The sequence below is a fragment of the Thamnophis elegans genome, chromosome 1 (assembly GCF_009769535.1).
Source record: "Thamnophis elegans isolate rThaEle1 chromosome 1, rThaEle1.pri, whole genome shotgun sequence".
Classification (NCBI taxonomy): domain Eukaryota; kingdom Metazoa; phylum Chordata; class Lepidosauria; order Squamata; family Colubridae; genus Thamnophis; species Thamnophis elegans.
Genome location: NC_045541.1, coordinates 142,894,830 through 142,966,918, shown reverse-complemented (window position 1 = coordinate 142,966,918; position 72,089 = coordinate 142,894,830). Strand labels below are relative to the sequence as shown.

The window sequence follows — 72,089 nt, the reverse complement described above, 5'->3', positions numbered from 1 at the left end:
AAGGTCTGAAAGATCAGACAAAGTAATAAAAAATAAGCTATAGGTACAACAATATCTAGTACATACTATGACTTAAGACATTTTTAGACTCAGGCATTCCATAAAATTCTCCTGCAGAAAAAAATTATGACAAATTAGTCTGACAACTCAAAATATTTCTGAATAATAATATTAATATCGGGTGTGAACTCTCCCACGAGAAGATAAAGTCCTTGATTATATAACAAGAATGGAAAAATGGAAGCATTTTCTTGTTAATTTTTACTGGGCAACCTGTGATCCATATTACCGTATCAGATTCCTCAATGCTTTCTACAGAACTTCGGATGTAATGCCTTTACTGGAAAAGGTGGGATACATTCAGAGATCTTGACAATATTGAACTACATAGCACAGTCAAATATCAGCACAGGAAATGTTTTGTCACATTTGTATGATAAAACAGCACAGGAAATGTTTGCATTATGACATAGACTATTTTATAATAATTTTTATGCCATAAAATGGTTCATAAAAAGTGCCAAATTTCAATTTCACTGGGGTTATGGGTCCCAAATTTTGGATGAATTTTATAAGTTAGTTCATTTGAGGTAGGTGCCTTGGTTCAGAAAGAGAAACAGAATAACAGATGGGCAAAAAAGCAGTGGGAGCAAGAACGACTTCTGACTTCCTGTCACTGAATTTTTTTGTGGGACAGAGAGCATCAGAAATTCAATTCCCTTCCCTTCCCCCTTCCCCCTTCCCTTCCCTTGCTGCTGCTGAATGAGAGAATAAGTAAATTGTCATCAAAACACTGAAATGAAGATCACATAACTGTAGAAGAAACAGCAGCAGCAGCAGCAACCTATAGCACTGAAGCAGCCATAACTTCCCCAAATTTCACATGCTCCAGAGTTATGCGTCCTGCATTTAGGATGCATTGTGTAAGTTAGCCAATTTGAGGTACCTTTGTTCCATAATTTCTGCCCTCTGATGAACTATTTTGCCCAGGTAAAGCTCATGGCGAGAGTTTTAGAAGTATATAGTCTTCTCTACTTTAGTAAGGTGGGCTAAAAGACCTAATTATGGCTAACAGCTCTTATTCCATGTTTAATATCAAATACTCTGATTAAAGCTGAGGTTTTGCACCATTAAGCAGAAAACAATTGCTGACAGTTGCTGAAGGAGCAATAAATATTTTTACACATCTGGAAACAAGTCGACCCAGACGGGGAGTTTCCTGCAATCTTACAAGATGTGTCCTGTTTTTGTCACGCATGATCTATAAGGTGCTGACCATGTATATTTTAGGAATAGTAACAGTTGGCCATCTGGCATGGACAGTTTTGGTTCCTCTCAATACCTTATATGCTTAGATACTGCCTCTATAGATGATGACGTAATTTGCACTATAAATGTATGGCTTTAAGAACCCTTCGGGGTTCGAACTCTTGATGCTTGTTTGGCATGTTTGAACCTGCGCATACAATAAACCTTTCCTATATTGCATCACTTGGCTTCGTTGTCTCCTCATTCTACTACATTTTCTGGCACCCTTCAGATGGGACAGAGAAGCTAAGGCAATATTTTGCTGAGGGCCAGGGTGTGGGGCTGCTGCTGCTCCTTGACTTCCAGGCGCCACGGGTCTTCTTTTACCCCGGGAGGTGGTAACAGCAGCCCGACCACACCAAGGGGGACACGCATTGTGAGTCCAAGAACTTAGCTTTAGACTATTTGCTGGCTAAAGAAGGGGGCGTATGTGGTAAGTTTAATCTTTCTAATTGTTGCCTGCAAATAGATGAAACTGGAACTGTTATTAAACAATTGACTACAGAGATGCGTCAATTGACTCATAATCCTGACCAGGTGTGGCGGGGATTCAACTTTAAAGAAATCTTCGGTTCCTGGTTTCCTAAATTACCCGGCTTACAAGCTATAGTTGCTTTAATAGGCTTGATTGCTGCAGGATGTGTACTAATCCCTTGTGTCTTACCCATTTTTGTGCGTACTATTTCTAATAGTTTATCCTTAATAGCAGAGCGAAAAGCAACCGCACAGGTAATGGCTTTATGGGAATATGAAAAAATGCATCCTGTGGGAGAACCGTCCAATGAACCTGAGTATGTGACTCTTCTGGAAATGTCAGATGAGTCACAAAGGGGGGACTAAGGTGGGCTAAAAGACCTAATTATGGCTAACAGCTCTTATTCCATGTTTAATATCAAATACTCTGATTAAAGCTGAGGTTTTGCACCATTAAGCAGAAAACAATTGCTGACAGTTGCTGAAGGAGCAATAAATATTTTTACACATCTGGGAACAAGTCGACCCAGACGGGGAGTTTCCTGCAATCTTACAAGATGTGTCCTGTTTTTGTCACGCATGATCTATAAGGTGCTGACCATGTATATTTTAGGAATAGTAACAGTTGGCCATCTGGCATGGACAGTTTTGGTTCCTCTCAATACCTTATATGCTTAGATACTGCCTCTATAGATGATGACGTAATTTGCACTATAAATGTATGGCTTTAAGAACCCTTCGGGGTTCGAACTCTTGATGCTTGTTTGGCATGTTTGAACCTGCGCATACAATAAACTTTTCCTATATTGCATCGCTTGGCTTTGTTGTCTCCTCATTCTACTACATTAGTCTACCACTTTAATTATGGTATCTTTTTGGAGTGCCTGGAGAGAAGAAGACTTGGAAGTACATTTTACAGAGGCAATTTGGAAAGTATGTTGGGAAACAAACTTTTTGGAACAGCCTAGGAGACCATGTCCAGGGTCACATGAAGCCTTAGAAGACGAGCTTTATGTCTGATTTATGTTAGGTCTCATCCTCCACATAGACCCTGTTAATTTAATGAGAGTTGCTTTTCAGTTGATATGCCTATGATTGCTCTGCCAGGATCGGAAGTAGAGGAAGTAAGTCTTTAGAGCAGTGGTTCTCAACCTTTTCTCACCACAGACCTTTTAAATACCTTTTGTTGCCACAGACCAATGCCATGGACTACCAAGATTTAACTCCAGATTTAAATCACAACATTCCTTCAAGCCTTTGTGGACCTCCTGAGACAATATTGTGCCCCAACCTCCAGGGGTCTGCAGATCACAGGTTGAGAACCAATGCTTTGCTTTAGAGCAGGGAGGTCCAAACTTGGGAACTTTGAGACTTGTGGACTTCAACTCCCAGAATTCCCCAGCCAGCCAGTGGGAGTTGAAGTCCACAAGTCTAAAAGTTTCCAAGTTTGGACACTCCTGCTTTAGAGGAACATTCTTAAGTAATAGTTAAAAAAACAGCCTAAGAACAATCATAGCTAGTGGTGACATTTTTTGAGGGAAAAATGTGATCTCATTGATCTTTAACATATATATTATCGCTAGATATCAGCAGACTACCAGTAATTATTTCTGTCAGATTAAAGTAGGAAATTTTGCCCAGGGAAACCTCCTTCAATTGCCTCAATAAGAGCTCTTGCATAGTTGTATATTTGCATTAGGAAGAACAAGGCACCACAAACATTCACCTCCTGGTTGCATGTAAAACTAAAACAGAGAGTAGGGAAAGTAGAGAGGAAGAAGTAGCAAGTCACATGGATGACTCAAACTGAGGGAGCAACAACCTGGAAGTGATTTAGCACAAGGGCTGGGGGAGTAAAGACAGCAATGAGAAATTTGTTTAATGTGATTATTATTTATAAATAAAAAATTACTGTAAATGCTGTGGTGCGTTGTTCTGGTTTTGATAATCCTCTCCTACACACTATTCTGCTTTTGCTCCCCAGGATTCTCTGGCCCAAACTGCTCTTAAAGTTGGCATAAGAATAGTTGTTCCTGAGACTACTCAGCCATCATGAACCTCATTTATGAATTTATTTTTTTCTGCAGATAGCATGTACTTTTACAAAGCCTTGAGGTTTCCCCCAAATTTTCTGATTTCTATCTCTTTTTGTATGGGCGGTTCTATTTTTTTTTTTTTTTGGCCAGATAAGGAACTGCACTCCCCTAAATACCAGAAATAGAAGGAGTTATGACCATCCCCATCATCATTATTTTACATAACTCTTTATTGTTTACTAAACTATATCAAACTTGCAAAGTACAGAAGGTCAACCTATTTGTCAGAGATAGCTCTGTCTCATGTGTTTGGGAGACCTGTGGATAACAGATTTTTTCCTGGCCTTTCTGAAAATGTCAATCTTTCTTTGATATGGAGTAATAAGAATGTCATGTGTAAATGGCTTTTTATAGAAAGTGACAACACAGACCTTCAGTTGTTTTCCTTAACTTAGGCTGGCATAATAAGTTGTATGGTTTTCTCAGTCTCTCTTCAGAAGTTGTATAATAGATTTCTAGCTGTGGAAATGTTTAGGTCTACAACATTTATCTAATAGTAATAAGACATAGTTTGAAATATATTAAAATGAAACTGCTGTGACTTGAACCTACCAAGCTCTTTACACATAACCTCATGACCTAGTTTGTTTTAATCACATTGACTGAAAACAGCTACTAATCTGTTTCCAAAATTCTGTGCCACAACCTATGGTTTACAAAGCTTGGTGGTTAGGTTTCTATGTAAGCTAAAGCAAAATTAAAGAAAGCAACAAAGACGATTAGGGGATTGAAAGCTAAAACATATAAAGAATGGTTGCTGGAATTGGGTATGTCTAGTTTAAAGAAAAGAAGGATTAGGGGTGACAGGATACCATAGCAGTGTTCCATATCTCAGGGGTTGCCACAAAAAAGGAGGAGTCAAGCTATTCTCCAATGCACCTGAAAGCAGGACAAGAAGCAATGGATGGAAATTAATCAAGGAGAGAAGCAACCTAGAACTCAGGAGAACTTTCCTGATAGTTAGAACAATTAATCAATGGAAGAACTTGCCTCCAGAAGTTGTGAATGTTCCAACATTGGAAGTTTTAAAGAAGAGATTGGACAACCATTTGTCTGAAATAGTGTAGGGTTTCCCAGAGGTGGGTTGCCAATTTCTTTACTACTGTTTCAGGCGCACTTTTACACATGCCACAATGTGGGTGGGTGGGCGGAGCCTTCGGCCACCGCTACTACCTGTTCGGCTGATCTGGGCTGAACCAGCAGCAATCCACCTCTGGGGTTTTCAGAGCAATCAGGGCATTGGACTAGAAGGCCCCTAAGGTCCCTTCCAACTCTGTTAATCTGTTAACTGATAAACTGGCTTATCAAGTTAAAATCTCTGTGCATAATTCCAGATAGGATGGATGTACATGATTACAAGAACAGTTTTTCTTTGTTATTGCCCTGTTTAATGGTTGAATTCTAATGTGTGAAGTATAGGGTTTAAGGATATGTCTTTGTAAGAGCTCCACCTTTGGAGAAAGCAACTTGTTTGCAAGAGGGTATATGCTATGGATATACTGAGCCCTCAGGATAAATGATTTATTACTGCTTTTTGCAGTTTGCTTTTCAAAGCAAAATGTCTCAAGGCAAATTGATTACTTTTACATGGTAGGGAATAAAGAGACTGATTGCTAATAGTTATCCTGACCAAAAATTTCATCTGCACCCTATTTAGTTTTTCTGCTAACAAATACAACATAGAAATAGATAGGTTTGCATAAATTGTGATTGTTGTCCACAGCCTAGACAAAGAAAGGTTTACTGAAGTTTGTTAGTAGTAATAGAATCTCATTTTATTTCCACTGTATCAGTCTTATAGAAACAGAAGACAAGTGAACTGAAATCTCTGCACACAGAGAAATGAAGCTGTGAGCATCTGAAATAAACTTAGTGCTACATTTTCCCTTGTATATACTAAAGTTGGTAGGATTTATGTCAGCAAAAAAATTCGTCAAGCCAAAAATGTTTTTGGATGTTCTATGCATGGTTAATGGCTGTACATACCCAGTAAATAAACTGCTTGTTTAGATTTTGCTAAAGGCTGGGTGCTATACTGAAAAGGCAACTCTACTTTAACTGCTATGTTTAATTATTACTCTTTGAAAAGAATCCTGAATCTGATTTCACAACTCAGCCTCCCCCACAGCTGCAAAAGCATAAAACCATGATTGCCTCTATTAACCGAAGTTCATCTTCTTCATAGCCTTGCTTAATTCCTGATCCTTAGGTGTATGATCTTAAAAACATGGAAGCAGTGCTTTGCATTCCTTGGAAAAGTAATATTTATTCTGAATAGTTTATGATTAATGGTTGAAGAACATAAAACATTGAATCATAGGGCTAGAAGGGATCTCAGAGATCTTCTGGTCCAACCTCTTACTCAAGGCAGGAGCCCCATTCTATCCCGGTCAAATGGTTTCCCAGTCTATTTTTGAAAACCTCCATTGATGGAGCACCTGCAACTCTGGAAGGCAAGCTATTCCATTGATTAATTGTTCCCACTGTCAGAACATTTCTCCTTATTTTTTGTTTTTTCTCTCTTTAACAATCTTCCATACCTTATTTATTGTCCTGCCCTCTGGAGATTTGGAGAATAAGTCAATCTCCTCTTCTCTGTGACTGCAAGAATAGTAGAGTAGAGTAGAGTAGAGTAGAGTGTAGAGTGTAGAGTAGAGTAGAGTAGGGTAGAATAGAATAGAATAGAATAGAATAGAATTCTTTATTGGCCAAGTGTGATTGGACACATAAGTAATTTGTCTCCAGTGCATAATGTGTACCTACAAGCAACAATTGATAAATCAAATACTGGAAATAGTTTTGCAACACTAGAGAATATTTGTAGCTTGGGTATAGGATGAGAGTGAAAGTTCGTTCTCTGAGCTTGTGGCTTGGTTTCTGAACATTTCATTACCAGGCTGGGTAACATCTTCAGCAGAGTTTAGGGGATGGCAGTGTCAGTGTTCTTCTGTTTATAAGGGCTTCAGGTGTGGGTGTGTCAAGTGAAGGTCTTGAGATGGGTCAACTGTGAGTCATCAGTGAGTCTTGTGATAGGTCTTGTGATAGGTCTTGTGATAAGGAGATCATCACCCGCCACGCTTGTGAGTTCATCAAAGCCTGGCACTCCACAAGCAATTCCATCAACAGAAACATTGACCTACAACCAGCCTAAGAACACTTCAGAATCCAAATCAACCGCACAACCAACCAGAAACAGTACTGACGCATAACCAAACCATGCAAACCTCTCCCACTAGCAGTTCACCTCCCAATGACCCTGATCTGATGTAATTTCCTTATCACAAGACCCATTACAAGACCCTCACTTGACATACCTCCACGTGAGGTCCTTATAAGCAGAAGAACACTGACATCCCCTAAACTCTGCTGAAGATGTTACCTAGCCCGGTAACAAAATGTTAGGAAACCAACCCACAAGTTTGGAGAATGAATCTTCACCTTCACTGGACGTACTTATCATGTTCTCTCTAATCCTTTTGTTTGATAGGCTAGACAAAGATTCAAACAAAGTCAAAACAAGGAATTAAACTGCAACCCATTACCTCTTGATAATGAATAGCTCTGACAATGATCAGTGCAATTTAAATATCATGGGATGCTATATTTATGGAGAGGAATAAAAAAAATGAGTTAATTTTTTGTTAACAAGATAATAAACCTCAGAGTTTTTTCTTAGTTTCTCAAAGGCCTTATCAGTTTTGAGAAATGTACATTCTTCAAATATTTTTGTAATTTAATTATGTCTTTTGAGTCTACTGAAGTCGTGAGAAGATTTTTCAGACAACTATTAAAAGACCTGATGTTGACTGTGTGAAAGTGACTGTTGTATATTATATGCCAACATGTCACTGTAACAGTTCAATGTGTCCCTTGAAAAAGGAAGGTCTTCAGGACAATTCAAAAATAAGAGTAGAGGTCATAAACAATTTGAAGAATCCAACTTTTAATGGGCATTAAAATTCATTAGGCTGAGTACTGTCTGAAAATGTAATCATTTGCAGAGGAGTGTATTATGTATTAGGCTAATGGCACATCTGAGGTTAAATTAGTGTAAACTTTGGTCCATTTTCATTGTATAAAATGCTACGAGCAAAACGCAGTGAATATTGTGGTTCATCATACTTTAGGTGCTATAAATCACATCGTGTTTCATCATCAATCTATTCTATTCTCTTTTGGATGTGTTGGACTTCAGTTCCAGTGGCAATTATGCTTGTTGCTGATTATAGGATTTAAAATCCATAAATATGTGAGAGGGAATATGTTTGGGAACACGGCCATAAAAATTCGAACTTGAGCATTTTCATAACTGGAATCATTATGTTTGTCAGCGTTCAAAATAGCAACCAAAATTAAATCACAGTCCAAGGCAAAGTATTGCTCAAAGTTCCAATTTATTAAGAGAGCCATGTGGCACATCTGGGAAAACTCGCACCTGAAAGCTTCCTGGTTTTCCCCACCTAGCTGAAAGTTCAAGATCTTGCCCCCACACCCACAAGTTCATCACACAGTCCAATCTCTCACTGCCATGCTGGCAGTTCCACCCATCCAATTCTGGTCAGCTGCAGAGATGCAGAGACAAATGATGACCTTGGCTTTCTAGAAGGAATTTTGTTATGGCTACATAACTGAAGTCGTGAGAAGATTTTTCAGACAACTATTAAAAGACCTGATGTTGACTGTGCGAAAGTGACTGTTGTATATTATATGCCAACATGTCACTGTAACAGTTCAATGTGTCCCTTGAAAAAGGAAGGTCTTCAGGACAATTCAAAAATAAGAGTAGAGGTCATAAACAATTTGAAGAATCCAACTTTTAATGGGCATTAAAATTCATTAGGCTGAGTACTGTCTGAAAATATAATCATTTGCAGAGGAGTGTATTATGTATTATGCTAATGACACATCTGAGGTTAAATTAGTGTAAACTTTGGTCCATTTTCATTGTATAAAATGCTACCAGCAAAACCCAGTGAATATTGTGGTTCATCATACTTTAGGTGCTATAAATCACATCGTGTTTCATCATCAATCTATTCTCTTTTAGATGTGTTAGACTTCAGTTCCAGTGGCAATTATGCTTGTTGCTGATTATAGGATTTAAAATCCATAAATATGTGAGAGGGAATATGTTTGGGAACACGGCCATAAAAATTTGAACTTGAGCATTTTCATAACTGGAATCATTATGTTCGTCAGCGTTCAAAATAGCAACCAAAATTAAATCACAGTCCAAGGCAAAGTATTGCTCAAAGTTCCAATTTATTAAGAGAGCCATGTGGCACATCTGGGAAAACTCGCACCTGAAAGCTTCCTGGGTTTCCCCACCTAGTTGAAAGTTCAAGATGTTGCCCCCACACCCACAAGTTCATCACACAGTCCAATCTCTCACTGCCATGCTGGCAGTTCCATCCATCCAATTCTGGTCAGCTGCAGAGATGCAGAGACAAATGATGACCTTGGCTTTCTAGAAGGAATTTTGTTATGGCTACATACTATGTGACTCCTTACAATTCCCCCCTCCCATTTTCCCACAATAGAAAAATGCATTATAGAATAATAGAAATTGTGGCAAGCCAAAGATCCAAAAGAAAAGATGGCTGCAGGTCTGACAATGTTCTCATCACGTTGTATGCAATATCTGAAAATAACATTGATTTTTGTTCCTGGGCTGTTCAGCACTAATAATACAAAAAGATTCTTCAAGACTAAGTCCCACATCATCTTTCTCAAAATTGCAATCAAACCAACCCATAAAAATAATGTTCATTTGGAGTTCAGGTACTCTGTCTCAATTGCAGAATGGGACTGAAAATATGGCTTGGTGGCCCCCCTCTCCTTTTTTTGTTAGGCAAAGCTATGCTTCTATTTAGAAATAAGCTCTTTTTCATTGGTTTAATATTTATGAACGGTAGACATTTTCTTCAGGGTGACATCCAACCTTTTCTCTTAGAAGTAAAATAAGTGGCAACCAAAGTGATTGCATGAAACATACTTGAGCATTTCTTTTAAACGAAGAGCAATGAAGACTTTGAAATGACTGACCGGGAATGTGCTGTTTTCCTCCCGATTCACCAGGATCTTTCAGGATTTTGAACAAAGGGCTCTGCATCTCTAAAATGTTCTTCTCTCTGGCGCATTGGTTATTACTGAATGTAACTTCAGGGGCATTGTCATATCATCCTCCCCTTGTAAGAATTACTGGGGGAAGGGAAAAAAGATGTGTGTATGGATACCACAAAATAAGTGTAAATGTTCTTTTCTCTTTATTTTGTTGTACTAGAAAAAGAGCACTATACTCCTGAAACAAAAAGTTTTTTATTAAAAAAAGACAACTAAAGCAATAGAATAATATTGTCATTGGAATAAATGGAAAAAGTTAGTTTGAGTACTCAAAATTAAATGCTCAATTGGAACATATTTCATGGACATTTGTTAAAACTAACTTTTCTTTATATGCCTCATTATTATGATGGTAATATTCATTCTTTTGTTATTGAGCAAAGTGGTGTTTGTTTCTGACATTTATAGCAATATCATTTAGACTTATATACTGCTTTACGGCTCTCTCTAAGCAGTTTACAAAGTCAGCATATTGCCCCCAACAATCTGGGTCTTCCCAGCAAACCATGATCTGTCTCAGGATTTATTATTTAGAACATGGCTGCCCTAGGATTGACATGAATAAACATGACATACAATTCGGAGGTTTGGATCACTTTCTGATTAACCAAGCAACTGTCTGTCAATTTGTTGGGAAGTTCCCCAAACATCCCTTACCTTAACCCTAACCCTGAAGCTTGAACCCTCAAACTTCTAGGATGCACTCTTTTTAATGGGTCCTACACTGCAAACGTGTTGCTAAGCTATTATTCTGGATGGGACCAGAAATGATTGGCCAAAGCAATGCACATTATATTTAAATTGCCACACATCTTTTCCAAGATGTACAGAAGGCCAAACATGTGAGCACCAGGACATGCTGGACAAGAGATTGTAGGGGTCATTAAGGTCTTGATGATAAAACAACTGTAATTGACATGATTGCCTTAATAGTCAGAAGAAGGCAAGCATAATTTCTTTGGATGCTGAGAAAGTTTTTGTTCTGGTTTCTTCTAAAGTGAGTCTTGAGTTACTTATATATTAGTAATATATTATATATAATGCATCAGTAATTCAAATATTTTGTATAAATATAAATATTTTATATTTTTGTAAAAACATATTTTATTTGAGATGTAGGTTGCATGTAATCACATATGGTATGGTTTCTATTTGGAAAATGTAGCATTTATGAAAGATGGCACTTTTTGTCTCTTTTTAAAAATACGGCTCAAGAACTCTTATCTGTGCCTTGAGAAATTCTGAAAATATTTAAGAACTGCACTAAGTAAGACAGGATATAAAATTATAACCTTGACATGTTTAGAGACAAGAACTATACATTTTTAATTACTGATTTTTTTTAATGTTAATACAAGGATTTCTGGAAGATTTCTTTAATGGTAAATTTTAACTTGACACAATAGAATTTTTTTTTTTTTGGATAATCTAGATTTGTTCATTTAGCTAATGTAAATGTGTTTTCAATGAAGTTAATTGGGAGGCTTATTTAATTCATTGTTATTTCTATGTTATGTGTTCTTCCTAATTTGACCCCTTCGTGCTATTTCCAATGATCTGATATGTCATTAAATAATTTCCTTTGACAGGAGGAATCTTCAAGCTTTTCATTGCATGAATGACAATTGCATGTTTAGAAGGAGCTGAAAAAGCTATTCCTATATTTGTGCTTCTTTGCACCAGGTCAGTGCTTTTTAACAAGCAGAAACTATTTTACTAACCAAGCTGCCACTTGGGTTAAGTTCTAAGTCCTTCAATAACAGGACTGTCTTATCAAAAACAGAAATGGAGTGGCACATGAAGACATCAACCCATTTTCAACCTTTTATATTTATAGTTATGGTTTGTCGCATAGTCAGCTAGAGGTTCAGAATGTTATTTGTTATTTTTGGAGACCTGCCAAGTCCTTCCCAAGGACCTGAGATAGACAGATGTGGATGATTTGTAGTCTTAAAGGTATAATCGCAGGTTGTAAGCTGCTCAGAGCAAAACTGCCTTTTACAATTCACTGGTAGTGATTTTGTCAATGACAATGGTATTCAAGTAGTGCTCCATTTATTTTGAGATTGTATCCAAGGCATCAGAAAAGGAGAAGCTCAGGATAAGTGAGAGGTTGGCATCTTCACTTCTTCTGCCCTTTAAAAGTATTAAATGATTCATTCGGAAGCTTCTAAATGTCTGGCATGCCCTTCCTGTGTTTTTCCTAAGGCTCCTCTTAGCAACAGGAATGCACACATCTTGATCTTAGCGTTATTCTTAGCGTTATATTTTCCAAGATATCTAAATTATATTCTGTGCAAAGGGACACACTAGGTTCCATATAGGACAAATGTTACAAACTTTGTGCAAAGCCATTTATGGGCACAGGGTTGACATCAAGACTCAAAACAAGGACAAATTAGTATCAGAACATTTTAACCTCTCAGGATATTCTTTGGTAGATCTCAAGGCAACTATTTTGGGGGAAAATGAGTGTAAATGCATTGAGCAAGAAATTTCTAAGCGCATATATATCAAAAAAATTCAGGCAATTTCAGGAAGTCCCAACAAATAACACACTTATAAATTGACAAGCGACTTGCAATCTGTCTCACATGTAACCTGCAACAGAATAATCTCCCTGCCTCTTCCACTTTCATCCCAATTTTAATCCTACATCTGCCTAGCCACTCTGATGAAGTAAGATGCATTTCTGATGAAGTAAGATGCATCTTATGAAAGCTTATATCTTTTAAAAGAAATTGTTGCTGTAATGACAAAAGGTGCTACCAATCTCCTTCTGATTTTCTTTGGAACAAATGCATCTTAAAACATTTTCTCTCTTACCCTTTCTGTCAACACTATTTGATCACTATTTCAGTTTTGACCGATATTTTGAAAAACACTTGTTCTAGTAGCATTCTATATTCTAGTGCAGTGGTTCCCAAAGTGGTCGGTACCACCCCCTGGGGGGCAGTGGGATGACTTAGGGGGGGCACTAAGAGACAAGGGATGGAGCAGGGAACGCTAAGAGACAAGGGGTGCAGCAGGAGGGCGCTAAGAGGCAAGGGACTAAATCACTAGATGAACTAGAAGGTCCCTTCCAAGTCTGTCATGAGTTTGTAGGGTAGGAGGTGGGCAGCTGCCTGAGGCCACAGCTCTTATCCCCAAGTAGTGGACAATGCCCCCCAAGCCCTGCCAATCCCTTTCCCGATGGCTCGCCTGGAGCGGCGAGTGTTGGGCTGGATGGCCAGCCGCGTCCCTTCCCCATGCAGTTCTGTCCCACAGATGCTGTCCCGTGTGAGCCGTCCTGCTTCCTCACCCAATTTGTCTTTCTCTTCGTTCGCTCCATAACAAGTGGAGGATTGCACAGCCTGGGCTCCGTCTTCTCCTGCTGCCTCTCCTGGTCAGCGGTTGGCAAGGCAGCAGCTGCGCCAGATGCCCTTCAGGGACCCAGACAAGCCTTGGAGCAGGGACCAGGAGGATTGGGGGGGGTGCAGTCCAAGGCTGACTTAGGACATGCAACTCTTGGAGCCCCGGTTGGAACACATGGTCGATGCAGAGGGTCGCGAAGCCCCCTGCCCCTCCCGTCTCCTAGGGGATGAGCGCCGCTCCCCAATCCCGCCTGCTGAAATTTCCCCATCTAAGGGGCGGGAGGCAAGGGGGACACTGCTGCTTCCTGCAGGCTCAGACTTAGCTCAGGGACAATGGGGGCCTAGATGGGTGACTGCTCTGAGCATCCGGGAGAGACTCGCTGCTGGGGCAGTGATCTCCTGTGTCTCCCTGGCATTCCACAGGGAAAACCTGGTTCTGGACACCTGGAGAAATGCCAGGTGTGCCCCCCCCCACACACTCCCCGGGGACTGGAGAAAAATGCTAGGGATATATTTCTGAAACCCATCTGATGCCCCCCCTCTCCCCCAGGCTCACTGGGAGGCAGCCAGCACTTATGATCACAACACAAAATTTTTGTTGTTGAGTGAAACATTTGTTAAGTGAATTTTACAACCTTTCGTGCCAGTTACAGTGAACCTCTGCAATTGTTAAGTGAGTCACATGGTTGTTAAGCGAATCTGGCTTCCCCATTTTCTTCTGTTGTCAGAAGTCACAAAAGAGGATCACATGACCCTCGAAACCTTCATAAAATGAGCCAGTTGACTAGCATCCCAATTTTGATCATATGACCCCAGGGATGGTGCAATAGTTTTAAGTGTGAAAAACAGTCATAAGTCACTTTTTTCAGTGCTGTTGTAATTTTGAACATTTACTAAATCATGATGCTGAGCTTGTTGATCGAAAGGTTGGCAGTTCGGCTGTTCGAATTCCTAGTGCCGTGTAACAGAGTGAGCTCCTGTTACTTGTCCCAGCTTCTGCCAACCTAGCAGCTCGAAAGCACATAAACAATTCAAGTAGAAAAATAGGGACCATCTTTGGTGGGAAGGTAACAGTGTTCCGTGCACTTTGGAAGATTTTGGAAGAAGTGCAAAGAAGAGCATCTAAGATGTTTAAAAGCCTGGAGACTAAAACATAGGAAAAACAGTTGCAAGAATTGGGAATGGCCAGTCTAGAGAAAAGGATTGGGGAGGACGACACCTGATAGCAGTCTTACATTATTTGAGGGGCTGCCACAGAGAAGAGGGAGTCAACCTGTTCTCCAAAGCAGGATAAGAAACAATGGGTGGAAACTAATCAAGGAGAGAAGCAACCTAGAACTAAGGAGAAACTTCCTAATAGTGAGGACAATTAATCAGTGGAACAGAAGTTGCTTCCAGAGGTTCTGGGTGCTCCATCACTGGAGGCTTTCAAGAAGAGACCGGACAGCCACTTGTCTGAAATTCTATAGGATTGCTCCTGGTTGAGCAGGGGTTGGACTAGAAGACCTCCAAAGTATCTTCCAGCTCTATTCTGATTGAGTAATTGAGGTCTCTGGCTGCTGCTATGCTGCTCCTTCTCTTCCTAGAATCTTGATCATTTGCTGCTTCATACAGAAGTATGTGTGAGACACTTTTATAATCTTTTTGACACAGTTGTGGAGTTTTTTGAAGACAAGAATGCTTTGCTCAGTGGTGAACTCAAAGAGATCAAGCATGACATTGCTTATTTATCAGAACTATTTGCAAAGTTCAATGAAGTGAATTTGCAGTTGCAAGGAAATGAGGTCAATCTTATTAAGGCCAAATCTGTCATCTCTACGTTTATTTCAAAGTTAACTCTATTCAAACGCAATATAGGCCGTCGCGAGCTAAACCAATTTCCGAGCTTGTCTGAGCTAGAAGAGAAAGGTGGGATACAAGATAATGATCTTCAAGTTTTTTGTGACCATTTGGACATGCTGCATAAAGATACATCTGAGCAATATCAGGATCTTTTTTTGATGGAAATTCCAGATTGGGTGATAAATCCATTTTCAGATACTGAGAAGATGGGGTAGTGGAGGAACAACTCATAGAGCTGCAAAATGACATTGAACTGAAGCCAAAGTTTAAGAAATCATACTAAGAGTTTTGGTTACAGAAAGAAATTTCTGATTGCTATCCTGCACTATAGACAGTGGTTAAGAAGCTCCTTGTTGCATTTCCAACATCATATTTGGTGGAACGTGGCGTCAGTGGGTCATCCAACTTCTCTCCAAGCAAATAAATCAACTCTAGATTACTGAACGTGGTGATTTAAGACTCCTGCTAAGGAGTTTGACTTAAACCAGACATTGGGAAACTTATTAATTAATTAATTAATTAATTAATTAATTAATTAATTAAAACTTGTATGCCGCCCACTCTCGGAAGACAAATAAGAAGGGGGGGGATATAAAAAATAAAAACAACAATTAAAAATTCAAGAACATTCATAACTTAGGATGAGGCTGGATAATTCAACAGCCCCAGGCCTGCCAGAACAGCCAGGTCTTGGTCGCTTTGCGGAAGGCCGGAAGGGTAGTAAGGGTCCGGATCTCAACGGGGAGATCGTTCCATAGGGCTGGTATTGCTTCATCAAGCCCATCCATCACATTAAGAATTTACTGAACAGTGAAGTAGTTGTTAAATTTTACTAAGTTTACTAAGTTACTGGTTACTAAGGTTCTTGATAAATGACTATCAGACTTTGAAAACCTGGTATCACTGGATCATGTTCAACAATTTTGTTGAATTAACATTAACTAAAAAGGTTTTAAAATTGGATTTTGAATAAATGTGCAATAAATTGTTACAGTTTTGAATTTTACTGTTACTATCTTCCTTCCGTCGTGCAAACCGCCCAGTCATATGACCCCCCCACACCCATCAAGCCACACTCACAGAACTGGTAGTAAAAAAATTGAATTCCACCACTGGGTGGGGGGGGCGGTACTGAGGATCAGTTTGTAGCACCAACGGGGCGGTGGATTGAAAAAGTTTGGGAATCACTCTTCTAGTGGAATATTATTTAAATATGCACTTTATGTAACTGTAAATATTTTCACAGAAGAGCTGGATATCATACATTTTAAACTAATAACCTTCTCCTCACCAACCCTCAACTTTTAGGAACAATTTTATTTCATATTGCGTCAGTATTCTAATGACTAGGTTTTTAAATGTAAAGGCATTTAGATTTCAAAGACGTTGAGAAACTTCTGTTGAGCAACAGCAAAAAAGACTTGTTCCTTCTCTGCTTACACAACCATCATCTGCTTGAATCAAGACGTAAGACGATATCTAATAAAAGTGCCACTTTCCCATGTAATTTGGAAAGTCCATTGTAATGTGATGTGCAGCTGACATTGGGCAAACTCTGTTGGGACAATACTAGGAGCTCAGTTTAATTTTTAGACCAATCAGTTGACATGATTTGCAGTGACTCTCCAATTCCGTTGACTGAGCTCTTCCTCTGTGATATATTTTAATAAGGACCAATGAGAATTAAAAAATCAGGACTTTTTGCATCCTGGAAAAAGCACATACATTGCAAATAAACTAAGCAGCCTGAAATTGGTACTATATCTTTTCATCTTGTGTACTGTAAACTTCTCTCAATATCCCCAGACTATACAACCCAGACAAACACAGTTTTAGGAACATAGCAAGGTGAGCCAAGGTGGCGCAGTGGTTAAATGCAGCACTGCAGGCTACTGCTAGATCAGCAGTTCAGCGGTTCAAATCTCACCGGCTCAGGGTTGACTCAGCCTTCCATCCTTCCGAGGTGGGTAAAATGAGGACCCAGATTGTTGGGGGCAATATGCTGACTCTCTGTAAACCGCTTAGAGAGGGCTGAAAGCCCTATGAAGCGGTATATAAGTCTACTGCTATTGCTATTGCTATAGCATATAGGTAGACTCACACAAATTTCTCTCAGATAGGCCTCTGCTAGAAATAGGGTTGCACTTTCCTTCACTGACATGCTTTACTTGTACAGGTAATGTTATTCACCTCCAATTTCTACGCATGAGCTCAAAGATTTTGTTCATGCACAAGGTATGAGGAGAAATCTCTTTCAGCTTCTGAACGAAACTCCCTTCTGGCATTTTGCATAACTTTTGCCCACATGAACCTCTCCTACAAACAATCTTCTCCCATGTACCTGTAGATGCACAGAAACACACCTATATACATAGATGCCTGGATAGAGATTCCCATTTCAACTTTCAATGAAAGGAAGGAGGTAGCTCATAATCATACCTTTATTTTTACAAGAAAGCTAGTTTTTTTTTTAAAAAAAAACCATGTTTGCTTTCATTGCTAGTGTAAATGGAAGCTGCCTGAGACAGATTTCTAGATCACCCTTTCTGCTAGCTGTTCACTCTTGTTTTGGGGCAGAGCTCACAGGTGGAAGGTATGAGTGCTTGTTTAGCAACTGCCTCGTTTAGCGACTGTTTGCATTTACTATGGTGATGAAAATGTAAGTTTACAACCAATCCTTACATTTATGATTTTCGCCAGTTTGTAAAACAAAGGGAAGCTGAAATAAGATCTTAAGCACAATTATGACTTCACTGAAGAACTGTTTTGTTTTATGACCAAGTTGCAAATCCCAATTGTGGTCACTAACGGAGGACTATCTACATTTATTGCCTTGAGGTATTACTAGTATTAACACTGACAGAGAAATACAGTAGAAATAACTTTTATTGAAGTTGTATCATTTCTAAAAATAACTAATTTTTGGTCTTAGGTCTAAGCAAAGCTTACACATATACCCCCATGACATATGATCACCAGTAGAGATGCTAGCATGTTCAGGACAAAACATTTATCCTTTGGACTAGGAGAATCAAACTCTGTTTAAATATTCATCTTTTATCCCTTAAACATTACCAAACAGAACCCTAAATCTTCAAGGTAGTGGAACATTCCATTTAGAGAGAAAGCTAGCTTTCCTGAAGCCAAGAATTTAATCCAGGTGGCAGCCATCAGTAAAATATCCATATACAAACAAACTATGTACTTATACTGTAAACTTTGCATGCCATTGAGACAAGTGAGAAGTTGCACCCAACATAGAAGGAAGCAAAAAAAAAGTAGCCATATTAAAAGCATAATAGATAAAATAAGCATAGATCTGCAGGGGACACACAAAAAGGCAAAGGACAAGGAAGTAGAAATTTGGGGGACCAGATCATTAAGGGTAAAAAAAAAAGAAGAGAGAGAAATGGAGCACGTATCAATAGCCTAATGAATAAATATGGCCTCTACCAAAGAAATTTAAAAAGTGGCCTTGAGCATCAAGCACAAAGCATCAACCAACACTGAGTTTAGTATAGTCCCCTAGAGATGAGTACCACCCCTAGAGATGAGCACCGCCCCCTAGTGTCAGGAACGATTAGCACATATGTGTGAGGGGAACCTTTACCTTTACCTTTAATTATCAGAGACTGAGGGGATTATAATATAGTTGACTCATTACTGCAAAGAAATATTGCTAAGAATATTTTTTTGCAAATATTGAGTTTGCATTTACAGGAGCACAGAGTTTACAGATTAATCCAAAGACTAAATAATTATGTTGGCTATTTGGGGAAGGGGAGAAGAGGAGAGAATATTTGGCAAACTAGACTAAATAAAGCCTATTGCACTGGAGGGTGAAGGAACCTTTCTGGGCATCAATTCAAATTACCGGTAACAGATTTTGAAAACAGAATTTGTCATGCATTTCAAATAGATAAGGAACAAAACGAGTTAAAATGTCAGAAACATTTTAAGCTTCTCAGATGAGGCACCATAAAAAATTGTATGTGTCAAAGCTCTATGAATGTGAAAATGTTTGCGGCTTTTACAACATTAAATAATAGATGATGGATACTAAAATCTCCATTTAGTCAATTCTATTTTTTATATGATTATTACTGTTTCCATTTCCTTCTGGTTAATCAGAATGTCATTACAAGAGAATAATGATGATAATGATGATGTACACAGAATATAATAGTTCATCATTGAATGAAAAAAATATTTTTGGGATTACTATTCTGTACCAAATTAAAATATAACACTCATGCCATTATCACTCATATTTGTAGATTGCACAAAAGGAGAGTTGGCTATAGACACAAACGCCCTTCATATGAGCCTAAGCAGGAGGAGGTCCATCTCAGAAATAGGTAGAATCTGGTTAATAACAACTTTTCTTACTAAAAGTATATCCAGAATAAATTCAAAACTGTGTATGATGTTGGTCCTGGATTAGTTTAATACCAAATTTCAAGAAAGCTGCTGTTATGTGTGTGTGTGTGTGTGTGTGTGTGTGTGTGTGTGTGTGTGTGTGTGTGTCTGTGTGTGTGGGTGTCTGTGCGTGTGTGCGTGTGTGCGTGGGTGTGTGTGTATATATACATACATACATACCAGAGGTGGGTTCCTACCAGTTCACACCTATTCGGTAGAACCGGTTCGTCAAATCTACCGAACCGGTTAGAAGAGGTTCCACCAGTGGACCCGGAAAGCAGGCCACACCTACAGAAGAGGTTCCAAAAAATTTTGAAGCCCACTACTGGTCCTTGGATATGATTATTCTACACTATCATGCTCATATTTATAAAACTCAGTGCCTCTGTGAAAGGTAAGGTTGACTACTGCGTTTGTGGTGCAATCAGAACATTGCATGTGTTGAAGTTGTTTTAATGCAAACCAAAGATGCCTTTTAAAAAACAAGTTTACATCATATTCTTATGGATGCCAGTGCTGTGTGTGAGGTAATTTAAGGTGGTTCTGACAAGTGTCGTCGGCATCTTCATATCTGGTCACATGGGCAACAAGCCACTCCCACAAAGGAGGCCACACCCACAGAGTAGGTTCGAACAATTTTGAAACCCACCACTGATACATACATACATACATACATACACATTAATGTTAAAAAAGTTCATTGATAGTGATATGACACTCTTGCTTTTAAAAACAGATAAAATTTTAACCTGCATGTTATAATATAAAATGTAATTTTGCTTGTTACCATTGGGGGGAGGCACAATGGCTCAGTGGTTAAAGACACTGAGCTTGACAGCTGGAAAGCTGACAGCTCGGGTTTGAGATCCAAGCACCATGTAATAGTGTGAGCTCCTTTTACTTGCCCCCACCCCTGAGCCCAACTAGCAATTCAAAAGCATGCAAATGTGAGTACATAAATTCCACTTTGGTAGAAAGGTAACAACAAAAGGTACAGAAAGTGTACTCGGTGTATAGGCATGCTGGCCACATGATCACAGAAGTTTCCTGATATAATGCTGGCTCCTTGGGTAGGAAATGGAGATGAGCACTCCCTCCCCTCCCCAGAGTCGAACGAACTCCCCGCGGACCCTCACCTCTCTCCAGGCCTTCCGGAAAGCCGTCAAAACCTGGCTGTGCCAGCAGGCCTGGGGTTGATGAGTTCCCCTCCCCTCTCGACTTGTATGGTTGTATGATTCTTGTTTATTTTAATCACGTGTATTGTGCTTTATGTTCCCTTTTCCCCCTTTGAGTTGTTCGCCGCCCTGAGTCCCTCCCGGAGAAGGGCAGCATACAAATAAACTAAATCTGAAATCTGAAATCTGAGTCAGACATGATTGGACAGGCTTTCTTGCATTTCTATCCCTCGCCTGAAAAAAAAAAAAAGCTACCCCCAAACAAACAGTGCCTCTTACTTGGGCTTCATTTCTGGTGATTACACAGGCAAAGGTTCCCTATCTCACCTGCATTTCTTTTAGACGTCCCAAGGGGTGTGTGTGTGTGTGTGTGTGTCTATAATCCCTTTCATCTATCTTTTTTCTGTATTTTTAGAGGCTTTTTTAAACAGTTAAGCACTAAGCAGAGTCATCCACTGTGACTCTGGCAGCAACTAGCTCAGCCTTTTTCCTTTTACATTTTTTTTCTTTTCATGATGACAGTGGTGAGGCCCTGCCTCTCCTGCCTCCCCTGACTGCACGTCCCTGACAGTTTCATAGATAGGCAGTCCTTGGGTTACAACCAACCATTTAGCGAGTGGTTGAAGTCACAGAGGTGCTGTAAAAAAGTAACTTACGACTATCACAGCATCCATGCAGTCATGTGATCAACATTTGGACACGTGGCAAATATGTGTCAGTATTTATGATGGTTCTAGCGCTCTGAGGTCTTATGGAAGCTCACCATTTGTGACCTTCCTAGGGGGCTTCCAATAAGAAGAGTCAATAGGGGAAACCACCCTTACTCGTGTGATTTGCTAAAGACCACTGCAAACAAGGCTTTGAAATTAGGCACAACTCACTTAACGACCACATCACTTAGCAGTGGAAGTTGTCTATCTGTGGTCATAAATTGAAGTGTCATAAAGCATTCCATCCATATCAAGAATTTTGCAACTATATTTGAAAAAAAATCTGGAATCTGGACCTTTTCCCTTAAAATGGGTAGACTGTTTTAACTCAAGCTAAAAATGAGTGAGATTTCTATGAATTTGGTGAGTTCTATGCAAATATTTCTACCTTGAGTTATTGATCTCTTATTGGTTATTTTGCTTTTTTTGGGTGGTGACAGAGGAAAACATACATTTTTTTCAGTTTCAAAGGAACTGAAAGCTAGAGTCATTTTTTTTGTTTTTTTATGTGGATTTGGAAAGAAACATTGATATATTTTGTTTTAATATTTTAATATTTTGCCAATATCACTTATCATTTTATATTTCATTCTTACTTTTGAGTAAAATATGGAATACTTTCTATATATGGAAATTCTGCAGCTTTTCAGTTTTTGTCTAAATGCTTGTATCACGGTCTAATGCTGATGATTAATTGTAGCAGAGGGGGAAAAAAACCTGGAAACAAACATTGTCCAAATATTTAGCGTACTATTATGAAATCCACCCACTATTTGGCTGAAAACCTTATGTATCTGCATACTTAGCAGACAATATTTATTCAAGAAAGCTTTTATTTGCAAGTGAGGAATAACATATTTTTAAACATATTTAAGAAAGTGTTCATGTACATATAATGCATTGTATGTTGCATAATATGTTTCATGTGTAATATATAATGACGTTGCAGTCTTCCTTCTTGTAAAAGAGGGAAATAATTTTTGGGGTTATAGAGCCAGGGTTTTTAAATTTTTTCCCCAAGATCTGCTTCCTAAATTGAGCATTTTAATTTGATCTGACTTATCTCAATTTGACCGAGCTTGGACCAAATTTAGAATCGCAATTGCAATTGCTTTAGGCTGAAGCAAGAAGAGCATCAGTTTGAATGGGGTGATTTAGACTCAGTCCAGGGATCCAAATTAAAGTATCTGTGATAGATAGCTGTCCTCTTTCAAAAGATCAGTGTAATCAGGTTAGGTTTCTCTTGAACACAGTCAGTGAAGGGAAAGTAGTGGTTCTACTGGGAAATTTCACTTAGTATCAGATTCCCCTCCCCCTAACTTTCCATATGTTGTTTCTCTATAAATTCATTATTCTGTGTCCTGTTTTCTAGGCTGATAAGGACAGGTCTTTCAGACATTTGATGAATTCCTTCATCTATACCATTTTTCAAAACTAAACCTTATTTCATTGTTTCATCCATAGGACTTAGTTTCCAGTCCCCTGTTCATCACTGTTGACCTTACAGACTGCTTAATTTTTTTATTAATTTACATATTCTTTTATAATTTTATTATGCAAAGGTTTGTAGTTACTAGTTGTCTTTAACATACTGTTTTAAATTTGTTGCTTATTAGGTCTATGTTTTATAGGTTGTTTTATTTCTGGATTATGAGCTGGTTTTAAGATGCACAGGTATACAACTATTATAAATAAATATCTAGAAACAGTAGAACAGTAGCCTTTTCAGAATTCCTGGTTGACATGATCAACAAAATGTATTTCAATCAGGTTATCTGTATTAAAATATTCAAGTGTATTGACACTTGAATATTTTTCAACATTTGTGGTAATTTGCTTGGTTTTTATTAAGGGGGCGATTCTTCTCATTCATTAGAACCAATAAACATATGACTAATCTTTAGTTAAATTCAATGAGGAACTACATGTCTTCAAAGGAAGGATGCAGATAGTTGAGAGGAAGTTCCTAACTTTAGAATAGGTCTTGTTGCTACGCCAGTTTTTCTTTCTACATCTATTGAATATGATGATGAAAGCATAAATGTCTTATTTTAAACAGCTGACACACATGTTGTATTCCTAGAGAATATCAGCTGAGCAACACTGTTCTAATTTTGATTTTGTATGCTCTCACAAGATGGTGACCCCTCCATCTCCCTGCATTTGGGCAGAGCAGAATGAAAGTACAGAAGCGTGCACTTATTAGAAACTTGGTAAACTAACTTCGATTACTTTGAAAGAGTTTAAATCTTCAGAAGATTTGAACTCTTGTCCTCAAGTCTTGTCTGGAGTACTAAAGATGGTTCAATCCAACCTTATATAATATTTTTGAGAAAGGATGGTGTCACCTGCTAGGTGACTGGAGGAAGTCCAGTATATTCATAAAGACAAGAAGGAAAATCTACAGATAAAAGACTATCTTGATATCAGTAGGATAGGAGATATTTGACTTGGTTAGTTGGATCTTCTTTCCTCTTCCTTTTTTTTCTGAAAACTGTTAAACTACAGGGTGTATTCTGCCTCCACATAGAGATAAATCACACTGTCAGGTTTTAGCAGTTGTGATTGGAGGGCTCTACACACACACAAACACACACCACTCCCTGAAGCTCTGGGTCTATCTGTAGTGCTGGAGGCCCATATTGTTTTCCCCTGATGTGTAGGAGGTTTTGATGTTGTGTTTCTTCCTCCTGGCATAAAAAAATATAAAGTGTATGAATTTTCTGCCTGGATGCAGAAAATTTATTTGGAGGCAAGCACCATTGAAGATGGAGGAAGCGTCAGGTAAATATCTGCCCACTTGCTAGGAATATACGGTAATATCTGCTGCCACATTCTATTTATTCTTGCATGGACAAATAGAAACTGACATTTAGTAAATCATGCAATATAAATTGTTATGTGACTCTTGAATTTCTTCCTTCCTAAAGCAAGATGTAGGGCAACAGCATTTTGGTCTTCAAACTGAAAGCTTTTAGCCAAAATAATAGGAATTATTCCAGCTCTGTGAAGGGAAGTTTATATTTAAAGGGATTTTTTAAGCAAATGATTTCTCTTTTCTGTCTGATGTCCACCTATAAAGCATGGCATAGGGCCATGATGGCGAACCTATGGCACGTGTGCCACATGTGGCACACAGAGTCCTCTTTGTGGGCATGTCAGCTGTCACCCCAGCCCAGCTCCATTGTGTATGCATGCACGCCTCCCACCAGCCAACTAGTTTTTGGGTCTCTGCCACACATGCTTATGGCTTGGGGTGCATTTTGGTAACATGCGAGTGCATGCACGGGGGGTGGGGTGCATGCACAGGAGGTGCTCACATTGCATTTTGGGACTTCATGCAGTACCCCCACGCCCCATTTTGGCTTCCAGGTTGGTGTAGGAGGCTTTCCAGGCCCAAAACGAGGCACGGGAGGTCCATGCGCATGTACGGTGTATGTTTGTGTGTGCACAGGGTGCAGGTGCATTGCATTATGGGTGTGGGTGCACACACTTTTGGCATGCAATGACAAAAAGGTTAGCCATCACTGGCGTAGAGCCAGTGTATTTAAGGGACAGTCATCCCATTGTTCCTATTCATCCCATCAGGTATGGCAGAAGAAACATGGTCCAGAACCTGATGATTAGTGAACACTATCTAGCAGGATCCAGGAAGCATAATTTCTTGTCATAATGGTCGTACTACCCGAGGTTAGCTTGGTTAAAGCCCTGTTACCTTTTTGGAAAGTCCCTGGCTGTTTTCCTGAATGTGGGATTCAGGAGGGAAATTGAGGCCATATTTGTTAGTTGCAATGGTTTCCTTGGTGGCTATTTTATGCTTCTTTTGTTTATTGCCCTATTAACATATTGTTTTCATTTTTTTTTCATTGCCCAAAGTCACATTTAGCAAGATGGACAGATATATAAATTGATATAAATTAATAATTTTTACTTCCCAAAATATCTTTGTATCCTAAACAATCCCAGAAACACTCAATGTTGGTATTTTTAGAAAACCCTGTTCTGGAATTGGGGTCTAACAGATTTGCAGAGAAAGACCTGTAGTTGGAGAACTTGAGAGAAAGAAACAATTAAACAGAAATTCTTCTTTTCAGATTATCCTGTTTCCCCTAAAACAAGCCCTCCCTGGATAATAAGCCCTCCCCAAAAATATTGTAGGCAGCAGCAGCCATGAGGTGACCACACTCACCACCTCCGCACCTCAAAAATAGGCCAAAGACCTCCCCCAAAATAAGGCCAAAGGCTTATTTCAGGGCTCAAAAGAAAATAAGACCCTGTCTTATTCCCAGGGAAACACAGCAGTTGGTAAAATGTTTTGATGACTGTTGCTAAGAGCTACCTGAATTTGACCAGTGTCTGGGAAAATTAGTTTAAACCTGGAAAGTGATAGGAAAGAAGGGGGGTGGGGAAGGAATCAGGAAGAGCAAATGTCTTCTACAGTAAACAAAACAGATTCAGAGAAATTGGCAATACCCAACAAAGAGTCCTTGAGTGCTATAAAATAAGTGGCTACTTCTGAGTCTACAGAATTGACATGACTAAGGAAGACAAGCAGCAGAAGTCTTCATCAGGGATTTCCAGGAATAATTAAAGTTAAATGAAAGGGTGGTAGATGACTTAATGACCTGCTGACCCTCAGCATATCTATCTTCCATCTCCCTTTCATTGAATCTCTTACTGAGAAGGCCAATAATAATTTACTTTTGCTTTTCTGTCTAAAATTATTGGAGGAATAAACAGAGGTGAAAGCAATCGATACAAGTAACCTTACTTTAATGGCTTTATTTGTGAAAAAGGAACATTTGTTAGTCCCAAATGTCTTCTAAATTAAAAAAAAAAGTCCAATATTTGTACCAATTTACATCATTTGCTTAATGTCATTACACAAATATAATAATATGGATGTCAGAAAATTAAGATAAAGTTAATCTAAATTTATTTGACTTGTCTGGATTGTTTGGATGCAATGAATCTCTCTCTTTGTTATTTCACAGGGATGTCCAGATGGATGTTTGTCTCTTATATTTAATGTCTGCTAAGTATTCATTGTTAAAGTAAGATTTCCTTGCAAAAGGGAAGTATTAAGTGTCCTGGTTCTTTTAGCATCTTCTAAATTTATTTTAATCTCATAAAATCCAGGGAGTTTCCAATTTTTAAGCAGAAATAACTGAGCCTTTTCCGGGTGACTCTTAAATGCTTTCCTTGTAATTTGAGAAACGAGAGGGATTAAAGCTTGATGGAAGAGCAACTACTTCTCAGAAGAAAATCCAGGTTCAAACAAACTCTAGTTAAAAGGATCAGTCAGCATGTGATAAGACCAGTCAGCGAGGAGAGGAGAAGCCTCACCGGTCAGAATAAATAATGTCACATAAGATACGGAAATAGCTTCCTACAAGAAGATCATTCTTATTGCTGAATACATCAATATGCGTGTGCATTTGTGTATGTAGATTTGCTGTGCTTCTGTAAAATGAAAGTTTAGGGCATAAAATGGCTTCCTGTTTGTAAGCAAATAGCTGTAGTTATTGCTAACCATTCCAAGAAACATTTTTAAAAAAACCAATTCATTGGATTGCTTGTCTGAGTCAGGGGTGGGTTGCTCCCTGCATTATTACCAGTTCGGTGCATGCAAAAACCCATGCCATGCGCATGCACATTTGCACAAAAATAGGTCTGTGCATGCGCAAAATGTTTAAAAAAAGAAAAAAATTAAATTTGTGCAATTACAATTGTTCTGTGCATGTGCGGAACTGAAAATCAAGATGGTGGCACTGTAGCAGAACCAGTTCAGGGGCGTGGCACTGCCAGTACCAGCGACCCAGGCCACCAAACTACTACCGGTTCGCCCAAACCAGTCCGAACTGGTAAGAACCCACCTTTGGTCTGAGTATATAGGATTAGTCAATGTTTGGCATAGGAAATGATTTATGTATTAATCACGTTTATATTCCCACCTATCTCACAAGAAGCAACTCTGGGTGGTATACAACATCTCTCCTACATCAGCAATATTCCTTTAGAATATCCAGAGAATTGCATCAGACTTCCAAACTCTTCTTTTATAATGCATGCTCAATTAACAGATGTGTCAACTCTTAAGTTGACCTGACTGAGGCCATTTTGGGGATTGGCTGTTTTGCCACAACTGGGGCTAAGGAATAGGGAGGGGAGGGAGTAGAGATAGCTGGAATTTGTAGCCAAAACAAAATACTTTCTCTTGGGAATCAAGGATATTTCAGCAGGCACTTGGAAGGAGAAGCCTGAGGTCACCTAGCAACTGGACTGTATCCTGATTGGGCCATGTGACTGATTGTTTGAGAAAGTGAAAAACGTCTACTTTTAATTAGGTGAAAACCACAGGAACACTTAGAGTTGGTTTTCACCAATCCATGCCAATATGGCATATCCAATAAAGCTATTCTTTGAGGAATCAACTTGCCTCAGAGTTTTGTTTGCAGTGGGCAAACAGTGGGCATGTTACTTAATGGCAATTCATTACAACGGCATTGAAATGACATGGTAGTTCCATGTCATGCACAAATATAATTATTAGACTCTCAATATCATTTTATTATTTTGTGAGGTAATATTAAGGGGGGGGGGGGGAATGGGATAGCAAACCGAGAACTTGTGAAGCTACAAAGATGCAAAATGTTATCATTCTGTTATTTTATTCATTCTACTTATTTCCAGAGAGTCTTTGGATGAGAAAAGGGGCTGTATTAGAAAGTCGAAAGGGCAATGAACAAACCACTTACAAAGACATAAAGAATGCAGAAACAACTTTTTTACTAATGCATAGGTATGGCTGAGTGTGCATAACAACAGCTCACTTGGTTTGGCTATTATAGGGTCCTTAAGATTCCCATTCCTAAACATTCATCCGGCAGTAATCAAACCTATGAATGTTTTCATCCTTAAGGAAATCAAATCCTGTTTCCAGCATAAAAATTAACTCTATGTGCCACTTTCTATCCTCAGAAAAATACAATGAATAATTATAATACAGTCTTTCCCACCAAAACCCTATTCTTATTTTCATTGTGTACACAGAATAAACCATGATTCAGAAGAAAAATGAATAATTTAGTCTGATATTTTAATGATGAAGGAATTCCCTTGTCTGGTCTTTGGCCCACATGAATTGCATGCAAAATTTGTGTTTTTTGTTTTTTTCCTTTAAATCTTATACCTTCCTTCTTTCCCTCAAACATTTCTATTTTTTTTTATTTTTGGAATGCATACAAATGCCTCTAGACAGTTCTGTTTAGGAAATCTGCTTCTTACCCACAGCTGCTTAACATCTGAGCAACATATTTTGTTATCTGAAAATTCTCACATTGAGAGGGCTAGGGAGAAGGAGGCGGGAGGGAGGGATGGAGGTAGAGACGGGCAGGGGGAGAGAGGGAGAGAGAAAAAAGAGAGTCATTTTTAACAAATATTGAAGCTTAGCTAGCAAGAGACGACTACCTTTACTTTACATTTACGTATTAATGGTTTTCTTCCCCATAATTTCATAGTTTAGCATCAAAACAATGTGATGGCATAGTAACAATACTAAAGACATTTCCTTTTTCAGTAAAGTGAACAAATTACTTTGAATGTTGCTGTAGAACACCACCACATGCTGCCCTGAGGGAGTTACAGAACGTGGAAACCGTGATAGCATATTGAAGTGAAAGAGAGCAAATTAGAAAATGTTAACTCTAACTCTGAGGCATTCCAGCAAAGTGTTGGTGGTATCTCAAGCCAGGATTGCTTGCAGTCAAGCTCTTGTAACTTATCTCCTGCACCACTACTACAGTTCCTCTCACAGGACTTGCATATTGAGCTGTGGCCAGTTCTGGACCTCTGCTGCTGAGCAAGCCCATAAACAGTGGTGGGTTGCAGGCGGGTACCGTTCTGGTATGGTGCTCCGGAGGGCCGACCCACTCGCCCACCATCCTTACCTGTAATTGAGCTCTTCGGCACTTCCACACACACATATGGAGCGCATGGCGCCTGCACAATGTTCTGCCAAGCAGCTGGAGCATCATGGAGCATCGCAGGAGGTAAGGATGCATGTGTGCACTTAATACATCATCTTGATTACTTAGCTTGGGGCAGGAATCAGCTGTGACCTGCAGGTGTATTTTTTCAGATCAAATGATTCCTTTCAAGTTACTACTTTTCAAATATGTTTATTAGGATTTCCCCCCCACCCTGCAGATAATTAAACTGCAATTACCTCACAAATAACTCTAACTAAGCAATAAGATGAAGCAACATGAGGGAGATGCTCACAGCTCTTGTCACAAAGGGTGGATCTGGCTACATTTGGGTGCTTGATGGAGAACCGGTAGTTTAAAAATGCTAAAAAAAAGTAAAAAAAAAAAGAGTTGGCCACGCCCACCCAGTCACATGACCCTCACCCACAAACCACATCCACTAAGCCACACCCACAGAATCTGTAGGGGGAAAAATGAATTTCACCACTGGTTTCTGTGCTCCACTTATAAAAAATGAAAACCAGCTTTTGAAATGTAGTTTATGAAAGTGAGGTGTCAATATTATGTTTTTTTATAAATAAAATGTGTGAAAACATGTCCCTTACATTGTTTATTCTGGTAGATGTGTGGCTCCGCTGTGGTTTTTAATCAAATTCACTAGATCTGTAGATTTTTCTTTGATGTATGTGGTGTGAGGCATCATCCCTCTGTGTCTAAGGAAGTCAATATTCTAAGGGATTTCCTGTTTGTTTATTCTTTTCTTGAATTAATCAGAACGTGCTTAGCCTGGCGACTTTATATTCTCTTTCAATATTGTCTCATCTTTGTAGCCTTGTTTCTTCCGGCTACTGGCAAGTCCATTTTAATGTTTTTAAAGGGAATGTACATTATGAATAAGGGGACGCAGTGGATCAATGGCTAAGACGCTGAATTGTCTATCAGAAAGGTCGGCAGTTCAGCGGTTCTAATCCCAAGTGCTGCATAACGAAGTGAGCTCCCGTTACATGTTCCAGCTTCTGTCAACCTAGCAGTTCGAAAGCATATAAAAATGCAAGTAGAAAAATAGGGACCACCTTTGGAAGGAAGGTAACAGCATTCCATGCTCTTTTGCTGTTTAGTCATGCCGGCCACATGACCATGGAGACATCTTCGGACAGCACTGTTGAATGTTGAAGAATGTTGTTTAATTTTGATCTAATCTGGTTTGGTCCCAGGGACCAGAGGTTTAGTTTTCCGAGCTTTCAGACAGGTGCTGGAGCTCATTCTTAGGGAACTTCTCTCTAGCAGAGAGAAGTTCATTCTTAGGGAACTTCTCTCCTTTTCTTAAAGGAGGAAAAATTGCATTATCATCCCTAAGCCTGCTATGCTAGTGACAATACATTTCCCCTCTTTAGGATTGAAAACCTTGCTTTTTAAGGTTTGTAAATAAGGCAGAACACGCTGCCGTAGAGAGGCACACTTTAGGGTGATTTCAGGTATCCTACAGCTTTTATTAATATTACTAATATTACCAATTATTTCTCAGCTCCACCTCTTGCACTTTTTATCAGATCCACTGCCCCATTTTTCATTCACAGTTCACACTGCAGTTTATCAATTCTGATATGGCAAGAATAGAAACTGCCAATTCAGGCTGCTTGGGGACCTCCACATTATGTGGAGAACTACGACCTATTTAAGATTCTTTGCATGTGGGGAAAGGAGTGGAAGATGCATCTCTCTCTCTCTCTCTCTCTCTCTCTCTCTCTCTCTCTCTCTCTCTCTCTCTCTCTCTCTCTCTCTCTCTCTCTCTCTCTCTCTCTCTCTCTCTCTCTCATGCATAGTATAAAAATAACATGATTAGGACAGATCACTTTATTTTTATTTCCTTTTTTAAACTTGTTCATTTGAATGCAAACCCAATTCTTTTTATATTGATCCTTCATCCACAGAAAGTAACCCTACTTGATCCTGAATCTAAAATAAGTGAAAACGCAGAAAATAGAGATGTTCCTGAATAACAACCACTGGGATTCTTAAGAAATATATCTTTCTGTTTCTCTCTCTCTCTGTCCTCCCCTCCTCTCTCCTGCTGTCATTCTCTCTTAATGTTGTCAGAGTCATGTCCTGAAGTCATCCGTTAGGACTGCAAACCAGTCCTAAGTGGAACAGAGCAATGACACCAGCAAAGTAGGACACTGAGGCAGTGAGGCTGTTCATCATCATCTCCCTAGATATTTTGCACAAATAGGACCTGTTGCTATAACAACTTAGGAAGAAGGTTGAAGCTTTTCCACACTCTCCTTCAGCTCAGATAAGATATCTGGCTGCAACGTCATTAGCACACTTTCCATGTTCTGCTCACTTTGCTGGAAGCTTTTTTTTTTGAAGGGTGGGGGAAACAAGAGACATTTTAATCTCACCATTGTGACATAACCTGACAGTGAAAACACTGCTGACTAAATTTATGCTGTAGGAAATGCCTTGCAATGACCTTATGGTATAAATCAAAGTTAGGAAAAAGAGATTTAATTGGTTTGATGATTGGAAGTACCTAAGGGGAAACGTAAGGGGAAAAAAACCTTTATTTCACAGAAGACAGAAATGCTTTTAGAAGGGGTTTAGCATTTTTTCTGCCTGTTTTATGAAGTTAGAGATTAGAAGTATCTGGGTAAGGAATTGAAAGTTTATTTCAAGTTCATTTTTATCTTCTGCCCTTAATGCTTTCTTAGGAATGCATAATTTGTTTTGCTAGGGTGGGGGGAATTGTATCACAAAGGAAAATGAGCAAAAATAAATTTAATTCTGAGGAAGATTCATTTGAACAACTGTTACAATACATTAGGAAAGTCTTATTGAATGGAGCCAAAAACATAGGTGTTTAGACCTTAGTCCCACTAGCCATTCCCACAAGCTTATCAGAAGCATAGTAAATGGGAGTTTGGAAACCAAAGTTGAGGCAATTTTGGCCCTTCCTCTCTTTCCCCCCCTTTGCTCTTTCCTCCATATTTTCTTTCCTAGCCCAGAAAACTTCTGGTAGTTTGCAACCAAAGGAAACAAACAGGGAAGGTTTCCATGGAAGTTTTGACTATGAAGAAGAGTTGTCAGAGAGAGCTCCAAGCAACATAGAAAATGAGGGAAACATCACCATGATCTGCAAAGTATATGCAATGTTTGTCTTCAACATTCTTGTCTTCAAGGTCCCAAATTACTACTCCTGTAAAGGAAAGCTTGTTTTCTTACTGACTGTGTAGCTCATGGTTGGACTGTGGAGTTCTTGGTGCTCTCTGAGCTTGGCTGCTTGCTTGCAGGTGTTTCGTTATGTAACTAGACAACATTATCAGTGCTAGGGAATATGGGATTTTCTCTGTTTATAGAGAGTGGTTTGCCTTGCTAGTGATGGTGGAGACTGTTTCTTGATTAGGGTATTTTCTACTTGATTGTTTGTCTGGTGTTAATCTCTGCTTATCTAGGTGTAGGGTCCTGGAAAGGATGCATTCTGCTCTTTTTGTTTCCTTCTTAGCTTTTTTTGTCTTTTTTTGTATGTGTAAATATATAAATACATTTGTAAAATGTTTAAATCATTTGTACTTGTGTAAACATTTGTAAATGTGTAAACATTTGTAACATGCATACACATTTGTAAAATGTACAAATATGTAAACACATAGAGATATTTACACACCATGCAGATCATGTAGTCCACCTTCCTCCCCAATGCAGGATTGCACTACAATAGCAGGTACCTATCCAAACTTCATTTAAACACATCCAGTAAAGAAAATACTATTACCATTGAAGGCAGTCTATTCTACTATTAAAAGCTCTATATGTAGAATTTTTTCTTATGTTCAAAGAAGTATATATCCTCAAACTTTAAGCTCATTATTTCTTGGTTTGTCTTAAGCAATTTTTATATAATTTCTTTGCTCTGGATAGTCAGAAATCTCTCTTTTACCTTCACTAATTTTCTCAAACTTGCTTCATAAATAATTGAATCAAAATATTTTTGATACGGATTCATTTCTTTATGAATAATCTTTTGTTTAACCAATGTAACTGAAACAAATATCTTTCTGAATAGATAATTACTAGTCACTGGTCCAATTCACTCTTGATCCTCCACATAGCCCAATTAGTTTCTGTGTACGTTCATCTCATTCATATCTCATTCATAATGTTGCCTAGCAGAACAATTTTTTTCCCCTCGAATCACTTAGCTCAGAACGTTGCACTCTCTTTCCTCCCAAATATCTGGTTCTTCTTAATCACCGTTAAACGGAGCGTAACAGGCAGCTATTATCAACTGAAGCTTCCTACTTCCTTGCACATCCAAAACCACCGAGGTGATACAAATTTATTCTTTCTGACATAGTTTTTAGTCCTTTCATTCATAATTAAACCTACTCTTTCACTTCACTGCATGTGTTCACCAACAGCCTTGAGTCCAGTTTGGATTTTTGAATTAGTGCCACACGTGGCATTGTCCTTGAAAAACGTTTGGAAGCTCAAAGTTTGTCAGGACCAAGGAATCTAAAACGACACAAGGAGTTACTTCTGAGTAGTTTATTGTTGGTTGCCTATGAACAGAAATCTGGCTAAAGGAACCATCTGCACAACTGTTAGGCCACTGCCATCATCACTCCACAATTCATAGAGCTTCTGCATGTTCTTCTGGAGCAGCCCCATGGCACTGGTCTCCAATCTGGTTTTACTTGATTTTTAAATATTCCCTTCATTGCTTAGAATAGTTACTGTGAAATGGACAACTGCTTAAATCAACACTCCATTAAGAATTTTGAACACCGATCACAAAAGTCAAGACTTGCATTAAGAATCATGACATTTCCATATTTGACATAGTATTTCTTGGAGTACTAGATCTCATAAACAAGGGATTACTCAGGATTTCATCATCATTTTTGGGAAAGCTTTTATTCAAATTCCATCTATCCAAATGCAACATTCTATACAAGATTGTGCAAGAAATTTCTGCTCAGATGAAAATCCTCATTCATTTTCCTCTTCTTACAAACACTTGAATTGTTCCAAAATGTTTTGAAAAAGCTTGAAATTGAAATAAGCCAATAATTTTTTTCAATGGATATTTTTTCTGCTGATGGACATGGCATAGAATACAGAACCTATGGCTGTTAGTGGAATGCAATATAAGGATTGTGGATAGTAAAACAAAGAAAGATCAGGTCATAATGAATGGATGGTGAATGTGTGAATGAAGGTGAAATAAATACAACAATGCATTTGGTCATAGAAACTGAATTAAGGCGAAGCTGCAAAAGAAATACATGAAGAAGAATGAATGGGTCAAATGTGATTGAAGGTAATGGGCTGGATTCTCAGGAGTACATTGCAAAGGAGTAAGAGGCAACTCAGTTCAGACTGTTTATATGGTAAAAAGAGGGTGAAGACAGCCCCTCCCTAGTAGTTATCGGAATATATGCCTGATTTTGATAAAGAGTGCTACGGTTTGGCAAGGCTTTGTCTATAGATGTGCAACAATAAATAAATCTGCTTGGAAGAATCACCATGTCTCTTTCTTGATTTTTGGGATCTGATAAGAAGAGATAGGCTGAGACAGTTATGTAGAATGAGATTAACAAGATCCTGAAAAAGATAGCAGTGAGAAGTTTAAAGAACAAAAGGCGATACATGTAGAACGTGGACTTGGTCACAGAAGAGTTTGAAAGGATATCAAGTTATGAAGAGGTAGAATGAATGATCGGACATAAACCAAATTTAAATTCATTATTGCCCCTTATCTTTCATCATTTCTTATTCTTCATTTGATTGTAAAATTAAGTATTTTATCAGATTTTTCTTTGCAGGTAAAAATTACCTTTGTCACTAATTATTCAGGCTTCAAGATAGCAGCTTGGCTGCATTTAAAATCTTCAGGGCTTTCATAAGATTCTGTGCTAATCTGAAATCTTCTACAAAGGTCAGTGTTCCCAGATCAACATTTGAGAGCTATGTTGATTTATTTTTGTCAGCTTTAATAATGTTTTTGAGTGTCTGTTTCCTTACTGGGGCGACCCTTGCCTGATAATTCTTCATGGATCCAAGTCCTAAAGGTAGCAGCTCAGACAAACGTGATTAGAGATGAAACTAACTAGACCTTCTCTCTTTGCTGCACAGTTTGTAGCAGATTATTTGGAGATGGGGTAACACTTTTCATCCCCTACTCATTTCATTTCAAACTAAGATCATTTGAGACATTTGAGACATTTTATTAAGACTTATAGGCCACCGCCCTTCTCCCTGAGGGGACTCAGGGCGGCTTACAATCACAAGGGGAGGGTGTGCAGTAACAAGAGACAAACAATAAGTGACCAAAATAAAATGGTAAACCACAACATGCATTCAACAGTCAACACTCGGGCGGGTAAGTTGGAAACCTATCCCCAGGCCTGCTGGGAGAGCCAGGTCTTGAGGGCTGTGCGGAAGGTCTGGATGGTGGTGAGGGTACGAATCTCAACGGGGAGATTGTTCCACAGGGTGGGAGCTGCAACAGAAAAGGCTCTCCTCCGTGTAGTCGCCAGTCGACATTGACTGGCGGATGGAATCCGGAGGAGGCCCAGCCTGTGCGATCTAATCGGTCGGAGGGAGGTAATCGGCAGAAGGCGGTCTCTCAAGTATCCAGATCCACTACCATGGAGTGCTTTAAAGGTGGTCATCAGTACCCTGAAGCGCACCCGGAGACCGACAGGTAGCCAGTGCAGCTCGTGGAGGATGGGTGTAATGTGGGCGAACCGCGGTGCGCCCACTATCACTCGCGCGGCTGCATTCTGGACTAACTGCAGTCGCCGGATGCTCTTCAAGGGCAACCCCATGTAGAGCCCATTGCAGTATTCCAGCCTAGAGATCACAAGGGCTCGAGTGACTGTTGCGAGAGCCTCCCGGTTCAGGTAGGGCCGTAACTGACGGACCAGGCGAACCTGGGCAAATGCCCCCCTGGTCACAGCCGACAGATCAGACAGTCATTTGTCAATCATGTGCCCACATTGGGATGTGAAAACAGTGGCCATGTTCTAATACCAATATCCAACCCTTTTCATGATTAATGGAAAGTATTAACATTTACAAACATTACTTTAATATCAGATTCTTTTAAAGCACAAGTTATCTATTTAACAAAGGCATCAGCAACCTACCCAGTCAATAACAATAATTACATCAATAGTGAAGACTATAAAGGAGGAACATTGTAGTACGATTTGCTTAACTCAGTCATAAATATACAAGTTGTTTTGCAAAACCCAAGTAAAAAGAAAACATCTGGATTTTTCTCCCCTATTCAGAACCCCCATCTAACAAGACTATTTTATTCCTATAAAGTATCAGTAGACCAAATGTACAATTGATGGTGTTTCCAAAAGAACCAACTAGTATAAGAAAGTGTTTAAAGCAAGAATATATCAAGTATTTCATCAAAGATTATGAGTTTATCATAATCTTATCAATGATGATAATATATTACTTATTTATTATTCTAATTATCAATATGTAAACTTCATCTTTACTTCATTCTGTAGCTTCTCATATCTTTTTCCTACTGTCATGCAAGCATACAATTTACCTGAGCTAAGACATGTTTAGAATAGAACGTAATTGTTGGCCTTCATTATTTTCAGTTCTGACCATTCAATTCTGAGTCTTTGACTCAGACAGATTTAAAACCAAGTGACTTGGTTAAAAGACAACAGTATTCTCTTATACTGGGGTTTCTCAACCACGGGAACTTTAAGAAAGATGGACTTCAACTTCTAGAATTTCCCAGCCAATCATGGTGGCTGGTGAATTCTGGGAGTTGAAGTCCACATGCCTTAGAGATGTCAAATGAATCTCTACTCTACACAATCAGGAACTATACAAAATAACCTTTTCCTCAGATAAAATGTTAAAAACCACTTCCAAGTTAACCTGGGAAGCCTGACGTTTGTATTACATTATGTTAGCAACTCAACTATACATAGGACTTATTTGGACTTAATTGTCATTCTTTGTTACATCCCTCTGTTTTTCTTATCCTGGATAATTTCTACACCTATCCAGGGATAATATGTCACCCAATTTCACCTGTGATTTATTCATGGATATCTTCCTATTTGCTTTACCTCCAGATCAGTAATAAGGTTTGAACCAATGGCAAATGTAAGGAGACTGATTTGGTCCTGTTGTTGGGTTTACGACAATGGCAGTGCAATTGTCAGTGCAGTGCAGATAAACTCCTGATGGTTTTATTTGACAATGGCAGTGTAGTGCTCCAATTAGATGGAACTTAGAGATACCATTTTAATTAAATATATAGTACCTTGGTGTAACGCTCATAAAATTTTCAAATGGCAGTTTCAGTACCCAGTTCCTTGTTTCTTATGGTCATTCTTAAAAATTATTATTAAAGGCAAAATATTTAACATTGGTCCCATGAAAATACCAGGTTTCTAAGAAAACCAGTGTCAGAATTTTCATTTTGGCGTGCTCTACAGTATACATTTTAGGATTACTCTACTTGTCTGAATGGCAGCTGCCTTAAAATGCTTAAGAAAAGCAAGGAGGGTATGTTTTGCAAAACAGTGGCATGCTGTGCAAAGCTTCATAAACATGTGAACGATTACCACCAGATTGCAAAAGAACAGCAAGAGAGAATACACACAGTCTTGCAAAATAGTTTTAGTATAAATAAATGATCTATCCACCTACTATAGAACTACCCACATTATAAATTACATCAAAATTGTTAACACAAAACGTTGCAACTTTGTATACAAGATGCATTTTTATAAACAGCTTTGATTCTAAAGTTGTTGTCAAGACGGATTAGAAAATGCAAAGCAGCAACAGTTTATTACATCATACACCACCTGTTCACAGTTATCAAAACAAATGTTTCTCATTTATATTACTGAGGTTTCCAACATGATGTATGATATTTTCCCTTCTATTTAAAATGAATTCACATCGTTTTATAAAAAAGATTTAAGTTTGTAATTGTTATCAGGAATGTCTGAAGAAGGCAGTGACCTAGCCTCAGCTGGCAAGGGCAAAACTACTTCTGTGTTGTTGCCAAAAAATACTAAGATATGCCCATGAAGCCACCTGGTATCAAACTCAGCTTAAGAAAGAATGCACTTTTACTGATTACAGTCTTAATGCACAAGAGGACACCATGATTTTAAAAAGTTTGAGAAAAATGGGATCCATCCAGGTGATGTAGAGAGCAGAACAAAATTAATGCAGGTTATAGGATTTGAATTAAGCTTCTTCATTGCAGAAACTTGTCTTAGTTAAGAAATGATGGACTATTCCTTACTAGAGGTATTTAAGCAGAAGTTAAATGACTATTTATTTGGGTACTGTTAGTAGCAAGATTCTTGCACTGAGCTAGGGGTTACAAAAGATGGCATCCCTTTCATCTCCATAGTTTGGTGAGAATTAGAAACGACAGAAAATCTCATCACTATGATTCATATTAAAAACTAGGTCCTTCTTGAACAATAATTGATACAAGGGAAATAATCACATACCTGCAGTAACAATTTTGGTTTCCTCGCAGTAAAGTATATTACAATGCTGTCATCTTTCCATTCAGTACTATGGAATTATGAACAATTATATATTTATTTTTTTAAAAAACCTGACCTGTGGTAATTACCAGGTCAGCTTGGATTTCTCAAGAAAAATGTCTTGTCAAACTTTCATTTTTTTTCAATCAGGAAACTTCCTGGATATACCGTATTTCCTCCTCTGCCTCAATTCATCCAATCTAGCTGGATTGACGATTCTCAGTCAGTGTGGTCAGGAAGAGAAAGGATAAGAAAATTTCTACTCTCTTCCACAAACAGATCTTGCGTTCAGACATTTTGGGAGGAGCAACTAACATTCACATAATGAGAACCAGCAATTCATGAGACAATGTGGAGGTGGAATCTTGTTTTCCAGCATAATTACATGTTCCACAAGGTTAGTTTTTATCCCTTTCTAAAATATTGTCAATTCTATGCTAGTCTTCTAGTTAATTCTAGTCTTTTCTTTATCCATAGAAGATATTTCAAACTTTTAAATAGAAAAAGAAAGTACAGATAGTTCTCTAGTTATAACCATTCATTTAGTGACTATCCGAGGTTACAATGACACTGAAAAAGGGACTTATGACCATGTTTCACACTTATGATCATTGCAGCATACCCATGGTCATTTGGTCAAGATCTGGATGCTTGACAACTGGCATATATTTAGTGTCCAATGGTCCTGGGATGACCTTTTGTAACCTTCTGACCAGCAAAGTCAGTGGGGAAGTCAGCATCATTTAATAACTATGTTACTAACTTAACAACTGTTGCAAAACGGTCATGTGTTGTACGTAGAAGACTACTCATGCTGCTGACTTGGATAAAACCCCCATAAATTAATCTGAGTGAAACATTCTGCTAGCAAAATCAGAATGAGCAGCTGGGAGGGGGGAAAATGAGTATAATTTGCTGTATTCCATGAAGAAATGATATGCTGTTTCATAGTATATGCAAAAATAGGCCTGCATTGTAAGATATGGCAGAACTGTGGGACATTTTATATGGGATTATATGAAGGGAAAGGAAAAAAAGTTTGGTACATCAGATGATGACAGCCAGTGTCATATGATGGTTTAGATATTGGATTAGGACCAGGTTCAAGTCCTTCTTCAATAGCCTTAAGATAGTATTTCTTAGCACTCCAAGTTAAAAGTTCTTAGTTAACCTATTTCTCAGGGCTATAATTGTAGTAAAAACTTGGAAAAGGAGTTTCCTTAAATTTCTGGAGGAAAAAAGATTATAAATGAATTAAACAAAAAAGATCCATTATGTTATAAAGGAAACCAACCAACCAAATTACACATAAATATGTGTGATTAAAAAATATCTGAAAAAGATCAAAAATAGCCATTTTAAAATACATCTCCATAAAATTGGCAAAAGGAGAACAGATTTTATGGCATACAGTTATAGAATACTTCCAATAAGGTTCTTGGTTTTGAGAAAGATTGGTGCACCATAATTTGCACCATAAACTCGAGGTGAGATAATTTTTGGAGTTGCAATTGGCTGCCTCTAAATTTATTTTCTCAAGCCCTCCAAGCCTATTCCAATTGGATAGTTAAAATTCATGAAAACTATAACACTCTCAAAAGGAAAGATTCTAAATCCACCCTGTCCAATCAGTCTCCCCAAATGAGGACTTCTAACTCCTAGGGCTGTTTTCAAATTCAGACATGTGGATATTTTTAGGACTCCTCGCAATTTTTTTTCTCCCAGAGAGAAAGCTTTGAAAAATTAAATCTGTCCTACAATAGGAATTTATCCATCTGTGAAATTTTTGTGAATAATGTACATTTCACTTGCGAGCCTCTGCACTACTTAACAGTAAACACCCTGACCATTTTCCCTAGCAGACTTCAACACGAATTGAAATTTCATTTGCTCTGTGTCTTTAGAGCAATAGAATTACACTGGCATCTGCCGCAGAATGTAACAACTGGGGGGTGGGGGGCTTACAACAATAACAAAAAAAACAACCCTGGAAAAAAAAGGTATCCAATGTTTAATCCAAAGGTTAGATACCCTATAGATTCACAAAAGAGCCCTTGATGAACAAATCTGCTTTTCCATTTATATACATTGACCTTTCATGTTAGATCCATATTTAATTGGCTATGATGTAAATTATGTTTCATCTCCACATAATAGACAAAAATCTTTTTTGTAAAGGGTACTTTGGTGATTTTGTTTGCCACTTGCTGTTAATTGGGACCTTAGATAAGAAATTACATCTACCTACCAATATGTATAAAGATTTACATTTTACATAGATATGTGCACATAATGTTACATACATACACGTACATCTGTTCGTACGTGTCTCCTGGAGTTGTCTTCTTTACTTCTCAGAATGTAAATGCATACACAACTCCAACAACTACAATGTTTCCAATTGTGGCTATAATTGCAATCCATAACAAAATGGCATCATTTGAAGAACGAGCTGTCTCTTCTGGCTGATTTGGCACTGAGGCAGTAGTGTAGTCATTGGCAGATGAATTAAACAAAGAATATTCTGTGCTAAATTCTTCATTGGACGAGTCCATAAACACTCCTCCCATAACTGGAAGCTGCAGAAGACAAATTTAAAACATAAAAGTTAATGTTCACATAACATAAAGTTAATGTTAATGGAAGATAACTATATAGATACATATTGCATACAAAAAAGTAGCTAAACTCCACTAGTCAGCAAAGCTGCAGACTATGCTTTAGATAAGGTTACCTGTTTTTAAAAATAAGTTTTGTCTAAGCAGATGTACTGCATGAAATAAATATGTTTTGCATTCAAGTTACAGCAACATCTCCTTTCAAAGGATATCAAAATTTCACGAGCTCTACTCTTCCATGAAAAGCATGAAGGATTAACGGAGGTGTCAAACAGTGGGTGATGAAAATAAAATGCTCTTACAAGTAGAATATGACTAAACAGCCCTCCAAAATAACACATAGCATCCTTGCTATGGATGCTTCAGAACACCCAATACTTTTATTGGAGTTGATGGGCTGCAGTTAGGCAACACAGTTAGAGGAGTCGGATATGATTTAGGCATTCCACACCTTCTCCCCCTAATGGAGTCACTTCCCCTACCAGACTAGAATAAACATAGTTTACCCTATTATCTGAATCAAATAAATTATGTTTAGAATGTCATCCAAGCCAGCTGGCGGGGAATTCCGAGAGTTTAAAGTTTTCATGTTTGAAAAACAATTTTTGAAGGAAAACCCTACTTGGAGTGTTGATTAGAAGTAGGAAAGGGGTTTTGAATAGGCAACTTAAGCCAATTTATTTTAATCTTTCAAAGGCTCATTTTTTTTCTTTCCTGGTTATTGATTCTATTCTCTCTTCACTCTTCCACCACCACCACCACCACCACCAACCTGCATTGTGTAAATAAATAGGAAAATGTTGTCAACTCTAAAACCATTGCTTTGGGATCTCCTCATTTGCAAGCAGTTCATGATAAATACTAGTCAAAGATTTCAAGCTTTTGTTAGTATTGTCCAAGTGCTATTAGGAAGGCGAAGGAAAATAGCATCCACATAGATATCAATTCTTCAAATGAAAGTATGGTTCAAAAATGAAAATGGCTTTAAATCAAGATGTGCAATGAGCATTTTTAACTTTTATTAGAAACTTTCAATATAATAAAATATAGAAAATAAACAAGACCAAAGATAGAAAATAAGAAACACAGAAAAAAGAAATAAATTGACAAGAAACCTACAATTGTGCTTTCCATTCTTCTTTTTATTAAGTAATTGTTATAAAACCTTCCCAACTTCTTGTCTCATTTTCAACCTCCATGAAATTAGCATTTTAGAAAGACTTTCATTTTATACAGATTATGTTCAATCCATTATCTTCATTTCGTATAACTTTTTTCATTTGTTTAATGAGAAAAATAGCATTCCTGAAATTTTAAAATATATAGCAAATGTTTCTAACATGATTTCTGGCTATATCATAGCTTTAAAGGCTAGATTATTTGCATCTTCCTCCTAGAAGATCACCACCTTGATATTGTTGGATACTTCAGTGGCTCCTTAAGACCTTAAGAACTCTACTGGTGGATGTGGAAACATCTCATCGGATTTCCTCTAGTGATAAAATAGAAACAGCAGAGTAGAAATTAAGGGTAATCCATAATGGGGAAAGAAAATGTGAGGCTTTGTACACATTAGGATTTCCTAAGAGATGCAATCCCTAGCATTAAACCTGAAATAAGGCAACAAAAAAATCATGTTTCTATTAATGGCACAAAAGCAATATGGGTTTAGCAGAAACATTTAAACAAGTTTGAGTGTCAAATGATATGATCCCAGGTTGAAAAGCATTGGGACCAGTATTATTAAAGTAATAAACTTCCAGATGAGGTGGTGGATTAAGCAACACTGCTGGTGATGGTGGATTAAGCAACACTGAGTACTTTGTGAGTAGGGACAAGATTGTGGTGGAATTGAAGCCAGGAGCTACTCTCTGGTTGACAAAAGTCCCTCTGGAGGCAAAGAAAGATCTTTGGGATTACTAAATTGCACTCTTGGAAGGAGACTATAGAAACCGAGCTTCTTGTGTTCTGTTGCAAGTTAAAGTTTGGGAACTAGGGGATTTACAATGTGCCTTCAATCACTGCGAAGCCTTAATGGATATTTGACCAATACATATGTCACTTTCTTAAACACCTCTGGACTTGTATTCTGATTTTCAATACAGAATATTCTGTATTCTGAATGACAGTGAAGATCAAAGACTTTCGGTGAGTACCAACTACTTGAAATTAAGTGGATTGGCACACTAAATGAAAATATGGAATGGAATGTGAAAATCAGTGATCCATGTGAAATTATGAAATTGGTGTGAGTTTAGCTATAAATCTATAAACTACAGAAACCTATTTGTCAGCATTGATAGACATTTGATTAATATCAACAGTGTACAATTGTATGCTCCTATACAGATGTAGTGAAAAAATTAGCAGATAACTGTAAACATTGCTACATGAAAGGACACAAAAAATCATGATTGGAATGCCAAAGTTGGAGAAATGAAGGAATATGGGTTGAGTCCAAGGTAGCTCAGGAATTTGTGACCTCCATGGTAATGATGGACCCATCCCAAGTCATTGAGGCTTGATGTACGTTGGTAGTCGCAAATTAAATCTGAATTTTGTCCTGGGGCTGTTGTGATGTGATCTGGAAATGGGACATTCAAAAACTGCAGCTGGTTCTGAATGCAAAAGTGTGGGCAATTTTTGGCATTACTAAGTTCATGTTATACTTCTACTCCAGAAGCTGTTCTGGATCCCACAAGGCTTCTAGGTACAAGTAATCCTCGACTTACAATAGTTCGTTTAGTGGTTGTTTGAAGTTAGAATGTTAGTTGTTTGAAGTTAGAATGGCACTGAACATAGTGACTTATGAGAGTTTTTCACACGACCATTGGAGCATTCCTGTGATCATATGGTCAAAATTCAGGAGCTTGGCAACTGGTTCATATTTACAATGATTGCAGTGCCCGAAGGTCATGTGATCCCCTCCGGCAACCTTCTGACAAGCAAGGTCAATGGGGAAGCCAGATTCACTTAACAACTGTGACAAGAAAGGTCATAAAATGGGGCAAAACTCACTTAACAAATGTCTCGCTTAAATTCTCGCAGAAATTCAGGGCTCAATTGTGGTTATAAATCAAGGACTACCTGTATAATTCAAGTGAGATGTAAAGCATTCTTATAACCTCAAATTATTGTTTTTTATTTTTACCCCCCCCCCCTACATGTTTTACATTTGTTTTTCAATTGAATTGTACAGCTTATATGTTATAATTAATGATGGAAATAATTCTTAAGTAAATTATCTTAGTCTGATTTTTTTACACCTCAAAAACATGGCATTTTAATAGGTCTGGGTAGACTTGTTATATCCTTTATAGCAGTGGTCCCCAACCTTTTTATCGCCGCGGACCAGTCAGCCTTTGATAATTTTACCGTGGCCCGCTGAGCGCGCGCAGGGGTGGGGGGGCATTGTTCGCGACGACACATTGATTGTTTATATATCACGTGCGTACCAGCGCGGGGCTCTCTTCCCTGGAGCCTTTGCGCACGGCCCAGGAGCTTTTGCGCACGGCCCAGGAGCCTTTGCGCTGCAGCGATCATGTCCCCCGGCTGCTGCAGCGATCATGTCCCCCGGCTGCTGCAGCGATCATGGCCCCCAGCCGCTGCAGCGATCATGGCCCCCGGCCGCTGCGCGGCCCGGTGCCAGGTACTCCACGGCCCGGCACCGGTCCGTGGACCGGGGGTTGGGGAACACTGCTTTATAGGACCAGAAATCCCAAGAGATCAGAATTGAATAAAACTTTACAAAAGAAAAAGAAAAAAATGGAGGAGGGAGATTTTTAATGAAATACAGGATTCCCTAGTCTGGTGATATTTGAATGTGCTAGACTATATAGTACCAGGCTGGGTGATATTAGATGAGTATTGTAGATACGTCAAAATACTTGGAGACAATTATTATTATTATTATTATTTTGGTGGGGGCAGGCAGAATTGCAGAGAAATCTGAATTATAGTTCCTTAGACTTTAAATCTGGCAACATCAAGTGGAGAGTAATCAAATATAAATGAAACTAAAACATAACTCATGATGAAGTCCCAGTTCAATTTCTGGTAATTCTGGTTAAAAAAAGTCTTGTCTAAGATACTGCTGTCAGTTAGAGAAATTAGACTGCGTAGGTAATAGCGTGACCTGATACGCAAGGAAGCTTCTTGACTTTTAAATTATCTTTTTCTTCTGTAAAAATGCTTTATCCATCATGAAAATATTTCTAGCCTTTCCAAAGGTTAAACAACTCTCATGCAAGCAGAAAGGGATTAAATCAAGTATATTTTCACTTTCCAACTAAAGCTTTACTTAGAAAGGTCCCATATGTCTTTGACAGCTGAAAAATTGATAGGAACTGCTATACTACCAAAAGAACTCTCCATAATAAATGTGCAGAAAGCAAACAATCTAATCACCTAGCATTCATTTTTGGAAATCCAGTCCTGATGATTTTTACAGTCAAAACAAACATAGATTAGATTTTAAAGATGATGCATCGGGGGTATGGAAAAGGACAAGGAAACTTTGCCAAGAAATTTAAATGAAGAAAGAAGTTTAAAATGGGCCAGTTTATTCTTACTAAATAATGGATAGAATGGCTTTTCGGGAGTACTCAGTATCTATAAAAGCAATTCTTCTTAGTGTAGCCTTTGAATTATAGAAAGCAGCCACTTCTGTTTGTGTGTGTGTCTGTGTGTGTATAATCACATAATCACAAACACACACTATGTTTATAGGAGGTGTAGCTTTCACCAACCTTGTACTTTCAAACATACAACAATGATGGTGAATATTCTACGCTTCTTCCCAAAGGATTTCCAACTAGTGTCACTCCTACTCCTAACGGCAAAGAGATTTATACCCTGGAGGCTTTAGCCTGAAGCCAGGAAAAAATAAAATTGGGGAAGAGGCTAATGCCAGTAAGCTGACAGCATCCAACTATATACCATCAAAATCTAAGTACAGGTATTTCTCATTTACGGTATTTTTGGGGGTATAAGATGCACTCCTCCTCCAAATGTGGGTGGAAATGTCTGTGCGTATTATACTCCACATATTGCAGCAGGGGAGGGGGCCTGGTGCGGCGCCAATCAGTTGTTCTAGAATGGACCACAGTGGTGAACGGGCCATGGTAGCAGAGACGAATGGGCGGTGGTGAATGAGCTGTGGTGAATGGGCAGTGGCGAATTAGGGGTGGCAGAGGCAAAGGTGAACAGACGTCAGCAAACAGGCCATGCCAAACGGGCCATGCCAGTGGCAAACAGGCCAGATGAATACCAGATGGATACTGGGAGGCAGATTCCCCTCCCCCGTTATTTTCCTCCCCAAAAGCTAGGTGCGTCTTATTTATTTTGGCTTTCCTTTTTCCCCACACTCCCACCCTTGGTAATGTTTATTCCAGCACTGGAATAACTAGAAATTAATTATTGTTTGTATTTACAGTCATTGGAGAGGAAAAGATTATAAGCAGGCTCACAATGGGGAATATATCAGGGTTCTTGAAGCTCCCAGACTGAGTGTACTTAGGGCTTCCAAGCTACCACATTCCTTTTAACATGTATTTCCCACTGTGTGCCAGCTTATTCTCTTATAATCCCTTTCTCTTCAATCACTCCTCTCTGAAAGGGGGGGTCGGGGGGAAGAAATCTTAAATGAAAGTTCTGATATCTCTCTTTAAGGTGTTTAGCGAAGTCTCAACAGAGAAAGACTATTCTCAAGGAAAAAGAAAGACTTTTGTGATGTATCAATATTAATAAACATTAATAAACAAATAAAATGTAGTTCTATATGTTTTGTACATTTTATACTATGGTACAGTTGTACAGATGCTTACTCAGAAATAAATCCCACTTATTTCAATTGGACTTCTTCCCAGTTAATTGTGAAGTAGACTGCAATTTAATTAATCTGTTTATTCCAATTATCACTACCAGGATTCAAATAGAGGCACACTAGTCTTTGCCAGAAGCCTGGTTACGTTTCCTGCCATTTTTGATTGGTGAATTAAGATGGATGAAATGTCCTTTAGTGTTGGAACCAAGCATGGAAGGAACTCTTAAAATATCTCCAATGGACACAATCAACCATCTAATGGCCACAGGATGGTTATTTTTCCCAATATCTTGAACTATGTGATTGTGTAAATATATTTGCAAGCTTTATGCATCAAACTATTAAATTCTCTCTAGGAAAACCTTAATTAACTTTAAAGATCCCCAAAATTTGGAAAGCTGCTTATCAAAGAGTTTACGGTTGTTTCATATGCAATTCTTTTCTAAAGTTGATGCAAAACAAAAGTGTGACAGTACATTTACATTACCTTATTATTTTCTCCACTTCTGAAAGTATAGGATAAACAAAAGTTAAGCCCATGACATGAATCTGGCAACCTTCAGAGGTATGGGAGTATAATTCTCAGAAATCTTCACCATCTGCTGGCAAGTATTTTGGGGAGTTTAATATCTTTAAGGGTCACGAGGCTATAAACACTGCTAGCCACAGGGTTACTTTGGGAAGAAGATAAACAATAGCTGGATATCAAAAGCTGATACTTTATATTAAAAAGATGGCAAAGCAGCATTTCAATTGCCTCTTGGATAGGAAAGCCAAAATGAGCTAAGGAGTTATCTAATTCAGGAAGAAGACTTTCTAGAGGGCAAGAATCAAGTTTTTAATAATTGTTAAATAAAGTTAGTGAAGATAAAAATAGGTATATAGGTAGAGATTAATATGGAACAAAAATGCAGGATAGACACAAGAGGAATAAGAAATTCTTCCAAAATATTAATGTAGAGATGGTTATAAGTCATCATTCTGACCATTGATGAAGGGAATTATAGTAGAAGAATGAAAGTGACGTGGAATGGAAAAGACTGATTTAGATAATTTAATATAAACTGTAATACTAACTAAAGGCTTATATGGGTTTGACTGAGAGTATGGCAGACTATGGAGGAAAAGTCCTGTGGATCCAAAATCACAAAAATTATAATGTTCTGGGTGTGGAAACAGACAGACATGGTTAGGCTTTGCAGGCAACAAGAGGTAGGACAAACTAGACCTTTGATACCATTTGGCAGGAGGGTTCCTCTTACACCAGCATTGTATTGGTATTCAGAGTGGGGGATAACTTAATTTAAATTATAGGCAGTTTATTTATAACTGCCAATGGAGAAGGAGGAAAATGCAGGACGCAGTTGAAGGGGATCAAAGGCAGAGAGTAGAGACAAAAGACTTAAGAAGAGAAGACAGAGGTAAATATTGGGAAAAGAAGGAACAGGGGCAAAGCAGAGGATCCTGGGAAATGGTGGATAACATGGGGGAAGAAAACAGTAAACATCCTGGGTAGGACATGAAGGCCCCACAATTGGAACACATTTCGAGAAAAAAAAACGTATCTATATTTATAGGAAGACATATCTGCAAATAGTAGCATCTGGATACATTTTTATATTATTCAAACTCCCATACCTTATTTCTTCCCATATACCGTTATCTACTAGATTCCCCAAATCATCCTTACTGATTCATGATTGGTCTGCATAAGCTAGATCACAGTATTCCTAAATTTTAATGTACTTCAAAGTAGAACAGTTAAATTGATGCATCTACAATAATAATAGAATAGTATTTCAATTCTTATTTAAATAGTGAAGCTATTGCTATACAATCTTGAAGAAAGTCATGCATTCAAATTCCTTTCTCCTGGAGAAAGGAAGAAAAAAAAACTACTCAGAATGTGTGACATGTAGTTATTTTCAATATATCACACATTTGCAGAGCCTGATGTGCAAAATAATAAAAGTTTGAATAATGCCACCTTGGAAGTCTGAAGTTTACCAGCTAGCAATTAAAATGTTATTTTCAAAAGCATTAGTATATGTAATATCCTTATTTTGAAATTCCTTTTATTTTTCTTCATGTACCATTTTCACATTTTAATGGGGGTTAAAAATGCACATTTCTAGACTGAGTAACCATTTCCCATATTGTGTTATTGTGTAGATTTATAAATTATTTGTAAAAACCAGATATTAGCCTAGATGTCTTCTGTAGGTAATAGATAAATTTACAGAGAATACAAATGCCATTGCTGTTACTCATAATATTATAGCCCAGATGTCTTATCCGTTTATTCTATAGAAATAGTGGACATCAACTCTTATAATTTCCAGATATGCTGTCTTGGAATCATGGAATATGAGGTCTAACACATCTGGAGGGTGTCAGGTTATAGAAGAAGAAATAAAATGAAAAGACTACCTATAGGCAGGTTAGGATTGTCGCAAAAAAAAAAAAGATGGTATATTAGATGGATGTTTGTTCTGATCTTGCAGTTACATTATTTCTTGGAATAGCAAGTCATTCAAAAGAGAACCTATCAGATTTCACTGTCATTTTGCACACGGCACTTTTCATAAACCTCAGGGCCTCTTTGAATGAAAACATATCCATAAAATAGGATCAATATAATCAGGAGTGGGTTCTGCCCGGCTTTACTGCCGTTTCGCTCTCTCGTGCACATGCATAGTTCAATTAAAATTGTTCTGCGCATGCACAGAACTAAAAAACAAGATGGCGACGATGACGACAAAGGAACTGGTTCGGGGGCATGGCAGCCTGGGTTGCTACCAGTTCCAGTGACCTAGGCTGCCATACTACTACCAGTTTGGCTGAAGTAGGCCGAACCGGTAGGAACCCACCACTGAATATAATTAACTATCATTAAGCGCTGTACCTTATGATTGTTGATGAATGTATCTTGTCTTTTTATGCATATGCACCAAAGACAAATTCCTTGTGTGTCCAATCACACTTGGCCAAAAAAGAATTCTATTCTATTCACGTCAAATCCCACTTTTCTGCATCATTGTGATGTGTGTGTGTGTGTGTGTGTGTGCCTGTGCCTGTTCCTGTTCCTGGGATAATTAAAGAACCCTGTGAGTGTATGCCAAGAATACATAATCCCAGCAGGGTCATCCAAAGCATGAAGGTATGCCAGCTATCCAACTAAAGCAAACAGGCATCTATATTAGGTGGAAACATTACAAGAAGATGCTGTAAGCGAATGTTCACTTTAGTGACAAGGGTAAAGGCATCAGTTCATACTCTGTGGGAGAAAGGAACTTGGTAAACCACACTGATACTTTAACAAGAAAACCATATAGATATTCAGTGTAACTGGATGATGGGCCCCTTGGGTCAACTGGCACTTAACATGCTGAGGAAAAGCTAAGAATCTTTCAGAGTAGTAATTGTGGTTATGACATGACTAGATTAAAACCTTTGGGACATCTACTTCCAGATGTTGCCTTGAAGGAAAATAAGATCTGAAACTGCAAAGACAGAGAAACGTAAACATAGGAAAACTCAACACAGTGAAAGATGAAATGAATAACTTACACAGGCACTAGCAAATTAAAATGGACAGGAACTGGACTCCTACAGTCAAAATATATTATTTACTACTTAGAACATGAACAACAATGAAGGGACAGTGTTGTTTCCATAATAAGGAAAGATATAATAAGGACACTACTTGGTGCAATGTAGTCAATGACCAAGTAATATCAATTAGATTTTAATATGACGAGTATCTAATTTATACTCCAACCATTCATGCATAGAGGAGGTTTATGAGTTTTATGATTAACATCAGTCTGAAATTGACAGAACATGGAAGCAAGTTATTCTGCTTATGGTTGGAGGCAGCAATGTTTATGCTTTAGCAAAAAGGAAATCCCAAAACTTTAAATTGTGTTCATGTGAAAATCTAAACACACCAGGAAGCCAAAGTCTAACTAGTATACAGAAAAACAGAATGGCTACAATTGGCAAAGAAATTAGACAAAAATTATATACTGTACTCAGATATGGACATACAGCATGTGTTCTACATTGGCGAAATTGGACAAAAGCACTCCGTGGAGTATGCCCTGAATAATCGGGTATTGACTCTGAAGCAGTTAACTCTAGCAGGAGCAGTTCAGGGTGGTGGCAGTCATGCCAGACAGACCGGCGGGGGGGGACGGGACCAGCACACTCACCAGTGGCTAGATGTCCCTAGGCGCAATGTCAGCAAGGGATCGTAAGCTGAGCTCTGCATTGTGGCTATACCACCGCTTGATTTTTTTCTCCTTTTCTAAGACAGGCTTCCAGGATAGAACTGATGAGAGAATTCAAGATGAATAAGCCTTCTGTCCAAACAGATGACCAGAGCCAAAGTTTTTCATGTCTCTCTAGGATAAGACGGAGTCAAAAAAATTGGGCTCAGACAAGTAGAGGAGGTGTGGCTAAACTTTGACAACTCAGTCTCTGGGCAGAAAGACAGAAGTCAATCCATACTTGGATTCTCCTGTCAGCACACTGGAGAACTTTCAGTTTTCCATTGTTCTTTTAGCAGAATTTTTAAAGAATGCTCTAAATTTTTGTAGAAATAGAGTAATGCTTCAGCACTAAATCACTGCTTGTGATGGACACAACTCCATTTGGTTGCCCTTTCCTTCAAGAAACTCAGAACGAAAGTCACTGTAACATGTTTTGTAGGAAATTCTACTAGTTGACCTGCCAAAATCAAATCACACCCGGGACAATTTTTGCCTAAATGCTGTATTAATTGTATCATGGCATTTTCCAATTAGTTATTTGTAAAATCCAGTTGAAATAATGCTGCAGCAAGGTATTCTGTTGAATGTCTTGAGGGTCAGATACCCTCTTTACAATCAAATGTAAGATTCTTTGCCTGTTTTAATAGAAATATTAGGCTTTCAAGATTAGTTTCAGTCCTTCAAGTTAGTCTGGGTCAGCTTGACTGGAACTATACTTTGTTGAGATAGGCCAGTGTTTCTCAACCTCAACAATTAAAGATGTGTAGATAGCTAACTCCTAGAATTCCTCAGGAAGTTAGATTTTCCTAACCCAACAGATACTCTACTAAAGCTTGCTGCTAAACAACCTTAAGATGTTTGGATTGGTGAGCTGCTGAGGTTGAGAGACACTAGCTCCCTTACCCAGCATTGTGAATTGCTTATGTATTTATCAGTTTTGATAGAGTTCCACCTATTTCTTCTAACAAATAACATGAAGATCAACTATGACAATATTTATCGTCTGCTTCAAAAGAAAGTGAAAGTCAATTCACATTCCCACAAAATTCCTAATGTAATTTTTTAATGGGGGGGGGGAGGAGGATTTCAGCGAGCACCCTACATAAGGAAATGTCTCATTAGTTTATTTTGCAATGCAAGAAATGCCCTGGCGCATTTCACTTGGGGGAATCAAAATACTGTGGATCGTCACACAGCTCCAAACTTTGCTGAAGTGTCCCAGATTTCTCGCCTGTGATCTTAAGGAAGAAGGCTTAACCTTCCACTTGCATTTGAAATACAGAATAAAACACTGCAACTTTCCTAGGCTTTCTTAAGGAGAAAGAACGTTCGTCCTTACCTGAACGTGTCTTTTCTGCAGAGGAGAGGGAGGGGTTACATGTGGGTATAGTCACAGACTGATTGGTCCATAGACTGAGGGAATTTTCTTAAATATTCCACCATTCCCTATTGGCTCCCAGTTTCCTCGAGGTTGAAGAATGACACCTGCAAAACATAAGCAGACCACAGGACCTCCCCCTGGCTAACTCTATAGCTAACTAGGGCGGGTTGTAACTCCTCCATCTCCACATTCAGGTAAGGACCAATGTTCTTTTTCCTATATAGTCAAGGGAGGGATTACACATGGGACATACCCAAGCTCAGTCCCAGGGTGGGAACTTAAGACCCAGGGGGAGGGGCGGTCGCCACCTGCTGAAGAATCCTACGTCCAAAAGACGCATCTGCAGATGCGAACACATCCAGTCGATAGTGCCGGATAATGAGAGTCAGAGACGACCAGGTGGCTGCCCTACAAATGTCTTCAAATGGGGCCCTGGTGGCCCACGCCGTGGTTGTGGCGGCGCTCCGTGTGGAGTGGGTCATGATCCCCGAGGGATGTGTCTGACCAGCTGCCTCATAGGCAGTAACAATAGCCTGTCTCAACTACCTGCCAATTGTGGCTGAAGACATCCTGGCCCCCAAGGAGCCAGGCTGAAAGGAAATGAAGAGGGCCTCAGGTCTGTGCACCCCTGATATGCGCCTAAGATAGATGCGCAGGGCGCAACAGACGTCAAGACTGTGCCAGAGGCACTCCTGGGGCATGAGAGGGGGACAGACAAAAGTTAGGCAAAATGATCTTTGCACCCTGTGAAAGAGGAATTAACTTTTGGAAGAAAAGTAGGGTCCAGTCGAAGGACCACCCTATCCTGGTGGAATTGGCTCCATCACCTATATTTTTGACCCCTATCTCTCCTGGTTGGTCAAGAATAGCTGAGAGGTAGCAGGTAACTGAGTCCAAGTGGCAGTGACTGCTTCTCTATGGAAGGGGGTGGTTCCACCTGTTTGGAAGAAAATGGTGGTCCATCCCCTCTTTAACAAGCCATCCTTGGGCTAATCGCTACTAGACAACTTTTATTCCATTTCCTACCTTCCCTTTTTAGACAGAAGTATGGAAAAGGTGGTAGATGTACAGCTTCTGGAGGCCCCAGAGGAAGTTGATTATATGGACTCTTTACAGTCAAGTTTCAAGCCATGTTATGGTATGGAAACAGCATTAGACCCCAAAGGGCTTGAGATAGAGACAGCACATCCATCCTTGTCTTTCTAGATTTCTCAATGGCTTAGTACCATTTTATCATTCTAGACTGGCTTTGGAATTTGGAAGTTAGAGGAACTCTTCTACACTGGATTTTTTTTCTGGGGCTATAGTCAGTGTTAGTGTGTGTACGAGTGGGGGATCTAGCTCTAGGTTCCCCTTATGTGGGTTATCTCCCTAGATATTGTTGGATTTCAATTATCATCAGCTTCAACCAATAAAAAGAAATATAAGAATTTGGAATGTTACAAATTCCTCTTCCCCGATTTATAAAAAGACTACAATTACTGGGCAACTTAGAAAAATTAGAAACATAAATGAAGCCATATAATTTAAATGTTAATAATGTTTCATGAATAATAATGATTTCCAGATTTATGGGTCATGTCAGATAACTGCATTCAGCAAGCATTAATTATAATGGAATTCCTCTCTTTCCCAATTATTAGTATATTTATAGGCAAAAATACAAATATTTTCAAAAGGCTGTACTGGGTAGTCCTTGACTTACAACCACAATTGAGCCCAAAATTTATATTGTTAAGTGAGACATTTGTTAAGTGAGTTTTGTCCCATTTTATGACCTTTCCTGCCAGTTATATGAATCACTGCAGTTGTTTAACATGGTTGTTAAGCTGGCTTCCCCATTGACTATGTGTGTCAGAAGGTCACAAAAATCGATCACATGACCAGGACACTGTAATCATTATATGAGTCAGTTGCCGAGCATCTAAATTTTGATCAGGACCATGGGCATGCTGCGACATTCGTAAATGTAAAGCATAGTCATAAGTCACTTTTTTCAGTGCCATTGTAACTTTGAACAGTCACTAAATGAATGGTTGTAAGTTGAAGACTACCTGTAGTTAAATCTAGAGGCTGATTCTTTCATGAATTTACAGGTCTAAGATCAAACTGTAAACTGCAAGTTTTAAAAACTTGCGAAGTCTACAAATAAAATACCATAATTATATATTGTATATTGCCAATTCTGTTGCAGCTGTTTCTTGCTTTCAACTGGTACATTTGGGGAAAGAAACTGTAGACTACAACAGCTGCCATTGTTAATTTAGAAATAAAAATATGACACCAATATAGGAAAAAGAAAATAGCAACAGCAGAGAGCTCTGTTATTATGTTACTATACTAAACAGTCAACTATAAACTATAAAATAGATTCCTTACAGGAATACTATTATGCATAAATGCTTTGGATATAAATCAGATTCCACATTTGAAAAATTTAGAAATGCCTCAGTAGTTTATCATTCACAAATGTTTTCAAATCAAGGGCTAGGTAGTTTAAGTGTATGCAGCTTTTTGCCTGAATAAAAACAGCTACCATCATATCTGCTCCTACTCCCTCTGCAGAGGGACACTGGCATTGACACCAGTGCCTACATAGGCTCTGAGAAGACATGATCAGAGCTCCTCCTGCTGGTTTATTATTCACATTTTACATGTGCCACAGCAGGGGGAAAACATGGGGGACGCCTCCTTTCATCAATCCTTTACAAGGAGAAAAGCAATTTTAAATATTACACAAAGCTACATCAGCACTGAACTGAGTATATAATCAAACTGATAAATATGATTAAAGTTTGACAGTGCCATTTACCTCCAAAGGAAGGGCAAATTATAGATTCTCTAAGAATTAGAAATGAGTAGAACTCACGTGATCACCTAGAAAAAGTGCATACAGTGTTTGACTGATTATGTGCCATCAAATCAATGTTGATTCTTATCAACCACATAGACAGGCCTTCTCCAAAACAATTGGTCTCCACCAAAGTCTTCTAAGAGTATAGCCATCGAATTCTTTTGCTGCTTGTCTTTTTTTAAAATATATATCTCCTTCCATATTTCCCACCATTACAGACTTCTGAAGGGAGTATATATAATATAACCAAAATATAATTTAAGCCTGGTCAAAGTTCACAAGAGACAACTTTGATTTGTTCAACAACCCGTTTACTGGTTTTCTTGGCTGATCAGAATATTTTCTGGAGTCTTTAGTAATAGAAAGTTATCCTGTCAGCATCAGCAATAATGTTGATGTGTCTTGGACTTTTCTAAAAGCAGGTTGAAAAGCAACTTTTCCATGTTGGGCTCCAATCTGCTTTGGAGGATTCTAAATATTACTACAGTACCATGTGAAATTATGTTGTATGATGATTTGAACACACTATTATATTGTAATTCTTTACTACTGGCACATAGACTGACCTCTACATGTCAAGGTATATTTATTTGATAAGTTCAAGAGTTTTGAGATTGGTAAAATTAAGATTGATATTATCTGATAACACATAATCAATGTTTAGTTTATGGTATTGTGGGATACAAGTTATGTGGAATCAAGGCAACATGCTATGGCCTAATGTTGGGTAATGTGCATTACATGAATATAGCAACTGTATTTAAGTTAGATTTAGTCTATGTATGGCACCGTTCCTTCTCCATTTGAATTTTCCATGTATTCAGCCAAGTGATCAATGATTTAAGAGAGGTTTGCAGAGTAGTATGCTAATATTACCATAAATGGGAACAACTCAGTAAATTACTTACTGCTACAGAAATAAATTCACTAGAGATTTTATTTTACTTGTGCAAGAAAACTTTTTTCTCTGATAAGACTAGATGAAATATTTAGATGTATGCAAAGTATGTATATGTAAACATTTGTCTGCTACAATCTATTGATAATTCTGTATAGAGAGATAAAAAACCTTAACGTATTTTTTCATTGCACAGCATGTTGTATTTGTCAACACCTATGTACATTGGTTGTATTCTGAATGAAAATTATAACATTCTCATTCTGCAGCAGCACCAGCAAAAGAAGAGCCACCATGACTGTAACTGTCAAGAGGAGGAAAAATGTGTATCTCTAAAATACTCAAAAATTAAAAATGCACTGCTGTTCTATGAATAAAGCATTAGGAGGTTTAAATGAAACTAAATTAAAAGGTGTAAAAGGATATACATACAAATAAGAGTTACACCAGTAAACATGCTACTGATGTTAGAATTATTCATCTCAGCACCACTGAGTTTGAGAGAGAAAATCACTAAAACATACGTAGATATATCACTTTAAAAAAACATCTGAACACTATACTAAGATATTGTTTGGTTGACAAATGTTGGGATATTCACAAAATGAGTTTTTCTACACAGCAATCCCTATTAGGAAAGAGGAGAAGCACAATTTATGCTTTAACAAAAATGTATTGGTTTTTCAAGAGTACAGCTAAAGAGGTTTACAGACAGTTATCAAATATATTTTCTATGGGTTTGTAGGGATGAAAATAATGACATCCACCTATCACTCAAAAACTCAGGATAAAATGCTTAATAAAAATCAGAATTGAAATCCCCCTTAGGAATGAAAAACAACATAATATAAAGGAAGGAAGAAGGGCAGCTAATAATACCCTGATAAATCCTAATTGGTAATAAATTAAGCATATACAGTAAGTTTAACTTTAACTTTTAACTTTAATGGTATTTGTATGCTGCCCACTCCCTAGGGACTCTGGGCGGCTCACAGCAAATAAAACAACAATAAAAACATTTAAAACATTTAAAATTACAAAATTAAAATCAACACAGCATCCATTAGTTGAACATCTATGCAGAGAAAAGGTACTATCATTTGATTAAATTATCACTGATTTATCAATAATTTTTAAAAAGGTTCCAGAACTAACCCCCAAAGGATATAAACCTGTCAACAAAACAACTGAGAAGGTAAGGTGGTTACAGAAATCTTGAATTTCAACTAGAGCTCTGCAAAAGATAAAAGTGACAGTGCTTATAAGCAAGAAATACAGGCTTAATTTTTATTCAATTCTATATAATCTGAATTTGTGTTACATTTGCAAAGACAAAATGTACGTTATTTGCAACTACCTATATACTACTAAAACTTGCTGTCATGATCTTAACTGGGGAAAACAATACATCATTAGGCGAGAAAGTAACCAAAATCTGGGACCCATAACTCCCAATGGAATGAAATTTGGGGAAATTGTGGCTCCTTCAGTGCTATTGGTGCTGCTGCATTGCTGTTGGGAGGGGGGGGGGTCACTTGAGCTTAATTTTCAATGTTTCTCAGAAGGGGATTTCTGAAGTTCCCTACCAGATACAAGACAATTCAATGGGGAAGATGGCAGGAAGTCATCGTAGTTGCTTTTTCTCAATTGCTTTTTCACCCATCCTTGGTCATTCTGTTTCTCTGTTTGTTGTTGTTGTTAATTACGAAGTTATGTCCGACCCATCGCGACCCCATGGACAACATTCCTCCAGGCCTTCCTGTCCTCTGCCATCCCCCGGAGTCCATTTAAGCTCAAGCCAACTGCTTCAGTGACTCCATCCAGCCACCTCATTCTCTGCCGTCCCCTTCTTCTTTTGCCCTTAATCGTTCCCAACATTAGGCTCTTCTCCAGTGAGTCCTTCCTTCTCATTAGGTGGCCAAAGTATTTGAGTTTCATCTTCAGGATCTGGCCTTCTAAAGACCAGTCAGGGTCTCTTCTAGGACTGACTGGTTTGATCGCCTTGCAGTTCAAGGGACTCTCAGGAGTCTTCTCCAGCACCATAGTTCAAAGTTCATAGTTTCTCTGTTTAGTTTAAGGAAATATCTATTTAATGATGATCTTCCAGGGCAAAGTTGTCTAGTTTACTTATAAATATAAGTTGCCATTCTTAAATCAGGAACTCAAACAGCACTAAGACTCATATACAGTTTTACAGCCCTCTATAATGGTTTACAGAGTCAGCATGTTGCCCCCAGCAATATACTGTAGGTCCTTATTTTATTGACCTCGGAAGAATGGAAGCCTGAGTAAACCTTAAGCCAGTGAAATGTGATCTGCCAAATTGCAGGCAGCTGGCAGACAGCAGAAGTCGCCTGTGGTACTGCATTCTAACCACTGTGCCACCAAATGCAATAAAGAGGATATGTAAAATGGACACATGTCCAACAATAATTCACTTTACATGGCAGAGTTGACATGCACCATTAGGTGAAGCATGAAGGATGAATTAATTTACTTTGACTTGCAGCCTTGCCTTGAAGAAATAAGCTTGTAAGCCACCAATATACAACCAAAGATAATTTGACTGGTTGAATCAGAGGAATAACAGTGGTCTTCTCTATTCCTGAGAAGTTGTGAGATGCCTTGTGCCTTTTTTGTTTTACTTTTTTTCTAAAATGAAGGCAAGATTTGTTTTAATATTTTGTCAGCTTAACTTTTGATTTCACAGCTTTCCAAATTTGGGCACAGTTCTTTGATGAACATAAACACAATTTTGTATGCATATACAGACATGAAAAATACATACACATTCTTAAAAAATGTCATGAAAAAATAGGATGGATTAAATACTGAATGCTTGGTAAAGGGCCTGGTTGAATTGAAGCTAATGGACAGCGCATGTCTCCATAAAAAATGTTGGAATGCAGTCAGGAGTCATGATGCATATCAGCATAAATGACACAAAATTATAAGCATTCCTGAATGGTCCTGAGGGGCAAATGTAAGTTAACAGATAGGATCTCCAAATTAACTTTCTATAAAATGTTACCTGTTTCACTTCAAGACAAGATGATAAATTTTGGGGCTGTGGATAAAATGATGTTTTAGGAAATATAGGTTAAGATTTATCAGGCGTTAAATGACCATTCTGAGAAAAAAGAAGCTTACACTAAAGGAATGTTTTCCAGAGTTTGCACACTTCAATTTCAAATGTGAAACAGTGTAGGGGGATTTTTGGGGAAAGCGAATAGATGTTTGGAAGCATCTGGCTTAGGAAAACCAAATGGGAGCAGATATAAACATACAAAAATGGATAGGATAAATGGCCATATAAGAAAATATTACACATCGAAGACAATATGAGATAGAGAACTCTTTTTAGGGAGATGGTTCAGAAATGTGAAATATAAACATGCACCTGTGTTTCTATATTTCAAACATGACTTTAAAGTAGAACCTGAAGTTATCAGAAATCTACTAGAACGCAAATAACCTGTTAGATATGGTTTTCCATAGAAATCAGTTCTACAGAGAAGACAATATAGGGGACATCACAATAAACAAGCTAGAAATGTCAGACAGACATTTTGGAACTGTAAGCAATAACAATAAAAAAAAAAAGATCAGCACAATCTTAAAAAGAATAAAATCAGAAAGATAGAAAAAAAGGAAGAAATTTAGTAAAGCTTAATTGTATAAAATACATATTCTTATAGCAAAAAGAGGCTATATTTATACTCGCAAGTTAGTCTCAAAATTCCAGATGTGTCTAACATCCCGAAAAGATTGGAAATCACTAAAGCATGCAGATACCTATGCAAGTTGATGTTGTTTCTGCCATGAATAACCTCTGCCAGAAATCCAGATTTCTTTTCATTTTATTTCTACTTGCTTCACTACATCCTTTGAGTATGATTATTGTATGTTCTTATATAAGAGGTCACTGACTGTTTAGATAAACAGCATCAGTTTTACTAATTAAAAATAAACTGTCTAATTTTTATTAAAGCACAATTTTACTATTTATTACCTTGTTTCCCCCGAAAATAAGACCTCTCTAGATAATAAGCCCAATCAGGCTTTTGAGCGCAGGCACTAAAATAAGTCCTCCTCCCAAACCAAGCCCTCTCTGAAAATATTGCAATACAGTAGTAGCCTGAGGTGACCATGCTTGCCGCCTCCTGCATCTCAAAAATAATAAGACCTCCCCAAAAATAAGGCCAAGCGCTTATTTTGGGGGTCAAAAGAAAATAAGACCCTGTCTTATTTTCGGGGAAACACGGTATCACCAAAGTACTTTACATTTTAGTAGCACCTACAATTCCCTCTTTTAGGGCTACTGATAATTAATCAAGATAAACATTGACAGGTATTTAGACAGATCTTTTCATATCAAAGGTTGTGATATGATTTCTTATTCCTGAAGGTATTTCATGCCATGAAGCATTTCGTCTGAAGACCAAACTGTACTAACACATTTTATCATCAATCAATTTCTTGATGCATTCATCCCAATTTTCCACAGCATTGCATTTCACTTCAATCTAAGAAAGAGTTTTTACAGGGCTCTGAATCTTGCCAATGTAGCAATGATAAGTTAGACAAGTATTCAACATTTCATCTGAATAGCTTCTATAATTTTAATTGGAGGATGCATATCGAAAAAGAATTGCAAGAGATAAATTACTGAGAAATAAGCCATCTAGAATTTAAAAGTCAGGCCTTATTACTTGCAGCTGGCATGCTTGTTTCGAAAGAGATAATATTCTCTTCAATGACATCTACATAACTCTTCACTTTCTTTATGAAAATCACTGAATTATTTTTGTTTCATCCAGTAGAGATATAATTTTCATTATGTAAGAAAATCTTTATTAGAAATAAAGAGCTTCCTCCAATTGGGCATATATTTTCATTACAGCGTGCCTTATTGGGACTATGGCTTGGATAAAGGCTTAGACATATTGAAAAGTAGCTCCATTGAAAAAGTTTTTCAATGTATTTTTCAACGTATTTCACTATCTTAAATTATATCTACACCAATTAACCAATTTTTAGTATTCTTAGCCATGGAACCTCTTCAGAAAGTTCCTGATTAAAATATACAAACTACATTTGCACTGCATGATTAATCTTTGTTTCTCGGCTGATTAAGCAATCTACTTTTCTAGGTTCAATATTCACGCACTAAATCATACACAGGCTACATTTGTGCAACACGAGGCTAAAATATGATTAATGGATTTGCATTGTAAAGACAAAGTGATGTAGTAGCTTTTGAACTGGATTACCAATAAATCCTCTGCCTGAGAGTAATGCTGTTTCTGGTTATATTTTTTGTTTAATTGTTTTAATATATACATTAGAGAGAAGCAAAAAAGAAAAAAGAGATGGAATGCACATGCAAACAGACAAAAGGGGGGGGGGGAGAATAACAAAAATTTATATTACACACAAGAAATCATTTAGACTAGTTTTTTAACATTAGACCTCGGCTGTACAGAATAATGTTCAATCTTCTACTGAGGAGGGGAAAATGTTACCCAGTTTCCCTAAAAATAAGACCTCCCTGAATAATAAGCCCAATTGGGCTTTTGAGTGCATGCGCTAAAATAAGCCATCCCCAAAAAATAAGCCCTCCTCAAAAATATTGCAACACAGCAGCAGCCATGAGTTGACCATGCTTGATCCCTCCTGCACCTCAAAAATAATACCTCTCCAAAAATAAAGCCAAGTGCTTATTTTTGAGGTAAAAAGAAAGTAAGACCCTGGCTTATTTCGGGGAAACATGGTAGATTACTTTCATAAGAAAGATAACCTTTATTCAAGAGGTAGTCATCCAGTTGAATATTAGCTAAAAAGTATTGAACCAGACAGCAAAAGAATTGGTGAGATCATCTCACTGGATTCCTTTAAGTGGAAGATGGACAATCTATTAAGAATGCTTCAATCTGGATTTTTCCTCCCAAAATCAGTTGCAAAATTTCCTGTAGGTTTGGAGTACAAAACATGATAAAGCTTATTATAATCACTAGAGTAAGTGTCATGTTAAAAAAACCCTGCCCTAAAATACATGATGCAGCTCCAGCCACTCTGGGTTCTTCCTTAACTAAAACTGCATGCAAGCCACATCTACCCCAAAATTGCCTTTGAAAAGTAACTCACTCTTCTTCAGATGCTTTCCATGATCTCTTCCCATTGCACATGTGAGATAATCAAAACTGAAGTCCAAGATATCTAACGATGTTGTTCCTAAGCAATCAACATAACTGAGAATATTCACAGGTTGGAAATAAAGAGAAGCTTTCACGTCAAAGAGGAATAGTATTCTTTCTCCCCCATTCCTCCCAAATAACCAAAACTATAAGAAACTCAATAATGGTCTCAACTTATAGTCTAAGATTTACTGGTGATAAGAACTATATATTGCTATGATCAACACAATTTATAATTCACTCCAATCTTGGTAGATTTAGAATGGTGAAGAAATTATGATGAACAACAAAGAAAATGAAAATTACTTAACAAAACACATAATGCTAACAAAATCCTATGCTGACTCCCAAAATCTTCTTGGAATAAATGATTAATTTAAATAGACCAATTTAAATTACTTGCAAGATTCAAAAAGGATTTTATGTGCAAACTGCTAAAGGAGAATAAGTTTTAAAGAGTTTACTTATTAAATTTACAATATATCCCACTTATTTATTTATTAGATTTTTATCCCATTGTTATTACTTTATAATAACAAGGTAGAAAACACAAATAATGCTCCTTCCGCCTCCTATTTTTCCAACAACAACTCTTTTAGGAGAGTTGGGCTAAAAGAGAAAGTTGGGCTAAGAGAGAGTTGGCTTCCATGTCAAAAATGAGACTAGTACTCAGTTTCCTGATATCTAGCTTGTGCCTTAACCACTAGTCCACATTGGTATACTCTTTTCTTCCATTTTTCTCTATAACAACCCTGGGAAGTAGGTTGGGCAGAGAAAAAGTGACTGGACCAAAATCCCTCATTGATCTTCTGTGGATTAAGACTTGGTTTACCACAATCCTACTCTAACATTTTAATTAATGCATCACATTGACTCTCAGTTTACAATGTTTATGTTGCTAAAACACTTTACCAGAAGTAAGACAGATTTATTAGCTGATTTGATAAAATTTCAAGGTTTGCAGGAGAACAAAGAAAATCTATAGGGAAAACAACCAACAACATACTGGTGTCACGTTATGACAATTTGCCTTTTACGGTTGTAAGTTGTGATGATCATAAATCTAATCATCCATGTGACCAACCTGATTTTATGACCATTTTTGCAGTGATCATTAAACACAGTGGTTAGAAAGCAAACAAGGCAATCATTAACTGAATCAATAGTTTGCTCTGGGCTCGTTTAGCTGAAAACGGAAACAAAATGCTGGTTTTCAGTGAAATTGTGGTAAAACATGGTCATGTGACCACGGAATATTGTAAATAGCTTTAAATGGAGGTTGGATGCTGAGTGTCTGATGTGTGGTCACATGACTTGGGGGGGGAGACTTTGAATCTGGGTTCTAAATAATCCTAGAGAAATCCATCATAACTTTTAATAGTCACTAATAAGAACAAAGATTGCTCAACAATTATGGAATTCTGACTGGCTGTTAAACAGGGAGTGAAATGGAATTTTAAAAAGAGGATCATTGAATGGAAATAGTTTACTGTATAATATTTTACTCAACACAGTTAAATACCTTGACAGAAACAACATAACACCTATGATCAAGTTATGCCAACTTAACTCTTATTTCGTCAATTCACTTCATATAATTGTTATCTGAAAGTAGAACTGTTCAAGTTTGTATCAAATTTTAAAATCAATCTTTTTGATTTTAAACATATCCTTTTTACACAAAAATGACATTTTAATAACGATTAAAAAATAAAGGAAGAAGCCATGTCAGATTCATGTTACATTTCAAGACTGCGTCACATAGCTTTCAGAAAATACAAAGAATTTATACTTATTTATTACTATTTAAAGTGATCTAGCTATAAAAGTATTTGAAAATGGAAATGTCAATATTTGAGTATATGATAGAAAAGAAACTGAAATATTTAAACATGAACATTCATGGTGAAGACATTTATCTCAGGACAAAATTCATACTGTCTTCTGGATAAAATCCTTTCTGCTCTCATTGTTAGTAAAATTTATACATATTAATTAAAAAACTGCCTGCTCAAGTAGATGCCATTTTCATGACTTTTAATAAAACAAGTTAATACATTTTTCAAGCATGATGTCTCATCACAAGAAACGTATTACATCCATCTGTAAGGCAATCTAATTTGAATTAACATGGAATCACCCAGCAGAAATTTGAAGCTTTGCGAACTAAAAATAATCCAACCAGCAGTATTTTCAGCCCTATTGCTACTATCCTATTTTTAAAAACAAAGAAACCTTGCTTGAAATGTCCAATTACACAACTTCTGTTTGCTGCAACTCCCAATTAAGCTTTCAAACACATTTTTAAAATAAATTCTAAAGGCTCATTTTGCCTGGAAACAGAGTAGGAAGGAACAGAACAAAACAAAAATTGATTAGATCTTTGTTTTTGTTGCTGTTAAATGGATTTTTCCCTCTCCTTCAACTAAAGAGGATACTGGGAAGTATACAGAAGGCCTTTTCAAGAGGGCACATACACTCATTTATTTGGTCTTTACCAAACTTTCTTTGGTAAGAAACAAACATGTCTGTTCTCAATCTGATGCCCTGTAGATAGGATGGAACTATTACTGCCTTTGTTAACCTCCAGCCATTCTAGCTAGGAAAATAAATGGAGCTGTAGTGCAATCGTTCTGGAGGGTAGCAAGGAAATGCTAGATGGTGATCATAGGAGAGCAAGCACAGCATGCCTGAAATGTACCATATTTGGAAGACTAGAATAGGAAATTATTCTTCAGTCAGTAGGCATTGAGGTCAACCAGCAGACCATCTGGTGAAATATATAATTAATTAACATATGGTTATTTTTCTCTTTCGCCTAAGAAAATTAAGCGTTAATCCTTTACTTATGCTTTACTCTTTTGTGTAAGACAGGGAAGTAAGATAGTAGTTTTACTTCTCAAAAATGGTCAGCGCTCTGAATTCAGACTACACCTGCCAGGATTTCACATTCACTACATGTTGATATACATTTACATATTTCTAGTGACAGAGACATTTAGAAAGTTTAGGATTATTTCCCCCCTCCCTAAAGGTGGATTGATTGTGTTGTTGATTAAATTGTTGTCAACTATTAGTGACCAGGTAGACTTTTCTTCCAGATGATCTGTCCTGCGAAAGGTTACTCAAGCCACTCTATCCAAGTTATCCATGCTACCCAAGGTAATCAAAGTACTCTTTATTTATCAGGCTTTCAGCGGTACCAAACAATAGTATAGTAGTAGCAGCGTAATTTATTTGCCCAGCTAAACAGACATCCATTTATACCCTTCTTTAGGCGAAGTATTTTAAAAGGGACATTTTTCATTCAAAACCCACCTGTCATTTGGTTCCCCCCACCATCTCCTCCCACATTCAGTGATTTAACTTAATTAACATAACTTAATTAACAGGTTTTTTTTTTAAAAAAAATTACGTGACCCCGTTTTCCCCAGAAAAGGACACACAATCCCCGGGTCTGAAATATGCAGAAGCCATCACTGGCATCGGAAACATCCAGCCTTGTGCAATTGCTTGCTTTCTTTCCCACCCGAAGGCATCCTCGCCTGGAATCGAGTCAAAGCTCGGGCAGCTCCTCTCCTCTTTCGCTACCCTGCCAAACATCCACGAAGGGCGGGAGGAAGAGCGAGCCCAAGGAAGCGCCCTTCGGCCGATCGACGGAGGCCACTAATCACGCCACGGGGGTCCAATTACCTGCGCGGCCATGAAGGAGAGGTCCATGGTGCTGTGGGAGTCAGAGCTGCTGCTGCTGCTACTGGTGGTGGTCGAGATGAGGGTAAAGGTGGCAGCGAGGCCGCTATCGCCGCCGCCCGGCCCGGACGCCTCTCTGGATTGCTGGGGAGCGGCCTCCCGCAGGACCAACTTGGGGCGCGTTACCAATTCCAGCTCACTGGGATGGCGGCGGCAGTGCCGTCGCGACTGCCCGGCTGCAATCAGCTTTCTGGGAACATGTTCCGCCGGCAAGCTGGCCAGGCGACGGCACCAGCGCCCGCAGGACCGACGCCAAGGCTCCAGTCTCGGCGAGGGGAAAAAGCCGCGCGTGGAGTCCTGCCTGCCTGTCCGCGCGCCCCGAGTTGGTCACGCCCCTCCCCGCGGAGGCTCAGAGTGCGGGAGAGCCAAGAGAAGCCGGCGAGCGGCCGCTCCTTCCAGGGAGGCTGCGAGGAAGAGAAGGGGGGGGGGGGCTTCTTCCCACCACCTACTGACTGATGCAGTCGTGAGTGTCCCCCGCCCCCGGAAGCAGGCTTCCTTTCTGGCAGCAGACGGCTCGTCTGGGACGCCCGCGTCAAATTATCTATGGTCGTCGGATACAAGAGCATGTTTGTTTTGATCTGATAAGCGGTTTAGTCAACTGAAAGGCAGGCATATTACCTTCCACAGGTGTCAGCCGCTGCTACTTGTTCGAGCGGGTAGCATCTTTACTGGGAATAAAGTTCACACTTAGGGAACTGCTGCTCAGCCTGGTATGGGAAGAAGAGTACGTTTTCTTCTGGTTGAGCAAATTTGACAGATTTAATCCAAATGAAGAGGTCAAGAAGGCTTTGATATACTGAACTGGAACGAATGGTTTTTAGGAAACTTAGGCTTCCAGTTGAGGAATGAGGTACCCAGTTCTACACTAGAAAGAAATAGCAGTTGTGGTCATTAACCAGCATAAGGGAATTGATATTCAGATGTCCAAAACCAAATTGACAATATCAGGATAATTAGGAAAGAATACCAACAAAGAATTTTGGCTAAAATACAATACACATTCAAGGAAAATATGCTATGGGATGTGCTTAGGCTACAAAAGGGAGCAAAGGAGAAAATATATGAACATTAGCAATCCAGCTAATATAAACATTGAAATAGCAATAGAAAATACAAATATATTGTAGATAAAACAATGAAATTACCCCAAATGATCTTACAGATCCCTGTCAAATCTGAAAAAAATATAGTATAATAAGGATGGCATGTACACACCAAAGCATAAAGTTAAAAAAATAGCCAATGCTCCAATTCTGACCCTGAGCTGTTTCTGATTATCTAGACTCAATTAGGCTCCATTGTTCCTAATTATTCTTTGCCTGATTTTGCATCTGCCATGCAGAATCTGTCTACTTCGTGTGTCATTTCAGGGTTGATGTTGGATAGCAGAAGTTGTTTACAGTGTTGATTGTTGTATCCTGTTTTGCTGGTCAGGAGTGCAGCATTTTGGGCATCTCAAGATTTAACATAAAATTGACAATACAGAACCATCATACAGATGTTTGATGGTTTCTACCTGTCCTGAATCACAAGAACATACACATAATGAATATAGCATCTTTTTGTATCTTCCAGCCAGACATCCTGAATGAAGAGTGTTTCCAAAGCACCAGAAGGCACAACAAGAAGCAAAGGATGGAATCTAATCAAGGAGAGAAGCAACCTAGAACTAAGGGGAAATTTCCTGACAGTGAGAACAATTAGCCAGTGTGAGGAGTCTGTAAATATTTTCATGGCCCTCTTTTTGACTCTTGCAGTGTACAGATCCACAATGGAAGGCAGGTTGGCAGCAATTGTTTTTTCTGCAGTTCTGATTATCCTCTGAAGTCTGTATCTGACAGTTATAGAGGTGCAGATGACAGACTCAAAGTGCCTTCCAACTCTGTTATGCTGTTATATATTAGCCTGATTTCATTTTTGTAATGTAGCTCTTGAAGTTTAATGTTCCCTCTCTTCTAGATCATCTATAAGCAGCTTCTGAGTGTTTGGTGACCCCTTTCTCATTTTATGATTAGCTTCATCAGTGCTGAGAGCATCAACGGGTATGTAGAGATTGATTAGGAAGATCTAGGTCAGTGATGGCTAACCTTTTTGCCATTGTGTGCCAAAAGCAGGAGGAGCACAGAGGGGGGGGTTGTGTGTGCGCCTGCCCCACACTCATAATTTTATGTGCCCTCCCCTGCACATGAATGTTTGACCCCCCTGTGCTCTCCCCGCTTTTGCCACGGGATGGCACGGTAGATAGACCCATTTTTTGCAACAAAAAAAGAGGCCTCCCCCCCCGGAGGTTCTCTGGAAGCAGGAAACAGCCCATTTGCCGACTTCCAGTTGGACTGGAAGGCCCGTTATTCACTTTCCCAAAGCTCCAGAGGGTTTCTAGGAGCCTGAGGAGGGGGAAAACGGCCTTCCCTGCCCACCCGGAAGCCCTCCAAAAATGGCCCATTTGTCAAATTCACGGTTGCCCATTGGGCCATTTTTCCGTGACCCGACAAAAGCGTGCACGACAAAAGCGGGCCAACAAAACCGTGTTGCTAAAACCGCGACGTCATCAACGCACCGACAACAGCGCAGCGACAACAGCGTGGAGACAGAAGGGCGCTTTACAACAGTGCGTTGACAGAAAGCCGATTTAACTTAAGGTAAGAATTAGGTTTAGGTTTAGGTTTAGGGTTAGGTTTAGCGTTAGGTTTTGGGTTAGGTTTTGGGTTAGGTTTAGCGTTAGGGTTAGGGTTAGCGTTACGTTTAGGGTTAGGGTTAGTGTTACATTTTTAGGGTTAGGTTTAGGGTTAGGTTTAGTTTTACAGCGCGCTTCTGTCACCGTGCTGTTGTCGGCGTGATTCAGCACTCACTCGTCTGAGTGCTTTAGAACATGCGGTTTTGTCACCGCGGTTTAGTTGGGCGCAGTTTTGTCGTTCGCCCTTTTGTCGGTGAACCCATTTTTCTCCCTCTGGAGGGTTTAGGAGGCTTCCCTGAAGCCTCCGGAGAGTGAAAATGGCCCAACGGGCAAACTGGAAGTTCAGGAACAGACTTCCGGTTTGCGCATTGGGCAGTTCTTTGTTCTCCGGAGGGTGAAAAAATTAGCTGACCAGCGTGCATATGCATACTGGAGCTAACAGGGCAATGCCCCGTGTGCCCTCAGAAATGCCTCCACGTGCCACTTGTGGCACACGTGGCATAGATTTGCTATCACAGGTCTACGTTATTGTCAGTCTTTTAAGTAAATTTTAAGAATTAAAACTGAGAAGTGAAATAGTAGCTTTCCTCTAAATAGATGGAGTGATAGTTCATTATTATATAATAAAATAGTTTGTATATCAGAATCCAAATCTGGGTCAATATCAGAGGTGAGGGAAATTCTATACTGGCTTAATTCTTGAATCTTGTTGTAGGTGTGAGCCTATAGGGATAATTTCATCTTCTTGGAACATGAAAGTTGGAAGTTACACTCTCCTCTAAGTTGTTGTCCAGTAGGTCTATGGAGATGTTTGTTTTAAAATCAGGAATCTATTCTGAAGATCTGTTAACTGAGCATAACAATGAATCATTGGAGGAGAGAAAAATTATCTCTACACTGAAGCATTGGTTTCTGTAGTAATTATCTTCTAGATAGAAGGCTGTAGCCTCAAGCAAGTGGGGAGAGTGCAGCTGAATCAGCTGGATTGGAGCATCTTTAAAATTCTGGAAGAGAAAACACTATTTTTGTTGAATAGTCTGCCATTCTAAACATCTTCTGTACATTGCATGATTTACGAACAAGATTCTTTTAAACCCTAGTAAACTAGGCAGAAATGAAATGTATCCAGATCTATGACCTTGGGATGACAGTTTAGAAGCTTGCTTGGCAGATTTATTACCGCTTTCTTATGCGCAGAATTCTTGGCCAACAAGCTGTTTAAAGGGATAAACAGCAGAGCCTGATCCTTTGACGCATTCAAGTTTTATTTCCAAACTGTTTTTAGTAGAACATTTCCCATTGTTAGATGTGATATGGCAACTACTAGCACCAGGCATTGTTAGAGCTTGAATGAGCTTATCAAGTTTAAATTGAATGTCATTTAGAGAAAAGAATTTTTGTGGGACAAAACTTTCCTTTCTGTTCCCTGCAATATAATATGGCTGATGGCAACTACAGTTATATCAGACCTTGTTGGGCAATATGGAGTTGGCAAGTGTTGTCATTTTTCAACCTACTTTGGAGAGGATGTGGAGTCTTCTTTTTCAAGATAGCAAGCTTGTTTTTAGGTAAAGGGGTACTTACAGTTCTGTGAGAAATAGGGTGGGCTAGGAAATATATAATTTGTTTATTCCTACCTTGGTTTGCTGTTTCCCCACCTTTTTGTGCCTTGTTGAATACTAGCTGGGTTTTTTATCAGTCTTTTCTTCTTAGTTCTAGGTTGTTTCTCTCCTTGATTTTCTTTGGTGGTCATTTCCAAAGTAATCTATTTTAATTTTTAGCTTGGATTTTTCTTCCCTTGTATAGATACCATTGCCACCTTTCAAGAAACTTTATATTTCCATGCACTACATGCTACATTAGCTTTAGAGGCCTCACCCATACTACATCACCCATATATAGTTAACTTAAGCTTGCCAATGGCTCCTTTCAAAATAAGTTTTTAAAACTTTATAGTCAAGGTAGGATACCAACAAAATCTGAACTAAGAATCAAAGAAGTGTCTAGAAGCATGCTAACACAAGTCATTGCACTGTAAAATTATGAACAACCCCATTGCCACTATCTGTGGGCTAATATGAAGTTGGGTTAGCCTATAAAGTAGGCCTGTCTACCCAGATATTTGAAGAGATAAAGGAGAACAAGGACAATTAGAAAGGAGAACAAAGTAGGGAAAAGGAGGACACATGATTCTTTAATAATTGCTCTACATTTATTCGAGGGGAAGGGATTACAAGTGAGTAAACAGTCACACAGTGGGAAGAATGTGCTAGCTTCAATTGTTTGCCTATGGTGTTCCTGGTTAGATGGTAAAAGCTTTCAGTTGGTGACTAATTAAGGTCCTGTCAATTTCAGGCAGCAATGCAAGCCAGCCTGAAGGTAATAATCAATTAATTAGGGTCACTGCTCAGAGCTTGTTAACTCGCAATTAGCACTTATTAGGAAAGTGCTGCCTAATAGGAAAAAAAAAGCTGCTTGAGGAGAGAGAGATGCTCAAAAAGCCAGACAATATTTGATTTTAAGACTATGTCTGCCAGATGGAGGTAGGTAGAAATAAAAATGACATGT

General features: G+C 38.4%; 1 protein-coding gene across 1 annotated transcript; it reads right to left on the bottom strand.

Moving 5' to 3' along the window:
- Positions 1-40,339: 40,339 nt before the first annotated feature.
- Positions 40,340-67,203, bottom strand: C1H14orf132 (chromosome 1 C14orf132 homolog). The gene is made up of 2 exons (XM_032232349.1): positions 66,791-67,203; positions 40,340-41,630 (listed from the first exon to the last, which is right to left on the bottom strand). The coding sequence occupies exons 1-2, from the start codon at positions 66,815-66,817 to the stop codon at positions 41,406-41,408; spliced, it is 252 nt and encodes an 83-aa protein (XP_032088240.1). The 5' UTR covers positions 66,818-67,203; the 3' UTR covers positions 40,340-41,405.
- Between the last annotated feature and the right edge of the window lie 4,886 nt (positions 67,204-72,089).

Excerpts from the sequence above, each read along its gene's own strand:
- C1H14orf132 (XM_032232349.1), bottom strand. The coding sequence starts at position 66,817 with ATGGACCTCTCCTTCATGGCCGCGCAG. Across the intron at positions 41,631-66,790 it reads TCTCCTTCATGGCCGCGCAG|CTTCCAGTTATGGGAGGAGT; the intron begins GTAATTGGACCC and ends TGTCTTCTGCAG.